General features: G+C 42.9%; 1 protein-coding gene and 1 long non-coding RNA gene across 2 annotated transcripts; one reads left to right on the forward strand and one right to left on the reverse strand.

Moving 5' to 3' along the window:
• Positions 1–206: 206 nt before the first annotated feature.
• Positions 207–24,469, reverse strand: LOC131824162 (uncharacterized). Its single transcript, XR_009350768.1, has 3 exons — positions 24,450–24,469; positions 1,477–1,573; positions 207–430 (listed from the first exon to the last, which is right to left on the reverse strand). It is a non-coding gene; the product is annotated as an uncharacterized LOC131824162 (long non-coding RNA).
• A 21,004-nt stretch (positions 24,470–45,473) lies between these two features.
• Positions 45,474–50,944, forward strand: BHLHE40 (basic helix-loop-helix family member e40). Its single transcript, XM_059161563.1, has 5 exons — positions 45,474–45,606; positions 45,775–45,844; positions 46,100–46,207; positions 47,154–47,277; positions 48,602–50,944. Exons 1-5 carry the CDS (start codon positions 45,527–45,529, stop codon positions 49,456–49,458), a joined length of 1,239 nt encoding a protein of 412 aa, XP_059017546.1. The 5' UTR covers positions 45,474–45,526; the 3' UTR covers positions 49,459–50,944.
• The last annotated feature ends 19,328 nt before the right edge of the window (positions 50,945–70,272 follow it).

Below are 70,272 nucleotides of genomic sequence, written 5' to 3' on the forward strand. Positions count from 1 at the left end.
GGGAAATGTTTGAAGACCAAAGAAATGGTCAACAGTGTCAAAGGCTGACCAATACTCAAATGAAATGAAGATTGAAAAACATCCAATGGATTTAGTAACAAGGAGTGCATTGATCTTGGTCAGACAAGTTTCAGTGACACGTGACTAAGACAAGTTAGAAAAATCTCAATAAACCTACTAAAAGTTAAGAGAAAAGAAGGTAAAAATTTAAGCCATGAAATCATCAAGTTTATAAAATACAGATATCAGATTTTATAATTTCTTTCAATTGTTGCTGCATAATAATCCATCTCAAAACTTAATGATTTAAGACAGCAAACTATTTGATTATTGCTCAGGATTCTGTGGGTTGATTTGCTTCAGCTGCACATTCTGCTTCCTGGATGTTGGCTGGGACTGTAGCCATCTTGTACAGGGTCAGCAAACTTTCCTGTCAAGGGCCAAACAGTAAATATTTCAGGCTTTGCAGGCTGTAAAGTTTCTGTCATGACTATCTAACACTGCCACGCTAGTGAGCAAACAGCCACAGATGATAATATATAAATGAACATACATGGCTGTGTTCCAATAAAACTTTATTTATAAACTCAGATGGTAGGCCACATTTGACTGAAAGCCATAATTTTCTCACTCTAGATTTTGGACGCAACTAGGTAGTACATTTAAGATGGCTCACTCCTAGAGTAACTTGGTATTCTTCTATGTTCATAAATCCCTTCCACCATATTCTACGGGCTAAAGTGAGTCCCAAGGCCTGCTCAGATTCAAGGAAGAGGGCTATTCAAGGGTGTAAATACCAGGAGGCATGGTTCACTGGAGGCTATCAAATGTAAGACTACCACATAATTTTAAGAGTTTTGCTTATTAAAACTATGTTCCAGGGGTGCCTGGTTGGCTAAGTCAGTAGAGCATGCATCTCAGGGTCATGAGGTTAAGCCCCATGTTGGACATGGTGCCTACTTTAAAATAAAATAAAATAAAATTTAAAAATAAAATAAAATTCTTCCATAAAAAATAAAATAAAATAATAAAATAAAACTATGTTCTATTCCACATTCTGTTTAGAGACCCTTACCTAGGGAAAAGATTGAGTGACTTACAAAGTCATCCTTTCTCTCCAACAGTGATCCTTTCAGGAGTTGTTTTTGTATCATCAATTGAAAGAGTGTATGATTTGTTATTTTAAGACAGCCTGAGAAATTAGTTCCTTCCCATTAGCCTGAGAAAACTCTAGTCTTCTTGTACCCACCCTTGGAAATACTCTTTCAATGCACTGTACTTAAGCTGTAAGGCATCCAACCCATTAAACTTAGATTATAAGCATGATAGAAAAGGAGTTATTAGCAGTAAGATTAAAGCATTCATACTTAACAACCTGAAGATCTATCAGAGTGATGTTATTTTGCACAAGTAAGGGAATTATAATCTATATGTAGTATATTTATTCATTTGCTCATCAATGTTTAAAGTACTTACTGAACACACTAATGGTGAGGCCATGTGCCAGGCTGTGGTGTATATAGCCATCTGTTTGTCTTTAATGTAGACTGTAACCCCTTATGTGATCATGACCCTATAGAAAAAACACTGCATGAGATCAAATATTTTCATTGAGCTGAGAAAAAAGTGGAGGGATTATCATTAAAGTATTGAATAGAAAGAAAATGAGTATATATACATATTTTAGGTTGACATTCCAATGAACCCCTATAGTTTAATTTATCCAGAGTATTTTAACCAAATACTATCTTTTACTGAAAAGAACGTAATACCAGAACATATGAAAAGAACTGATTCTATCCTTAAAAAGCATGACAGAAAGTACTAAATGTGCTATCAGGGATATGTGGTAATATGCCAGGGCTACATGATGTCACCAGATAAATATAGCACACCTCATTCATATTAATTTTAATTTATTATTTTCAGAGTAAAAAGTTTAAACTTAGAAGTACTTTAAAACATAATTGTGATCTCAATACAATAAAACTACAACATATTTTGGGGTGCCTGCGTGGCTCAGTTGATTAAGTGTCTGCCTTCGGCTCAGGTCATGATCCCAGGGTCCTGCCTCAAGTCCCACATCAGGCTCCCTCCTCAATGGAAAGTCTGCTTTTCCCTCTGCCCCTCCCCCTGTTCATGTTCTCACACACACACTCTCTTTCTCAAGTAAATAAGTAAAATTGTCAAAAAACAAAACAAAACAAAAACAGGATGCCTGGGTGGCTCAGTGGGTTAAGCCACTACCTTCAGTTCAGGTTGTTCTCTCAGGGTCCTGGGATCAAGCCCTGCACTGGGCTCTCTGCTCAGTGGGGAGCCTGTTTCCCCGCTCTCTCTGCCTGCCTCTCTACCTACTTGTGATCTCTATCTCTCTCTGTGAAATAAACAAATAAAAATCTTAAACAACAACAACAACAATATATTTTAAAGGCCTTCAGAGGTGAAAATGAAAACACTCTGCTACACAACACTTAGGTGAAAGTGGAAGCAAAAACCACAAAAGCAGGATTGCCAAAAAATTGTAATAATGACAGCATTATATATAAGAAGTTATGAGATGCATCAGAGCAGTGGTCAGAGGAAAATTCATAGTCTTAAATACTTATATAAACAATAAAAGATGGAAAACAAGTGAACAAAACTCCAACTCATAACAGCTAGAAAACCAACAACCAAGTCAACCAAAAGAAAGTGTAAGGAAAGAAGTCATGCATATTATTTAGGATTAAAAACTCCAGAAAAACAATATAACTACTTGGTAAATGAAAATAACGGTTCCTTGAAATGAAGGAAAATGCTAGCTAACCTAATCAAAAAGACAAAAAAGCACAAATACATTAAAAAAAATGAAAAGTTTTAAAGTGAAGGAAAATTTTTAAATCACGAAGAGACTATGCTCACAATCCTTCACAAATAAAATTGAAAATTTAGATGAAATGGATAACTTCCTCGAAATAAAATTTTACAAAACTGACCTCAGTAGGGAGAGAATTCTCAAGCAAATTTCCAAAGAAGTATTAAAGACTATTTCAGAGAACTACCCCATAAAAAAACCATCACACTCAGATGGTTTCACAGGGGATTTCTACCAAAATTTCGCATTTGAATAATCCCAATGCTATATGAATTATTCCAGAGCACAGAAAATAGAAACTTCTAAAAAAAAATAAACTTCTAAATTTTTTATAAAGTTTAACATTTATACTTAAACCTAATAAATATAGCTAACACCAAAAACCTAAAAATCAGTCTCACTTATGAATATTGATGCAAAAAACCCCCACAAAACACCTCATTTAAAAATACTTCACGATCAAGTGGATTTATTTCAGGAATGCAAAAATGGTTTGATGTTTGGAAATCCTTTAACATAATTCACCATATTAGTATAAGAAGAAAAGTTATATGATTGTTTCTATAAATGCCACAAAAGCTTTTGAGAAAATTCAAAATTCATTCCAATATACAATAAAATAGGAAGACAGATATTTCTTTAAAAGATAAAATATACTAAAGACCAAAAGCCAGCTTTTTATTTAGTTGGAAACACTAGAGATGTTATCACTACAGTAAGGTATAATATTGCAAGGATGCCAACTATCTCTACCACTATTTAATTCATTATTGGAGGTATCAGCCAATGTAATTAGACTGGTAGAAGCAACTTGACGTATAAGAATTGGAAAAGCAGAAATAAAATGACCTATATTTGCAGATGGTCTAATATCAATTAGACCTGCAAAACCCAAGAGGCTTAAAGATAAAACTTAAACAATAAAATAATTCAATGATATAGCAGGATATAAAACTAACTCACAGAACTCAATAGCTTCATACACACAAATAATAACCAGTTAGAATTTTTTTTAAAAACCCAACAATTAGAAGGGGTAATGAATACAAAAGCCTCACTGACAATAGTAATGACAACAAAGATAAAATACTTAGCTATTAATAAGAAATGTATAAAAGTTATAGGAGGAAATCCTTAAAATACACCTGAAAGATGTAAAAGTATATTTTATGGAAAGACATCCCTCTTTTGGAAAGTATGACCCATCATAAAAATGTCATTTATCCCTAAATTATAAATGTAATTCATCCAATAAAATTACCAGTGAGTTTTTGTTTCTGGAGCTAGACAAGTTACTTTTATATTTCACATGTATTTTAAAATATTAAGCACGTGAGGAAGCAAGATGGCAGAGGAGTAGGAAACTGAAATATAATTAGGTCCCAGGACTTCAGCTAGATCTTTATCAAACCATTCTGAACACCTACAAACTCAACAGGAGATAGAAGAGAAGAAAAGCAGCAATTCTAGGAACAAAAAATTGACCACTTTCTGGAAGGCAGGATGTGCAGAGAAGTGGATCTTAAGCAAGATAGACTGCTTGGGGAGGGGCCAACTCCCAGCAAGTGGTGGAACTGCTGAGCACAAAATTCGAACTTTAAAAAGTCTGCTCCACTGAGGGACATTGCTCCAAAGGCTAAACAGGGGTGGAGCCCATGACAGGACAGTGTAGTCTCAGGATCCGTGGTGTCACAGAAAGACTAGGGGTGTGTAAGTGTGGCAGAGCCACCAGGTATCAGAGTGGGGAAGCTGACTGCAGAGATGGAGCTGAAGAGGGATCTCTCAGCTCAGGGCTACCTTAAACTGTAATCCAAGGCACAGGGCCACTGCTCTTTGGGCAGGGAACCCAAGGTGGCAGATTCAGAGAGATCCCTCTCTTTCCTCCTCCAGGGGGTGTGACCCGGGAGTGTAGGGCAGAAATCTGCTGGGTTCGGAGACTCCAAACAGGGCCATGCGACAGAGATAGAAACACTCAGTCACAGGCCAGGTGAGCATGGAGTGCGGCAGGAGACCAGGGATTGACTGCCTGTCTCCGAGGGTACACTGGGGAGTGGGGCCCTGAGCTCTCAACTCCTCCAGGCTGGAGACTGGGAGGCTGCCATTTTAATTCTTGTCCCCCAAAGCTGTATGGAAAGCATTCAGGGAACAAGAGCTCTCAAGAGTGAACCTGAGCAGATTACTTAGACTGTCCCCTGGCAAGGACGGTGCAATTCTGCCTCAGATAAAGACATTTGAGAATCACAGCACCAGGCCCCTCCCCCAGATCAGCAAGAACATCCAGCAAAGACCAAGTTCTTTGATCAATGAGAACTGTGGAACTCCAGAGCTAGAGGAAAGCAACACATAGAATTCATGGCTTTTTTCCCATGCTCCTTTATTCTTGCAAAGTTAATTTTTTATTTTATTTTATTTTTTTTTCTTACTCCATTTTTTAACTTGTTCTCATTCTTCTTTTAAGATTTTTAAACTATTTTATCTTATTAATACCTTTTAAAAATATTTTTAAATTCTCATTGTTATACTCATATTTTATCCCTTCATTGTATTTAAGCTTACTTTTAGTACACATATAGGTTTTTTTTTCTTTAAAATTTTGGGATACAATTTCTCCTAATAGATCAAAATATTTTCTAAATCTAGCACATGGCTTTGTTCTAGTCTCCAGCCTGATCACATTCTCTCATCTTTTTTTTTTTTTTTCAATGAACTAATCTTATCAATTCCTTTTTTAGAATCTTTTTAAATTTTCATCTTAACAGTCATATTCCATCTCTTCATTGTGTTTACCCATATATATATATATATATATATATATATATATATATATAAGTTTTTCCTTCATTAAAATTTTGGGAGGTAGAGTCTTCTAAGAGATCAGAATACACCCATAATCAAGCTGGTGCCTCTGTTCTATTCACCAGATATATATATATATATATATATATATATATATATATATATATATAATTTTTTTTCACCCTTTCTTCTCCCTCTTGTTTCAGGTCTCTCCTGCTTTGGTTAGCATATATTTTTCTGGGGTCTTTGCCACCCATTTAATATATTGTTCTCTCATTCATCTATTCTTATCTAGATAAAATGACAAGATGCAAAAACTCACCATAAAAAAAAAAAAAAACAAACAAACAAGAGGCAGTACTGACAGCTAGGGACCTAATCAATACAGACATTGGAAATATGTCAGAATTAGAGTTCAGAATGATGATTGTCAAGGTGCTGGCTGGGCTAGAAAAGGGCATGAAAGCTATTAGAGAATCCCTTCCTGGAGAAATAAAAGAACTAAAATCTAACCAAGTTGAAATTTAAAAATCTCTTAATGAGATGCAATAAAAATGGAGGTTCTTGGGGTGCCTGGGTGGCTCAGTGGGTTAAAGTCTCTGCCTTCAGCTCGGGTCATGATCCCTGGGTCCTGGGATCGAGCCCCACATCCAGCTTTCTTCACAGTGGGGAGCCTGCTTTATCCTCCCTCTCTCTCTGTCTCTCTCTCTCTGCCTGCCTCTCTGCCTACTTGTGATCTCGGTCTGTCAAATAAATAATTTTTTAAAAAATGTTTTTAAAAAATGGAGCTCTTACTGCTAGGATAAATGAGGCAGAAAAGAGAATTAGTGATACAGAAGACTAAATTATGGAGAATAAAGAAGCTGAGCAAAAGAAAGACAAACAACTACTGGACCACAAGGGGAGAATTTGAGAGATAAGTGATACCATAAGGTGAAACAATATTAGAATAATTGAGATCCCAGAAAAATAAGAAAGAGAGAGGGGGCAGAAGGTATATTGGAGCAAATTATAGTAGGGAATTTCCCTAATATAGCAAAGGGAACAAGCATCAAAATCCAAGAGGCACAGAGAATCCCCCTCAAAATCAATAAAAATAGGACCACACTCCATCATCTAAAAGTAAAACTTACAAGTTCTTAGTAACAAAGAGAAAATCCTGAAAGCAGCTCAGGACAAGAAGTCAGTAATATACAATGGGAGAAATATTAGAATGGCAGCAGACCTATCCACAGAGACCTGGCAGGCCAGAAAGAACTGGCATGATATATTCAGAGCACTAAACAAGAAAAATGTGCAGCCAAGAATACTATATCCAGCTAGGCTATCATTGAAAATAGAAGCAGAGATAAAAAGTTTCCAGGACAAACAAAAATTAAAAGAATTTGTAAACACCAAACAAGCCCTATAGGAAATATTGAAAGGGGTCCTCTAAGTAAAGAGAGAGCCTGAAAGTAGTAGACCAGAAAGGAACAGAGATAATACACAGTAATAGTGACCTTACAGGCAATACAATGGCACTAAATTCATATCTCTCAAGAGTTACCCTGAATGTAAGTGGGATAAATGTCCCCAATCAAAAGACACAGGGTATCAGAATGGATAAAAACCCAAGACCCATCCATATGCTGTCCACAACAAACTCATTTAAGACCCAAAGACATCTCCGGATTTAAAGTGAGGGGTGGAAAACAATTTACCATACTAATGGACATCAAAAGAAAGTGGATCAAAAGAAAGCAATCCTTATAACAGATAGGTTAGATTTTAAGCCAAAGACTATAATAAGAGATGAGGAAAGACACTATATCATACTTAAATGATCTGTACAACAAGAATATCTAACAGTTTTAAATATCTATGCCCCAAACATGGAAGCAGCCAACTACATAAACCAATTAATGACAAAATCAAAGAAACACATCAACAATAATACAATAATAATACTTTAACACCCTGCTCACTGAAATGGACAGATCATCTAAGCAAAACATCAACAAGGAAATAAAGGCCTTAAATGACACACTGGGGCACATGTACATCACACATATATTCAGAACATTCTATCTCAAAGCAACAGAATACACATTCTTCTCTAGTGCAGATGGAACATTCTCCAGAATATATCACATCCTGGGTCACAAATCAGATGTCAACCGGTACCAAAAGACTGGGATCACTCCCTGCATATTTTCAGACCACAATACTCTGAAGCTAGAACTCAATCACAAGAGGAAAATTGGAAAGAACTCAAATACATGGAGGCTAGAGAGCATCCTACTAAAAAATGAATGGGTCAACCAGGAACTTAAGAATTTAAGAATCCATGGAAACAAATGAAAATGAACACAACTGTTCAAAATCTTGGGATGGAGAAGAGGCAGTCTTAAGAGGAAAGTATATAGCAATACAAGCCTTTCTCAGGTCTCAAGTTCACAACCTAACCCTATATCTAAAGGAGCTAGAGAAAGAACAGCAAAAAAAGCCTAAACCCAGAAGGAGAAGAGAAGTAATAAAGATCAGAGCAGAAATCAATGAAATAGAAACCAAAAGAACAGTAGAACAGATCAATGAAACTAGGAGCTGGTTCTTTGAAAGAATTAATAAGATTGATAAACCCCTGGCCAGACTTATCAAAAAGAAGAGAGAAAGGCCCCAATTAATAAAATCATGAATGAAAGAGGAGAGATCACAACCAACACCAAAGAAGTATAAACAATTATAAGCAACTATACGGCAGCAAATTTGACAATATGGAAGAAATAGATGCATTCCTAAAGACGTATAAACTACCAAAACTGAACCAGGAAGAAATAGAAAACCTGAACAAACCCATAACCAGTAAGGAGATTGAAGCAGTCATCAAAAATCTCCCAACAAACAAGAGCCATGGCCAGAGAGCTTCCCAGGGGAATTCTACCAAACATTTAAAGAAGAAATAATACCCCTTCTCTGAAAGTATTCCAAAAATAGAAATGGAGGCAATCTTCCAAACTCATTTTATGAGGCCAGCACTATCTTGATCCAAAAACCAGACAAAGTCCCCATCAAAAAGGAGAATTACAGACCAATATCCTTGATGAACATGGATGCAAAAATTCTCACCAAAATACTAGCCAATAGGATCCAACAGTATATTAAAAGGATTATTCACCATGACCAAGTGGGATTTATTCCAAGGCTGCAAGGTTGGTTTAACAACCACAAATCAATCAATGTGATATAATACATTAATAAAAGAACAATAACCATATGATACTTTCAATAGATGCTGAAAAAGCACTTGACAAAGTACAGCATCCTTTCTTTATTTTTTTAATATGTTATTTATTTATTTGACAGGGAGAAAGATCACAAGTAGGCAGAGAGGAAGGCAGAGAGAGAGGAGGAAGCAGGCTCCCTGCGGAGCAGAGAGCCCAATGCGGGGCTCGATCCCAGAACCATGGGATCATGACCTGAGCTGAAGGCAGAGGCTTTAACCCACTGAGCCAACCAGGTGCCCCTACAGCATCCTTTCTTTTCTTTTTTTTTTTTTTTTTTAAAGATTTTATTTATTTATTTGTCAGAGAGAGAGATTACAAGTAGGCAGAGAGGCAGGCAGAGAGAGAGAGGAGGAAGCAGACTCCCTGCTGAGCAGAGAGCCCGATGCGGGACTCAATCCCAGGACCCTGAGATCATGACCTGAGCCGAAGGCAGCGGCTTAACCCACTGAGCCACCCAGGCACCCCTACAGCATCCTTTCTTGATCAAAACTCTTCAGACTGGAGATAGAGGGTACATACCTCAGTATCACTAAAACCATCTATGAACAACCCACAGTGAATATCATTCTCAATGGGGGAAAACGGAGACCTCTTCCCTAATAAGGTCAGGAACATTGCACGGATGTCCACTATCACCACTGCTATTCAACATAGTTTTAGAAGTCCTAGCCTCAGCAATTAGACAACAAAAAGAAATAAAAGGCATCCAAATAGGCAAGGAAGAAGTCAAACTCTCACTCTTTGCAGATGATATGAGACTTTATGTGGAAAACCCAAAAGACTCCACTACAAATCTACTAGAATTTGTACAGGAATTCAGTAAAGTGTCAGAATATACAATCAATGCACAGAAATCAGTTGCAATTCTATACACCAAAAGCAAGACAGAAGAAAAAGAAAGAGGAGTTGATCCCATCTACAACTGCACCCAAAACCATGAGATATCTAGGAATAAACCTAACCAAAGAGGCAAAGAATCTATACTCAGAAAACTATAAAGTACTCATGAAAGAACTTGAGGAAGACACAAAGAAATGAAAAAAAAAACGTTCCATGCTCATGGATTGGAAGAATATTGTGAAACTCTATGCTACCTAGAGCAATCTACACATTTAATGCAATCCCTATCAAAATACCATCAACTTTTTTCAAAGAAATGGAACAAGTAATCCTAAAATTTACATGGAACCAGAAAAGACCCCAAATGGTCAGAGGAATGTTGAAAAAGAAAGCCAAAGTTGGTGGCATCACAATTGTAGACTTCAAGCTTTATAACAAAGCTGTCATCCTCAAGATGTATGGTACTGGCACAAAACAGACATATTGATTAATGGAACAGAACAGAGATCCCAGAAAAAGACCCTCAACTCTATGGTCAACTAATCTTCAACAAAGCATGAAAGAATGTCCAATGGAAAAAGATAGTCTCTTCACAAATGGTGTTGGGAAAATTGGACAGCCACATGCAGAAGAATGAAACTGGACCATTTCCTTACACCACACACAAAAATAGACTCAAAATGGATGAAGGACCTCAATGGGAGACAGGAATCCATCAAAATCCTTGAGGAGAACACAGGTAGCAACCTCTTCCACCTCAGCCACAGCAACTTCTTCCTAGAAACATCACCAAAGGCAAGGGAAATAAGGGCAAAAATGAACAATCAGGACTTTGTCAAGATCAAAAGCTTTTGCACAGCAAAGGAAACAGTCAACAAAACCAAAAGACAACCAACAGAATGAAAGAAGATATACTCAAACAACATATCAGATTAAGGGCTAGTATCCAAAATCTATAAAGAAATTATCAAGCTCAACATCCAAAGAACAAATAATCCAATCAAGAAATGGGCAGAGGACATGAACAGACATTCTTGCAAAGAAGACACACAGATGGCCAACAGACACATGAAAAGTGCTCCACATCACTCGGCACCAGGAAAATACAAATCAAAACCACAATGAGGGGGCGCCTGGGAGGCTCAGTGGGTTAAGTTTTTGCCTTCAGCTCAGGTCATGATCTCAGGGTCCTGGGATCGAGCCCCGTATCAGGCTCTATGCTTAGCAAGGAGCCTGCTTCTCCCTCTCTCTGCCTGCCTTTCTGCCTACACATGAGCTCTCTCTCTGTCAAATAAATAAATAAAGCCTTAAAAAAAAAAAAAAACCGCAATGAGATACCACCTCACACCAGTAAGAATGGCTCAAATTAATAAGTCAGGAAATGACAGATGTTGGCAAGGATGCAGAGAAAGAAGAACCATCCTACACTGTTGGTGGGAATGCAAGCTGGTGCAGCCACTCTGGAAACAGCATGGAGGTTCCTCAAAAAGTTGAAAATAGAGTTACCCTATGACCCAGCAATCGCAATACTGGGAATTTATCCTAAAGATACAAATGAAGTGATCCGAAGGGGCACATGCACCTGAATGTTTATAGCAGCAATGTCCACAATAGTCAAACTATGGAAAGAATCTAGATGTCCATCAACAGATGAATGAATAAAGAAGATGTGGTATATATGTACAATGGACTACTATGCAGCCATCAAAAGAAATGAAATCTTGCCAGTTTCAATGACATGGATGGAACTAGAAGGTATTGTGCTGAGCGAAATAAGTCAATCAGAGAAAGACAATTATCATACGATCTCTCTGATATGAGGAATCTGAGAGGCAGGGCAGGAGGTTGTTGGGGGTAGGGAAAGAAAAAATGAAACAAGATAGGATTGGGAGGGAGACAAACCATAAGAGACTCTTAATCTCAGGAAACAAACTGAGGGTTGCTGGAGGGTGGGGGGTAGAGACAGGGTGGCTGGGTAATGGACATGGGGAGGGTATGTGCTATGGTGAGTGCTGTGAAATGTGTAAGCCTGATGATTAACAGACATGTACCCCTTTGGCAAATAATACATTATATGTTAATAAAAATAATTTAAAAAAATATATAAAGCACATAAGAATACCTAGAAAAACTGAAAAAGAAAGGCAAGGAGGGTGGACTAGCTCTAGTGAAAATTAAAACATGTTATAAAACCCCTATAATTAAGACCGTATGGTATTAGATCATAAATAGACTGGCAGAAAAGAATAAGAAATCCAGAAATAGACCTCACTCCATAAGGAAATTTAGCATTAGATTATATATTCAGGATAAATTCACAGAAGTGAGATTTATGGAGCAAAGGGTAAATATAGCTATTTAAAAATATTTTAGGGGGACGCCTGGGTGGCTCACTTGGTTAAGCAGCTGCCTTCGGCTCAGGTCATGGTCCCAGCGTCCTGGGATCGAGTCCCGCATCGGGCTCCTTGCTCGGCAGGGAGCCTGCTTCTCCCTGTGCCTCTGCCTGCCATTCTGTCTGCCTGTGCTCGCTTTCTACCCCCTCTCTCTCTGATAAATAAAATCTTAAAAAAATATTCTAGGTACTTTTAGATATTTAGATACTTTTAGATATTATTGCCTAATTTACCCTGGTCTCACCAACAGTGTGTGTTATCAAGTTTTCTACTTTTTTAAGATTTTATTTATTTATTAGAGAGAGAGAGAGTGAGAGAGAGAGCACAAACTAGGAGGGAGGCAGATGGAGAGTGACAGGCAGACTCCCCACCGATCAGAGGGGGGGCTCTGTCCCAGGACCCTGGGATTATGACTTGAGCTGAAGGCAGATGCTTAACCAACTGAGCCACCCAAGTGCCCACGTTTTCTATTTTTGGCATTTCAGTAAGTGAATGTAGCCTCTCAGTGCAGTTTTAATTTGCATTCTCTTATTATGAGTGAAATTTCATCTTTTCATTTAAGAGCTATTTTTCAAATTTTTTAAAATGTTATTTTAAATTCAATTAATTAACATTTGATGTATTATTAGTTTCAGAGGTTAGAGTTCAGTAATTCATCAGTTAGTTGCATATCACACCCAGCGCTCATTACATCACATGCCCTCCTTAATGCACATCACCCAGCTATCTCATCCCTCCGCCTCCCCTATTTCCCATATTTTTATATTTTTCTTTTTAAAGATAATTTAGATACATTAAAATGTACAGATCTTAAGTGTTCAGTTCAATGAATTTTGACAGTTGAATACACCTGTGTAACCACCACTCAGAACAAGATCTAGAACATTTCCATCACCCTAGAAAGTTCCCTTGTGTTTCTTTCAAGTCAGTTCTCTCACTACCTCCAGAAGCAACCCCTTTTTCTGATTTATATCACCATAAATTAGCTTTGCTTGTTCTTGGACTTTATATAAACAAAATATACAATATACACGATATGAGTATCTAATTTTTGTTTGTGTCCGATTCTTTTGCTCAATGTATTTTTTGATTCAGCTGTTAATTCATGTTGAGCATTAGTTCATTCCTCTTTATTACAGAGCAGAATTCCATTCTATGAATATAAAACAGAGTTTGCAAGATTAAACTTTATCTTCTATATGGTATCTCACTGTTAAATAGAATTGCAAATATGGAAAGGTAGAAGAATAGAATGAATCCTGTGGTGTTTAACTGCTACTGTGGTCCACAGAATGACCTCCTAGTTTCTAAAATGTATAGATAGATAGACATAGAAATAGCTCTAGGTATGCGTGGGCATACGTGTGAATGTGCATATATATACATACATGTATTCCTGGGTTCTCTCTACTGATAGAGGGAAGCAGTGTCATTCTAAATACCGACAAAAAAAGAATCAGGGCATCTCGGAGAAATGCCCGTTTCTAGGGCTAAGCAGAGAAAATACAAGGCCATTCTGGACTATCTTCTGACAGACAGTAAGGACACTGTCAAAAACTGATATGCTATCTCAAAAGGACAGTGAATCCACCATGAAGGGACTTTCACTGGCCAAATTTCAGACAATATGAGCATCAGAATGAATAAAAACATGAATGGATTATAACACATGGAATTTTTAAAATCCACCACTCCATACAGCTACTAAAACTAAAAATTAATATTGGGTATAGAGAAAACTTTTTTTAAAAAAATATCTTATTTATTTATTTATTTGAGAGAGAGGAGGAGGAGGGGCAGAGGGAGAGGAGAAGCAAACTGTGCCAGCACAGGGCTCTATCCCATGACCCTGAGATCATGACCTTGAACTGAAATCAAGAGTAGGATGCTGGGGCGCCTGGGTGTCTCAGTGGGTTAAAGCCTCTGCCTCCAGCTCTGGTCATACCCCAGGGTCCTGGGATCGAGCCCTCATCGGGCTCTCTGCTCAGCAGGGAGCCTGCTTCCCCCCCATCTCTACCTGCCTCTGCCTACTTGTAATCTGTCAAATAAATAAATAAAATCTAAAAAAAAAAAAAAAATGAGTAGGATGCTTAACGGAGCCACCCAGCTGCCCCAAGAAAGCTTCTTTTTTTATCAGAATAATACCAACTAATAAGTGTGGGAGAAATAACAGAAATCACCATTTTGCCATCACATAGTAATAGCTGATTTAGACAAAAATCACCATAAGGTGGAAGGTTGCTGGAAAACAGGGTATTCACATGACTGCATGTGAATTACTCATTAATTATACATGGAAATGTACTGTTATAATGATAGACTTGGCAGGTACTGTATTAACCAAGTGATCAAAGAGAACATTGCCAATAATTGCACACACTGATATTGTGTGCCCCTTGAGGGGATGCACTGAGAAGTACATGGTATTCCATCCAAAAATGTTGCATCTCATCATAAGGAAAGACTCAAAGTTCCAAATTAAGGTACATTTTGCCACTGGAGCTTGCGCTCCAAAAATATCAATGGCATGAAAGATAAAAGAGAAGGAGTCTTCATGCTTGACGAGATCCCAGAGGCAGGGGAAACATGCTATAGGACATTACTGAGACACTTGGGGAAATCTGAAAATGAACTATATGTTAGATAATAATATCACACCCATGTTAAACTTCTTGAGTATAATAATCAGCTGTGGTTGTGTAGGAGAATGTGTCCGTTCTGTGAGGGATTAAGTGACATCATATCTGCAACCAACTCTTAACTGGTGAAGAGGGGAAAAGCAAGCATTTTTATTTGTGTGTGTGTCTCTACCTTTCCATATGTACGTGTGCAGGGAGAGAGAATCAAGTGGATGTGGCAAAATATTAACAGGTGTTCATCTGAAGGAAAATGGATGTCGGTTATACTGTTTTCTCAACTTTTCTGCAGGTTTGAAATTTTTGAAAATAAGAATTGGGAGAAGAAACATTACTTTTGCATCACATGGGTATAATACAGTTCACAAACCTCTTTGCATTTGAACCAGGGGACTTACAAAAGTTTCTTAAACTGAGTATACCCGCTTTGAGCATACTAGATGCCAGGAAATAAAAACTCATTATCTCGAGGTTATTTTAAGGTGAAAGGTCCTGCAACAGCGAGGTTTCAGAGCTTTGCCTGCGGGGTAGGCTGCATCCCTCTGGGGCTAGCTGGCTCCCTGGATCTTAGAACAAATCAGGGTCATGGCTGGGAACAGACATGGATTTCAACCCCACAGCCATCCCTTCCAGGCCTTCTGGAACTGCTGGAGGCCTTCTGGAGTCACCGTGCCTTCGAGGAACCCTGCTTCCCACTGCATGTGCTTCCGGTAGCTTGGTGGATCACAGGACTCTGTCCCCTACCCAAAGGTGGATTAGCAATAATACACCCCAGCCCTGGGGCCACAGTGATAGCCCAAGGAAGGGTAGGTGACTGAGCTGGACTAATCAGGCTCCTACCTGATATTTTCTTTGTGAATGTTGGGGAAGAAAATCCCTTACTCTCTTCTGGGATCCTCTGGACAAGACAATATAAGCCTGGTGCTGTCTGTAATCGGCAAGAAAAAGAGTGCAGCCTATTAGGGTCTGGAGCTACTGGTTCTACAGGGAACATGGGAAGGGGTCCACTCAGCTTCGGGCTTCTTCAAGTTACTGCACCCTGTGGTACCAGTCCCCTCAAAGTGATCGTCTGGCTTCTGGGTTACCCGGTCTCGGATACAGGCCACTTCTTATACCACAGACCAATCTCTATATTGTAGACCATGTGGCACCTATGTACATACACGCGCGTAAGCGCGCGCGCACACACACACACACACACACACACACACCGCTTTGCATAATGTCTTCTTATTGCCAAGGCCATGCCCCTTGGAGGTCATTTATTTTTCCTTTTTCTCAGTAAACATGGAAGCCAAGCATGAGAAAGACGTGGAGCACAGCACCGTGGGGCTGGGCATCCCCGCCAGCGCACTGGTTGTCTAAAATCTCCCCGAAAGCCTATAAACACTGTTCACAGAGTCCATTTCTGGAGATTTTGAAGAGAATCTGTATTTTTAATGACAGAGAGCTGGCTGAGGAACACAGAGCTAACTGGAACTAATGGGACGCAGTGTCGTGCTGACAGGAACTCCTGGGGTTTCTCTTCTAGTATTCGTGCCTGCTTTGTGGCTCAAAACAGAGCCCTCAGAGGAAGGACCAAGTTGACTCTCATACGGCACGTTCACATGGGAGACTGGGGCAATCAGGCTGTTTAGGGAACTGCTGCTGTGTGCCTTTTGAGGGAAGGATGGTAAGTGTGTGGGGGGATGCACACATGGGGGTGTGTGCGCTTGCGTGTGTGTGTGGTATGTATTTGGGGGTAGGGCTGGGTGTGTGTTTTGGTGTGTGTATTGTAGAGTCTGTATGTTGTGTGTGTATGGTCTATGTGTTCTGTGAGTATGTGTGGTGCATGTGTGTGTATGTGTGTGTAGTGTGTATTTGGGGGTAGAGCTTTGTATGTGGTTTGGCGTACACATTGTGGAGTCTGTGGCATGTGTGTGGTTATGTATTGTGTTGTATGATTGATGATTGTGTGTGTGGTATGTGTGGTGGATGTTTTGCAGGGTATGTGGTGTGTGTGCATTGTCTGTGTGATGTGGTATGTATGCTATCATTTGGGGGTAGTGCTCTGTGTATGGTTTGGTGTGCATACTATGGTGTGGGGTAGGTGTGTGTCATGTATTGTGTGGTACAAGTCTGTGTGTGGTGTGTTGTATCGGTGTTGTGTGTGTAGTATGTGTGTGGTGGGTGTGGTACTGTGTGTGTGTGTGTGTGTGTGTGTAGTCTTAACCCAGCGCTCTAGGCCTACATATGTTCACCCCAATGTTTCAAAACCATGGTCTCAACGAGGAGAGAACATGGATGAAACCGACTGAAGCTCTAGGTGACCTCGGTCGAATCAGTGTGCCATTTTTGGCAACTTTGCAGATAAAAAGCACACTGAATTGTAGTCATAATAATTGCAGTTTATTGACGTGCCAAGGAACCCAGCTGGTCTTTGTACCTTCTCCCTTCATCCTCTCAAGAACCCCATGAAAAGAGGGCCTTTATCCTTATTTTACAGATGGGGAAATGGAAACTTACAGGCATTAGTATAACTTTTTGTTCTTTCTTTTAAAGAATGTTTAAGTGATCTCTAATAGATACTATCATCAAGGGTACATCAATTAAGTTGTAAGGCTTTCCCTCAACTATCATTTATTTGACAAACATTTATTGAGCCTCTCTTCTGTGCATAGTCCCTGCTAGGTGTTACAGAAAAGACTGAAAAATACCATCAATAGCTCTTCGCCAAGAAGCAACTAATTTACTCTGGAGGTGTAATCATAAAAGGACATTTTTGTGAGCTACTTTCCTCATTTGTCTTACTCCTTTATAGCACTTGTCGAATTATATTTGGACTTATGCCCCCTTCTTAGTCCCTTAGGGGTAAAGAACTCTATTTTATTCACCTTTGTTTCTTGTTTTTCATTTTTTTAAAAGTAGGCTCCATGCCTAGTGTGGTGCCCAACATGGGGCTTGAACTCACAACCCTGAGATCAAGATCTGAGCTGAGATCAAGAGTCAGACGCTTAACTGACTGAGCCATTCAGGCACCCCTATTTCACTTACCTTTTTTTGTATCCCTAGACCACAGTAGGTGCCTAAACAATCTTGGTTGAATAAATAAACTGATAATCTGGGAACTGGAAGGTCTGAATAAACATTGTCACCTCCCCTTATTTGGATGCTGGAAGATTTAGTGCAGCTTACAAATGAACCCAAACCCAGCATAAAAAATAGGTATTATTCAGCAAAGTTTTCAAAATCAAGTATGTTCCATATGCAACCATTCTGAGGCAGTTCTTAACCAACTTCCAAAAAGTCCCCTGAGATGTCAATAAGTATTTCTTTAAACAGCAAAAAGAGTGTCACAAATACATTCGGGAAATGCAGGTTAAACAGGCTTACAGGATTTCTTTCCTGCAGGAGAATAAACCATGCACTGAGTACAAACCAGACAATACAGATGGGGAACTGAAGAATACACTGTATATGGTGAGTCATATTTTCTAAACTGATTTGCCAGTGGATTCTTTGGGGAAGGAATGGGGGAAATTAAAAAAGAAAAGACTGACTCACTAGAGTAAGGCAGGTGAGGCACCTGGGTCCAGCAGGTAAGAAGGCACCCACTTGCACAAAAGCCCTTGGGCAGCCAGGGCTCAGGAGCAAGTGCCTCCTTCAGTTTCATACCCGAGGCACATCGCTTGCCTCAGCCCAGCCCCAGACTGGAAATAACACCTGCTACCACCACTGAAACACGTCTGCCATGAACACAAACTGGGCAAGTCTCTGTGGCCACTCATCAATGGCAGGGTTTAATCAGGGGTCAGCATTCTGAATGAGGATGACAAACGTTTCTGGATCTTCCCCTACACATCTTGTAGAGATTCTGGCTCCCACGTTGGAGTCACGGAGTCTTTTCCTGGCCCAACCTGAGAGCCAGAACCTTCTCTGGACATCTGGCCAAGGGCACTGGCAGCTGGTTGGTGTTCTGAAAGAGCCAGGCTGCCCCTTTGAGCTAATTCAGGGAAAGGAAGTTCTAACGGGACTCATCTGTTCCACATACCAGAAGTCCCACGTTTTTGTTTCTTTCATTCTTGAAAGCAACAGAAAACAGAAAGTCAGTGAAGGATTCCTTAACGACAGTTCCCAAAGGACAATTTGTGGCACTCAATACATTGAATGAATGAGTGAGCGGATGTATGCGTGGAAGAGATGCCAGGGAAAGGATTCCAGAATTAACGGGTAAGAATCAGATAGGAGCCCCTGACCTCTTCTTAGAGTTCCTCTTCTTAACCAGAACTTCTTCTTCTTCTTCTTCTTCTTCTTCTTTTTAAAGATTTATTTATTTATTTGATAGAGAGAAATCACAAGGAGTCAGAGAGGCAGGCAGAGAGAGGAGGAAGCAGGCTCCCTGCTAAGCAGAGAGCCTGATACGGGGCTTGATCCCTGGACCCTGGGATCATGACCTGAGCCGAAGGCAGAGGCTTTAACCCACTGAGCCACCCAGGCATCCCTGAACCAGAACTTCTGCTTAGATCTTTGCTCCTTTCCATTTGTACAGTCTCCATACTGATGTCCCTCCCAGTGGAAAGTCCTATTTAATCTTAGAGCTAATGACTGAAACTGGGTGGGGCAAAAAGCCTAAGCACAAATCATTTGTTCAAGAAAGTGTGTATATTCTACAAAACCACTTTCCTCCCCTCCCCCTTTTTCCTTCCTCCTTTTTCTTTAAATCCATGAAAACAATTGTCTAGAAGGAGCATATGCACAAGTGCACTTAATATACTCCTGAGTTCAGTGTCATCTTAAATCCTGGGCTTTTTTTTTTTTTAAGTAAAAACACTTTCAAATAATTATTGAAAAATAGACACCTTTTTTATACTCAGTCAACATAATACATCATTAGTTTTTGATGCAGTGTTCAATGACGCATTAGTTGTATGTAACACCCACGTCTCATCACATCACGTGCCCTCCTTAATACCCATCCCCCCACTCCCCCATTCCCCACCCCCTCCCTTCTGTTTGTTTCCAGGAGTCCAGAGTCTCAGGGTTTGTCACCCTTTCTGATTTCTTCCCATTCAGTTTTCCCTCCCTTCCCCTATGGTCCTCTGTACTATTCCTTATGTTCCACAAATGAGAGAAACCATACAATATACAACTTTTAAATACCACATTAGAGTGGGGGGGCACCTGGATGGCTCAGTCTATTAAGTGTCTGCCTTCCATTCCCGTGTTGGTCTCTGGGCCCAGGATCCCTGCCTCCAACTACCCGCTCAGTGGGGTTTCTCTCTCTCCCCCTGCCCTTCCCTCCACTCCTGCTCTCTCTCTCTTTCAAATAAATGAATAAGAGGGAGGCCTGGGTGGCTCAGTTGGTTGAGCGGCTGCCTTCGGCTCAGGTCATGATCCCAGCATTCTGGGATCAAGTCCCACATCGGGCTCCTTGCTTGGTGGGGAGCCTGCTTCTCCCTCTGCCTCTGCCTGCCTCTCTGTCTGCCTGTGCTTTCTCTCGCTTCTCTATGACAAATAAATAAATAAAATCTATTAAAAAAACAACAAAAAAACAAATAAATGAATAAGATCTTTATAAATACATACACACATACATACATACCACATTGGTATGGTAACCATACTCATTCAGACGGCATACTGATATATTAGGTAATAAAGTTTCATTTGGTTTTTTATTAATCTACTTAGGCTCTAATACAAATGACTGATAGTAAATAGCTTTACATTATAGTCTAGTTCATGAAAGAATTAAAAAGCAGAAAGGGCTTATTTGCAGAATTAAAATCTTTATTATATTTACTAAATATCTCCATCCTCCCCATGCAATAACTCGGGTTTCCTGAGAGTTGGCACCAGGAGGTTCACATTCTAGGTCCCGACAGCTGAAAGAATCGTGTTTCTCAGGATTTAATCTGAGTGTAAATCGGGTATACATTTGTGTAAATGGGGGCTACCCCTGCATTGTTACAGGAAATGATTGATTTGTCTTGCCTCTCTTAAATTCTCAACTATTCTCATAAATTCTCTTTTCAGTATTTGCATATTATTAGATCAGACCTCTTAAGTAACAATACACATTCTCCCTTGATGACAACACATTTCAACTAGCACTGCAATGTTAGTAAGACACTCAGTACTTTCGATAATCAAGTGGTTGAATCGACAAGGATCCATGCAATGTACCCATCCTTTAAAAGTCACTACACCCACAGGGTGCCTGGGTGGCTCAGTGGGTTAAAGCCTCTGCTTTTGGCTTGGGTCATGATCCCGGGGTCCTGGGATGGAGCCCTGCATCGGGCTCTCTGCTCAGCAGGGAGCCTGCTTCCTCCTCTCTCTCTGCCTACTTGTGATCTCTGTCTGTCAAATAAATAAATAAAATCTTTAAAAAAAAAAAAAAAGTCACTACACCTTACCCTCCAGGCTGCAGACAATGGAGGTTAAAAGGTGTCCGTTTTACATGCTGTTCTTTTATCTTATCATTGCATATTTCTCAGGAACCTTTTCTCTATAACACATAAAGGAAATGCCTTCCTGGGTGAGGAGGAAATGGAATTCTACTCTTGAACACCTGGTGATGTCAGGCAGGGAAAATTATTGAACTTTACCAAAAGGCCAATGAAACAAATATTTTCTACCTCTCAAGGATGTCATCGGCCTAACATCAGAGTTGGAGGCCTCCTTGGGCTCTTGTGCCAAGGCAAAAGATCTTTTGCAACAAATGAGGAGGGAAACATGCCTGTTGGGTAGGTTATAGAGGGAGGCAACAGCTTGGGTTTTAATCATACATGGGCTACTTTGCTGCCTCAGATCTAGTGTGTCACACTGCAACTAAACTCCGAGTGAGAGGGTCAGCTTTTAAGTGGTCACACCTTTGTGCATGGCTGCTGATCCCTAGCTATCTCAGCATGGTGTCTAATTTTTTTTTTAATTTATTTATTTGAGAGAGATAGAGTGAGAGAGAGAATGCAAGAGTTGGGGGGTAGGGGGAGAGGGAGAGGCAGACTCCCCGCTTAGTAAGGAGCCCAATGTGGGGCCTGATCCCCAGGACCGAGAGATTCATGACCTGAGCCCAAGGCAGACGCTTAATGAACTGAGCCACCCAGGTGCCCCGCATGCTGTCTAATAGTTTAAAGATTTGGGTATTACTGCAATAATGAAAACCTGCCTCAGATAACTGATTGGGCTTAACTCATCCCATGCTGGTGATGGCACAGACTATCATCAGTCTTTCTAAATCACCATAAGAGGTTAGGTGTCTTGGTTTCAGAAGGTATCCCTGTAGGCAAAGTGAATTGAAGAAGCTGAATTATCCACACACATTTACAATATTGTAGGTGACTGGGCTTAGCTCACAACAAGTGACAAGGTACCAATAAACACCTCAGCACTGGTATGAACAAAACTGGAGAAAATCAGATAATCCAGCCCTCAGCTACCACTATAATCTCTTCTTGTGTCTCTCACTGTTCAGTCATGACCCTTAAATCACAATAGTCTTGCATGTGATCCTAGAACATGGCAGCCCTTCCCCAGATCAGGGCCTTTGCCTCTGTAGTCCCTTCTAGGGAACACCTTTCTGCTGGCTGGTCTCTGCTGGCTGGCTCCCTCTCATTGCTTGGTCTCAGCTTCAGTGTTCCACTGCCAGAAGGCCCAGTTACCTCCTCATCTCTCACTTTGTCATTTTCCTTCTTGAGTCCTGTTCATTTCCTTTATGGCAGTCATCACAGCAGTCATCATGTTCAGAAACCAACTGACTGTTTATTCATTTGTTTCCCCTTCCTCCAGGAGAACAAGGATCATATTTGCATTTCTGGTCCCAAACACAAGAAGGCACTTGCTATGGACTAAATAATGTCCCCTCCAGATTCATAGGATGAAGCCCTCACCCCCAGCATAACAGTGACTGGAGATGGGGAATTCCAAAGTAACAAGTAATGTTACTTTGGAAGTAACATTAGATAAGATTGTGAGGGGGGTGCCCTCCTGATGGTATTAGTGCCTTTACAAGAAGAAACACCAGAGAGCTTGCTGTCTCCCTCTCTCTGCCCTGTGAGAAGGCAGCTGTCTGCAAGCCAGGAAGAGAGTCCTCACCAGAACCCAATCCATGCTGGCACCCTGATCTCAGACTTCCAGCCTCCAGAACAGTGAGAAAATAAATTCCTGTTGTTTGAGCTGCCCAATCTATGGTATTTTGTTATGGCAGCCCGAGCAGACAAATTCAAGAAAGCTGTGTTGAATGAACAACTATATAATGTCCTATATGTGACCAAGAGTTAACTACATTTTGTAATCTGAATGGTCTTGAATGATTTTTTAAAGTGTCAGTTGGCCAAGGTTTCATACTCTATTTATTAAGAGCTTTATTAAACACAACTTGTCTATTTTTCTTTGCTACTCTTATTACAAATCCCTCTTATTGCTAAACTATTTAAAAAGATACATCCAGGCGGAAGTCCATCCAGGCACAGCTGGCCACCGGAACAGATGTCTCAACTAACCAGGCTTATCTGTCAAACAGCTTTTATTTTATTTAAAAAAATACTGGCCAATTGTTTGGATTGTTCAAAAGTTTCACCCCCCTGTAGACAAAACCGCAGAGCTCTGAACACCTTCATGGAACTGCCTGACTCTTTGTGGAATGAATTTATATAGGCTAATTCTAAAAATTTCCATGACTTTTCTTAGATTCTAAGGGAAGATACTTTAAAAATGGGTCTAATCATTTTTTTCAGACCACTCACAGTTCTTATAAACATTAATTCATATTCCTCAGAATCATTTATTTTTTATACACCAAAATCTAAAACTTAAGATTTCCTTTATTTGGTAACAACAATAACAGAAGCCTATTAGGTTATTCTGGAGACTATCATGCTGGGGAAGGGCAACAGAAGGTGAATGTTACTTTTTATCAGGCAAAAAGTTCATGACTCCCAAACTGTTACCTTGCTGTTGGTCCCCAAAACAATGGACAGTTGGAATACAAAACTATTCCACTCTTAGAACCCAAGGTCAATGTCAGTACCTTTTGCAGAGAAAATTCTAGTTGAACTGCTAATGTCCAAGTTATAACTATGTGACTAAATGCTCAGATATGCTAAGCAACTATTGGCATTCTACTAATAAAAATGAGTAGTACTAACAAATACTGAGTCATTAGTATGTGCCAAGCACTGTGATAGTCTTTTAAACACATTATTTAATTTGATCTTCACAAGGACCCTGTGAGGTAGATACTATTGTTACTCCATCTTACAGATGAGTAAACTGAGGCTATAAATAACTCCCACAAGTCTCTTACCCTCCTTGGTCTTACTGCACCAAAGCACTGATTCTACCTACTAATAATTTCATTCTGCTTTCTTGAATCTATTAATCTTATTTATGATTTCCCATTTCATTAAGTCCTTCCTCTTTGAGAACACTGTCCTAACTGGCTAGTGGTCAGCCTCAACTTTATCTGTGCCATTGAATGGAATGGGGCATTGCTCAGGAAAAGGAATAGGGTACATTACATCTGAAGACATTTGATTTAAGTACTTAAGAGAATAAATTATTTACCTGTTAAAATGCCCTTGTTTGTATACAGAAATCATGGTGATTTTGAATAATCTTGTCTACTCATTAAACAGTTGCCCTAAGGGAACTGAATGCAATAATTAGTTACCTAGTCCAAGTTACTTACATGCTTCAAAGTAATAAAATTGCCATCCATGAGATTTGTAAGCACCATGAGAGCCATCATGAAAATTTCATTCACGTAGTATGTGTCTGGTACATAGAAAACTCTCAGTAAATATTTTTGATGAAATAAATACTGCAATCCCTTAAAATTTCTTTGACTAGGATGTCATCAAAACTTTAGACTACCTCCCTCCACATTTCTTTGAATGAAGTTTTATTAAACTGAATCTTTATAGTCAGCTGGTTTATTACGATTTTTCAGAGCTCTCCATGCTTTCTTCCTAACAAGGCAATCTGGACCATAATCATCTTTTCGAGATTAGTACTGCATTACTAAGTACAGAAAATGAAGGAAATTTTATTTTCTCTTCTATTGGTGCATTGTTAGTCCTGTAAATAATATAGGACCAACAGCTGATATCAGAGCCATGAAATTCCAGTTGGTAAGTCTCTTCTTTGTGAAAACAAATCCATGTGGTTTTGTAACTCATTTGTAACCACTTGATGAATATTCTCTGCAATCCCCACCACTCCATATACAGAGCCAAACTCTTGGCTGGGCTCCTAGAGAGCTACCCTAACCCTCTCCATACATCCTTTCTCCTTCCTTGCAATGCTCCTTACTCTAGCTCCCAGGATGGCAGCTTCCCACCAGCCAACAAACTTACATCCCCACCAAAGGAGTCAGTTTGATGACTTGTAGGCTTGCCTCTTGCTGGAGCTCCTCAACAGGAAATGCTTCCTCAACATATATTTTCTCTACATTTGGTGTGTCTGTAAACCACATTCTATCAACTTCATGGGCATCCTGGACTGTTAATTTTACTTGGTTACTCAATTAAAATCCTTCCTCTGTCCTTTATACTGTAAACTCACCTCAGCACAGACAATTAAGTTCTATTGCTATTAACCACCTAAAAATGCAGGTGTCTGTACTTGAGGACCTCACTATGCCTGTATCATCAGCATGATCTGGGAGCTTGTTAGAAAGGCAGCATCTCAAGCCCAGCCCTGGACCTGCTGAGAGAGAATCAGAACTTTAACAAGAAGCCCCGGTGATTTGCATGCAGAGTAAAATGTGAGAATCACTGCTCCAAGAGAGACAGATGAGGGAGTGGACATTGTCCAAAGAAGACACCAACATAATTATGTGCACTGTCCATTCTCTGAAAGTACCACTTGCTGGCTGCCATAGCATCTCCTTTTTGCCATAGTCTCCTCTCAGTCTTGTGTGTGTGTGTGTGTGTGTGTATAGGTGTTGTGTGTTATGTGTGATTTTATCAGTGCTTGATAGGTCACAATGCACCTTTGCCCTCCCCTATTTTGTCAGATCCCCACACTGGTGTCATCTTTCAGGTTTTCAATTACTGCCAATCCACTGGGTTCCTTAATATCCCTGACCAGGTTTTCATCTCTGGTAAGAGTTATCCAGGGGAACTTCTGTTTATAGGTCACATAGGTTACAGGAGAATGTCACTGTCACCCTAACAACTAAAAAAGTCAGGAAAGCACAAAACAATCATTGATCTTTTTCTTTCTTTCTTTCTTTCTTTCTTTCTTTCTTTCTTTCTTTCTTTCTTTCAAGAGAGAGAAGAGCACAAGCAGTGGGGGAAGAGCAGAGGCAGAGGGAGAAAGAGAATCTTAATCAGGCTCCATGCCCAGCCCAGACCCTGAAACAGGTTGTGATCTCATGACCCTGAGATTACGACCTGAGCCAAATCAAAAGTCGGATGCTTAGCTGACTGAGCCATCCAGGTGCACCAAAACTATCTGATTTTTAAAGATTTTTTATTTATTTATTTGACAGAGAGAAATCACAAGTAGACTGAGAGGCAGGCAGAGAGAGAGAGGGAAGCAGGCTCCCCGCCGAGCAGAGAGCCCAATGTGGGACTCGATCCCAGGACCCTGAGATCACGACCTGAGCCGAAGACAGCAGCTTAACCCACTGAGCCGCCCAGGTGCCCCAAATATCTGATTTTTAAAACCCATCAGAGAACTGATGGAATAAAGAAATCTAACCATACTGAACTCAAAGTGACTGGCTTTACATGGAAGAGAGGAGACCCATGGCCATTGTCAGCTCTAGTGGAATGGCGGAGCAAAGCATGTTTTGTGATCAGCAAGGGTGAAGAGAAATGTTAATAGACTTGTAAAGGCTGAGGGGCCATCGTCACAGAGCAAGTCTACAGACCTCTCTAACTCTAACTCTTCCTCGCCCACATCCTTACAGAGGGATAGAAACAGTTTGCCAAAGTTGGAGGCAGGGAACAAGGGCCAAGGAGTACTCCTTGAGTCATTTTTGTCTTTCACAAAGTCCAGGGATTTGCAAAGGACTGAGAAGGATGAATGGGCTGGGGGAGATCTCTAGAGGGGCAGAAGTAGGGGTTAAATGGCAAAGAGAAATCAGAAAGCTATCAGCCAGGCAATAGAACAGGAAGAGACATCCCCCAGTTCTCATACCTGCTAGCTTGGTTTTGAAGTACAGGTCGGTCTCAAGAACCTCATCAGTGCTCAGATCTCAAGCTCTACTGAAGGGGAAGTCAAATCTCACCCTGAACACAGCAGGGAAATGATTCCAACTAAATCTATAACAAATCCTGGGCCCAGCTCAACTACAGATCAGACTGACTCAGCCTCTCATGGAAGAAGAGGATTTCTCTTTTTGAAGGTAAATATTTACGTTGTATTCTACTTTCCTTTCCTTCAAAATATGAAGCACACAATAAAAAAAAAAATCTAAAATGTCAGAAAAGTGACAAAATGTATCTTGCAGTTAGTACAGGAGGTAAAAAAAGGCAACAGAAGCAGATCCAGAAAGAGCCTAAAAGTTGAAATTATTGAGGAGGCATACTAAAATCCAAAATACCTATGATACTAAAATCTTAAGAGATTGCATGGAAAGGAAGGCAACATGTATGAAGAAGTGGGGAATTTCAACACAGCAGCGGAAACTAGAAAAAAAAAAACCATATGGAAATTCTACAAATGAAAAACACAATATCAAAAATAAGTTCATTAGGGAGAGGAGTCAAGATGGTGGAGTAGCAGACTGAAATAACATCAGGTTGCAGGAGTTCAGCTAGACAGTTATCAAACCATTCCGAACACCTACAAACCCAACAGGGGATCGAAGAGAAGAAGGGCAGCAGTTCTAAGAACAGAAAATCAACCACTTTCTGAAAGGTAGGACGTGTGGAGAAGTGAATCCGAAGCAATGAGAAGACAGCAGGGGGAGGGGCCGGCTCCCAACAAGCGGTGGAGCAGCGGAGCACAAAATTCAAACTCTTAAAAGTCTGCTCCACTGAGGGACATCACTCCAGAGGCTAAGTGGGGGGGTGGAGCCCTCATGGGGATAGTGTGGTCTCAGGTCACACAGAGTCACAGAAGGATCAGGGGTGTCTGAGTGTAGCAAAGCTCACAGGTTTCAGAGTGGGGAAGCCAAATACTGAGACGGAGCTAAGGAGTGAGCTCTTACCTTAAACTGTTATCCACAACACAGTCGGACCACTGCTCTTTGAGCAGGGACCCCACAAGTGGCAGATCTGGGGAGACTCACCTGTCTTCTCAGGAGGCAGGAATCTGCTGGGTTTAGAGACTCCAAATGGGGCCATGCGCCAGAGAGAGAAAGGCTTTGGTCACAGACTGGGTGGGCATGGAGTGTGGCCAGAGGTCAGGGAGACGGGAGTGGTTGAGCATGTTTCTCTGAGGGTGCATTGAGGAGTGAGGCCCCGAACTCTCAGCTCCTCCGGGCTGGAGATTGGGAGGCCGTCATTTTCATTCCCGTCATCCAGGGCTCTACAGAAAGTGTTCAGGGAACAAAAACTCCTGGGAGCGAGCCTGAGCAGATTACTTAGCCTGCCCGTGGCAAGGACAGTGTAATTTCGCCTAGGACAAAGACATTTGAGAATCACTGCAACAGGCTCTTCCCCAAGAAGATCAGCAAAAACATCCAGCCAAGACCAAGCTAATTGATCAAGGAGAACGGCATAATTCCAGAGGAGGGGAAAGCAATGCATGGAATTCATGGCCTTTTCCCCATGGTTCTTTAGTCTTGTGAAATTAATTTGATTTTTAAATTTTATTTTTGTTATTCTAATTTTTTTAACTTTTCTTCTTTCCTCTTTTAACATTTTTTAACGAGTTTACCCTAACAATACCTTCCTTAAAAAAAAAAATCTTTTTAAACCTTAATTGTTACAGTCATATTTTATCCTTCATTGTACCTAACTTTATTTTTTGTATACATATAGTGTTTTTTCTTAAAAAAGTTTTCAGATACAATTTCTTCCAATAGACCAAAATATACCCTAAATCTAGCACAGGACTTTGTTCTAGTCTCCAGCCTGAGCAAATTCTCTCCACTTTCTTTTTCCAACCAACTTATCTTATCAATTCCATTTTTAGAATTTTTTCTTTATTTTCTTTACAGTCATATTCCATCCCTTCATTGTGTTTGCTCTTATTTATATGTATATATATGTATATACATATATATACATATATATGTATGTGTATATAATATATAATTATATATTATTATATATAATAATATAAATATATAATGTATTATATGATAAAATATAATTATACATATTTAATATAATATACTACAATATATTGATATTATATATTATATATGCATAATATAATATTAATATATTATAAATATTATAATAATATATAGTATAATAATATATTTATAATTATAAATATATACATATATAAATATATAATGTGTAATATTACTTATATATTATAATATTAAAATATATTATTTTATATATAAATATAATATATATTATAATGTTATAACATTATACATATTATAATAATATATATAATTATATATTATTTATATATACATATATCATATACATACACACACCAAAATAAGAGCATATTATAATATATATTATATATAGAATTATGTATATAATAATATAGAAATATATATATGTATACTCTTTCTTTAAAATTTGGAAGGTAGTTTCTTCTAAGAGACCAAAATACACCCAAAACCAAGTGGGTTCTTCTGTTCTATTCACCAGTCATGTATATATAAATTTAAATTATATGTATTTTTTTTAATTTTTAAATTTCTTTCTACCCCCTTTTTTCACCCCACAATTGCGGGTCTCTCTGATTGGGTTAGCGGACATTTTTCTGGGGTCTTTGCCACCCTTTTAGTATTTTTTTTTTCTCCTATTCTTATCTGGATAAAATAACAATGTGGAAAAACTCATCACAAAAAAAAGAACAAGAGGCAATACAGAAGGGTAGAGACCTAACCAATAAGGGCATTGGTAATATGTCAGCTCTAGATTTCAGAATTACGATTCTCAAGGTGCTAGCTGGGCTTGAAAAAGGCATGGAAGATATTAGGGAAACCTGTCTGGAGAAATAAAAGCCCATTATGGAGAAATAAAAGAACTAAAATCTAACCAAGCTGAAATAAAAAAAGCTATTAATGAAGTGCAGTAAAAAATGCAGGCTCTTACTAGGATAAATGAGGCAGAAGAGAGAATTAGTGATATAGAAGACTAAATGATGGAGAATAAAGAAGCTGAGCAAAAGAAAGACAAACAACTACTGGACCACCAGGGGAGAATTCAAGAGATAAGTGATACCACTGGATGAAACAATACTAGAATAATTGGGATCCCAAAAGAAGAAGAAAAAGAGGGGGGCAGAAGGTATATTGGGGTGAATTATAGTAGGGAATTTCCCAAATATGACAAAGGGAACAAGCATCAAAATCTAGGAGTCACAAAGAATCCCCCTCAAAATCAATAAAATAGGTCCACACCCCATCATTTAATAGTAAAACTTCAAGTAAGTGACAAAGAGAAAATCCTGAAAGCAGCCAGGGACAAGAAGTCTGTAACGTACAATTATAAGTATATTAGATTGGCAGCAGACTTATCCACAGAGACCTTTCTGGCAGGCCAGAAAGAACTGGCATGATATATTCAGAGCACTAAACGAGAAAAACGTGCAGTCAAGAATACTATATCCAGCTAGGCTATCATTGAAAAGAGGAGAGATAAAAAGCTTCCAGAACAAACAAAAACTAAAAGAATTTGTAAAAACCAAACCAGTCCTACAAGAATTATTGAAAGGGGTCCTCTAAGCAAAGAGAGGGCCTAAAAGTAGTAGACCAGAAAGGAACAGAGACAATATACAGTAATAGTCACCATACAGGCAATACAATGGCACTAAATTCATATCTTTCAATAGTTACCCTGAATATAAATGGGATAAATGCCCCAATCAAAAGACACAGGGTATCTGAATAGATAAAAAACAAAACCCATCAATATGCTGTCTACTAGAAACTCATTTTAGACCCAAAGACACTTCCAGATTTAAAGTGAGGGGGTGGAAAACAATGTACCATGCTAATGGACATCAAAAGAAGGCTGGGGTGGCAATCCTTTATCAGATAAATTGTATTTTAAGCCAAAGACTATAATAAGAAATGAAGAAGGACACTATATCATACTCAAAGAGTCTGTCCAACAAGAAGATCTAACAATTTTACATATTTCTGCCCCTAACATGGGAGCAGCCAATTATATAAACCAATTAATAACAAAATCAAAGAAACACATCAACAATAGCAGAATAATAGTAAGGGACTTTAACATCCCACTCACTGAAAAGGAGAGATCATCTAAGCAAAACATCAACAAGAAAATAAAGGCCTTAAATGACACACTGGGGCACATGGACATCACACATTTATTCAGAACACTCCATCCCCCCAAAAAAGAATACACATTTTTCTCTACTGCACATGGAACTTATTCTCCAGAATAGGTCACATCTTGGGTCACAAATCAGGTCTCAACTGGTCCCAAAAGAGTGGGATCATTCCCTGCATATTGTCAGACCGCAATACTCTAAAGCTAAAACTCAATCACAAGCGGAAATTTGGAAAGAACTCAAATACATGGAGGCTAAAGAGCATCCTACCAAAGAATGAATGGGTCGACGAGGAAATTAAAGATTGAAAAAAATTCAAGGAAACAAATGATAATGAAAACACAACTGTTCAAAATCTGTGGGACACAGCAAAGGCAGTCCTGAGAGGAAAATATATAGTGATTCACGCCTTTCCCAAGAAACAAGAAAGGTCTCAAGTACACAATCTAACCCTACACCTAAAGGACATGGAGGAAGAACTCAAAGAAAGCCTAAACCCAGAAGGAGAAGAGAAATAATAAAGACCAGAGCAGAAATCAATGAAATAGAAACCAAAAAACAGTAGAACAAATCAATGAAACTAGGAGCTGGTTCTTTGAAAGAATTAATAAGATTGATAAACCCCTGGCCAAACTTTTCAAAAAGAAACAAGAAAGGACCCAAATTAATAAAATCATGAATTAAAGAGGAGAGATCACAACCAACACCATATTAGTATAAATAATTATAAGAACATATTATGAGCAACTATACACCAACAAATTTGACAATCTGGAAGAAATGGATGCATTCCTAGAGATATATAAACTATCACAACTGAACCAAGAAGAAAGAGAAAACCTGAACAGACCCATAACCAGTAAGGAGATTGAAGCAGTCATCAAAAATCTCTCAACAAACAAGAGCCATGGCCAGACAGCTTCCCAGGGGAATTATACTAAATATTTAAAGAACAATTAATTCCTATTCTCCTGAAACTGTTCCAAAAAAATAGAAATGGAAGACAAACTTCCAAACTCATTTTATGAGGCCGGCATTACCTTGATCCAAAAACCAGACAAAGACCCCATCAAAGGGGAGAATGACAGACCAATATCCTTGACAAACACAGATGAAAAATTCTCACCAAAATACTAGCCAATTGGATCCAACAGTACATTAAAAAGATTATTCACCACGATCAAGCAGGATTTATTCCAGGGCTGCAAGGTTGGTTCAACATTTGCAAATCAATCAATGTGATATAATAGATTAATAAAAGAAAGAACACGAACAATATGATACTTTTAATAGATGCTGAAAAAGCATTTGACAAAGTACAGCATCCTTTCTTGATCAAAACTCTTCACATAGTGGGGATAGAAGGTACATACCTCAATATCACTAAAACCATCTACGAAAAACCCACAGCGAATATCATTCTCAATGGGGGAAAACTGACATCTTTCCCCCTAAGATCAGGAACACAGCACGGATGTCCACTATCATCACTGCTATTCAACATAGTACTAGAAGTCCTAGCCTAAGCAATCAGACAACAAAAAGAAATAAAAGGCATCCAAATAGGCAAAGAATAAGTCAAACTCTCACTCTTTGCAGACAATATGATACTTTATGTGGAAAACACAAAAGACTCCACTACAAATCTGCTAGAACTTGTACAGGAATTCGGTAAAGTGTCAGAATATACAATCAATGCACAGAAAGCAGTTGCATTTCTATACACCAACAGCAAGACAGAAGAAAGAGAAATTAAGGAGTCAATCCCATTTACAACTGCACCCAAAACCATAAGATAACCTAGGAATAAACCTAACCAAAGAGGCAATGAATCTGTACTCAGGAAACTATAAAGCACTCATGAAAGAAACTGAGGAAGACACAAGGAAATGGAAAAACATTCCATGTTCATGGAATAGAAGAACAAATACTGTGAAAATGTCTATGCTACCTAGATCAATCTACACATTTAATGCAATCCCTATCAAAATCCCACCCATTTTTTTCAAAGAAATGGAACAAATAATTCTAAAATTTATATGGAACCAGAAAAGACCCTGAATAGCTAGGGGAATGTTGAATAAGAAAGCCAAAGTTGGTGGCATCACAATTCCGGACTTCAGGCTCTATAACAAAGCTGTTATTATTGAGACAGTATGGTACTGGCAAAAAAAAAAAAAAAAAAAAAAAAAGAAAAAGAAAAGAAAAGAAAAGACACATAGGTCAATGGAACTGAACAGAGAGCCCAAAATAGACCCTCAACTCTATGGTCAACTAATCTTCGACAAAGCAGGAAAGAATGTCCAATGGATAAAAGACAGTCTCTTCACAAATGGGGTTGGGAAAATTGGAAAACCACATGCAGAAAAATGAAACTGGACCATTTCCTTACACCACACACAAAAATAGACTCAAAATGGATGAAGTACCTCAACGGGAGACAGGTATCCATAAAATCCTTGAGGAGAACACAGGCAGCAACCTCTTCGACCTCAGCCACAGCAACTTCTTCCTAGAAATATCACAAGAGGCAAGGGGAACAAGCGCAAAAATGAACAACTGGGACTTTGTCAAGATCAAAAGCTTTTGCACAGCAAAGGAAACAGACAACAAAACTAAAGACAACTGACAGAACGGGAGAAGATATTTGCAAACGACATATCAGATTAAGGGCTAGTATCCAAAATCTATCAAGAATTTATCAAACTCAACACCCAAAGAACAAATAATCCAATCAAGAAATGGGCAGAGGACATGAACAGACATTCCTGCAAAGAAGACACCCAGATGGCCAATATACACATGAAATAGTGTTCCAAATCACTCAGGAAAATACAAATACAAAATGCAGGAAAATACAAATCAAAATCACAATGAGATACCACCTCATGCCAGTCAGAATGGCTCAAATTAACAAGTCAGGAAATAACAGATGCTGGCGAGGATGCAGAGAAAGAGGAACCCTCCTACACTGTTGGTGGGAATGCAAACTGGTGCAGCCACTCTGGAAAACAGCATGGAGGTTCCTCAAAAAGCTGAAAATAGAACTACCCTACGACCCAGCAATCACACTACTGGGTATTTACCCTAAAGATACAAATGTAGTGATCCAAAGGGGTACGTGCACCCGAATATTTATAGCAGCAATGTCCAAAATAGCCAAACTATGGAAAGAACCTAGATGTCCATCAACAGATGAATGAATAAAGAAGATGTGGTATATATATATACAATGGAATACTAAGGAGCCATCAAAAGAAATGAAATCTTATCATTTGCCACAATGGGATGGAACTAGAGTGTATTATGCTGAGCAAAATAAGTCAATCAGAGAAAGACAATTATCTCATGATCTCCCTGATATGGGAAATTTGAAAGGCAAAGTGGGGGATTTAGAAGTAGGGAAGGAATAAATGAAACAAGATGGGATTGGGAGGGAGAAAAACCATAAGAGACTCTTAATCTCACAAAACAGAGGTTTGGGGTGGGAGGGGGTTACGGAGAGGATGGTTGGGTTATGGACAGTGGAGACGGTATGTGCTATGGTGAGTGCTGTGAAGTGTGTAAGCCTGACAACTCACAGACCTGTACCACTGGGGTATATGCTAATAAAAAATTTTTTTAAAAATAAGTTCATTATATGAGCTTAGTAGCAGTCTCAAGAGCAGAGGAAACTGAGAATTTGACCGAGTTGGGGCTAATTTCAAAAACCTAATGTGTAAATTGTATCCCAGAAATACGAGAAGAGATAACATGACAGAAGAAATCACTGAGGCTTTGTCAGCTAAGGCTTAGCAAAACTGATGAAAAATATCAACTTACAGAACCAAGAAACTCAGCACACCCCAAGTAGAATAAAAACAGAGAAAGCCACACCTAAATAAATCAGAGCAAAATTGCCGAAAAGCAATGGGAAGTGGTAAATCTGAAAGGGGATAAATAGGTAGAAGTTTAAGGGACTGATGATATAAATAACTGCTGACTTTTCACTAGAATCAGTGGAGGCCAGAAGACAATAGAATACCCTTAAAGTGCTAAGAAAAACATCATCAAACTAGAATTCCATAACCAGTGAAAATATGCTTCAAAAATGAAGGTGAGATAAATTCATAAATTCATTTTCAGACAGACGAAAGTTGCAAGAATTCACCTGCAGCAGACCAATACTACAAGAAAAGCTAACACAAACATTTTAGAACAGAAAGGATATCAGAAGGAAACCCAGATCTGCAAAAGGTGAAGAGCACCAGAAAGGGTAAATAGATGGGTAAATGTTAAAGACCTTTTTCTTTTTTTTTTAAAGATTTTATTTATTAATTTGACAGACAGAGATCACAAGTAGGCAGAGAGGCAGGCAGAGTGGAGGAAGTAGGCTCCCTGCTGAGCAGAAATCCTGATGCGGGGTTCGATTCCAGGACCCTGGGATCATGACCTGAGCCCAAGGCAGAGGCTTTAACCCACTGAGCCACCCAGGCACCCCAAAGGCCTTTTATTTTTTAAAAAATGTTTAAATATTTATTTATTTGGGGGGAGGAGAGAGCACAAGAGAGATCACAGAGGGAGAGGGAGAAGCAGACTTCCCATTGAGCAGGGATCCCGATGTGAGGTTCAATACCATGACCCTGGGATCATGACCTGAACTGAAGGCAGATGCTTAACCAACTCAGCCACCCAGGCACCCCTTTGAAGCCCTTTTTAAAGTAATATATCTACATCTATATCTTTTTATCCATATGCATGATATTTAAAAATACTATTGAGTGTTTAAAGCTATATATAAATCTTTATAATTTATGCAGAAGTAAAATACAAATAACAAGAGCACCAAGGTTAAGAGGAGGAATAAATAGAATTATATTGCTGTAAGGTTCTTACATATCTGTAAAATTATATAATAGTATTTTTCAGCATATTATTTGAACGTAGATAGAGATAACTTAAAGATATAGAGTATAATCTTTAGGGCAAAGATCACCAAAGTATAGTACCCAGATATACATCATTAATTGCATCTGAGAACTTATCAGACATGCAAGTTTTTGACCTCTGTCACAGACCTACTCAGTAAGAAACTTTGAGGATATGGCCCAGAAAACTATGTTTTAATAAGACTTCCAGCTGCTTTGTAATTCATGTAAAGTTTAAGAACCACTGCTCACAAACAGCCACTAGAACATACTACAAAGAAGTATACTTTTAAAAAGGACATAAAGTGGAATGATTTTAAAATGCAATATACCCAAAAGAAGGTAGGAAAGTAGAAACAGAAACAAAGAATAAATGGGGTATGTAGAAAAAATAGATATCAAGATGGGAGATTTCAACCCAACTATATTAATGATTACCTCAAATATAAATATACTAAACTCTGTGATAAAAAGGCAAAGATTGTCACGATATAAAAGCAAGATCCAACAACATATGGTTTTATAAGGTACAATTCAATTAAAAAGGCATAGGTTGAAAAGCCTAAGAGTAGAAACAAATGTTTCATGCATAAGAGTAGAAACAAATGTATCATGCAAACACTAGTATAAAAAAGCCAGTGTGGGCGCCTGGGTGGCTCAGTGGGTAAAGCCGCTGCCTTCGGCTCAGGTCATGATCTCAGGGTCCTGGGATCGAGTCCCACATCGGGCTCTCTGCTTGGCAGGGAGCCTGCTTCCTCCTCTCTCTCTCTCTCTCTGCCTGCCTCTCTGCCTACTTGTGATCTCTCTCTGTCAAATAAATAAATAAATCTTTAAAAAAAAAATAAATAAATAAAAAATAAAAAAGCCAGTGTAGAGGTAGCTGGCTGGCTTAGTTGCTAGAGCATGTGATTTGATCTCAGGATCGTGAGTTCAAGTTCCACATCAGGCAAGGAGCCTACTTAAAACACAGCAATAACAACAAAAGCCAGTGCGGCTGTATTATTAATATCAGACAAAGAGAGAAGAAGAATACTGGACTTTAGCATAAGAATAATGCTATAAGGAAAGAGGGAAAAATTTAATGATAAGAGAATAAAATCATCAAGACATGTCAATCCTAAATGCACTTACAACTAAGAACAGAGTTCCAAAATGCATAAAGAAAAATGACACAAATGGACAACTCTTCTTTCATACTTGGAGAGATTTTAATACTTCTGTCTCTAATTTTAGGATGCAGAGAGGGGAAAAAATTAGTAGAAAGGCATATTTGAACAGCACTGTAACCAACTTGATAAAATACCAACTTAATAAAAATATTGCATCCAACCACAGAATATGCATGATTTCAAACCCACAGAGAACATTCAAGATAGACTATATTCTGGGTAATGAAAGAGATCTTAATAAATTCAAAGAATTAAAATCCAATAGATTATATCTTCTGACCCAATAGTAGTAAATTAGAAACCAGCATGAAAAGATACCTGGCATTATACACTTATCTGGACAAGATCAAGTTAAAAATAGTGACAATAGCTGGGATGCTCCATCAGTTAAGTGTCTGCTTTCATCTCAGGTCATGATCCCAGGGTCCTTGCATGGAGTACTGCAGGGGGCTCCCTGCTCAGCAGGGAGTTTGCTTCTCCCTCTGCCCCTCCCCGTGTTGGTATTCTCTCTCACACACAAATAAATAAGAATCCTTAAAAGAAAACAACAGTAACAATAGCAAATGTGGGTACAGATAAAGAGAAACTAGATCTTTCATAAATTGCAATTGTGAAGGTAAAATGGGATAGCCTCTCCTGTAAACAGTTGGTCAGTTTCTTTGCAAATGTACATTATCATATGGTGCAGGATTTATCTCAGAGAAAAAACATGTCCACCCAAAACATGTAGAAAAGTGTTCACAGTAGTTTTATAATCACAAAAACCTAGAACAACTCCACTGCCCTTCAGTGGGTGAATGGGTAAATAAATCATGGCACAGAGACATCAAGGAACACGACTCATCAAAACTTACTATTGATACATGTGACCAGTTGGATAGATCTCAAGAGATTACGGTGAGTGGAAAAAATGTTTCAATCTCGAAAGATTACGACTATATGATTCCATTTTTACAATATGCTTAAAATGATAATATTACAGAGATGGAGAACAGATTACTGGTTGCCAGATATTAGAGATAGGAGAGGGGAAAGGAACTGGTATGATTATAAAGGGGTTTCATGATGGGACTTTGTAGTGTAGGACAGTTCTGCATCTTGATGGTGACAGTAGTTATAGTAATCTACACATGTGATAAAACTGCATACAACTATACATATACAGACACACACAAGTGAGTGCAAGTAAAATGGGTGAAAATCCAAAACTATCTGGATTGTACCCATATTCATTTCCTTGTTTTAATATTGTATGATAGTCATGGAAAATGGTACCACTGGGGGAAACTGAGTAAAAGGTACATGGAACTTCTATTATTTTTGTAACTTTCTACAATTCTATAGTTATTTCAAAACAAAAAGAAAAGGGTTTTCTAGAAAATTTGCACATATTTGGGAATTAAACAATACCTTCGAAAATAACCCATGAATCAAAGAAAACTGATAATAACTATTAGGACATATTTTGACCTGAATAATAAGTAAAATACAAATACCCCGTATTGTGGGGTTCTGTGAAAGCAAAGCTTTCACAGGAAAAATCTTAGCTTTAAATACTTGTAAGAAGAAAGGTTTAAAATCAGTGTTATTACCTTATACCACAAGAAACCAGAAACATCAGAACAAATTAAATGCAAAATAGCTAGAAGAAAGGGAATAAGAAAAATAAGAAAGAAAATTGATCAACTTTAAAATGAACAATTGAGAAAATCAAAACAAAATCAAAATTTGGATATTTGCAAAATGAATACAATTAATATAACTCTTAGCAAGATGATCAAGAAAAAAACCCACACAAATTAACCAAAAATGTTTAAAAGAATAGAAAGTGTTTATATCTTTAGATTATATAGACATTAGAGGGATAAAACTTTTTACCAATATATTAACAAATTTCAATGAAATAGACAAATTCCTTAAAAAACAAAAATTACCAGAACTGAGAAAAGAATAAAAATTGTATTTGTATTCTTTTAAAGATTTTATTTTTAAAAAAAAATTTTAAAGATTTTGTTTATTTATTCATGAGAGACAGAGAGAGGCAGAGGGAAGCTGGCTCCCTGCAGAGTAATGCAGTACTCGATCCCAGGATCCTGGTATCATGACCTGAACCAAAGGCAGACGCTTAACCAGCTGAGCCATCCAGGCACCCATGATTTTATTTATTTGAGACAGAGAGAGAGAGATTGCATGGGGTGGGGAGAGGGGCAGAGGGAGAAAGAGAAGCAGACTCCCTGCTGATCTGGAGCCAGGGCTCCATGCTAGGACCCTAAAATCATGACCTGAGCCAAAGGCAGATGCTTAACCAACTGAGCCACCCAGGCACTTTTTTATTCCCAAAAATAAAAATTTTAAATGTCTAACTTCTGTTAAAGAAAATGTATACATAGTAAAAACCTTCCCCTGAAGAAAATTCCAGGCCCAGCCAGCTTTTCCTACTGCTTAGGAAAGAAATAGTACCAAATCCTACCTAAGCTCTTTCAGAAAAAAGGAGAAAAATTTCCCAACTTGTTTTATAAGGCCAGCACTGCTGTGACATGGAAACCTAACAAAGACTATAAGAAAAGAAAAACTACAGATGTATACCCTTCACAATCATAGACACGAAAATCCCTAGCAAATACTACCAGATCAAATCTAGCAATAAAAATAATACATTGATCAAGATAGGCTTATTTTCAGGAATTCAAGGTTGGTATAACATTGAAAAGACTAACAACATGAAAGAAAAAACATGAGTGTTTATTTGATGCAGGAAAAGCATTTGACAACTTTAACATCTTTTCATGATAAACTCTCTCAGAGATCTAGTATTAGCAGAAAACATCCTCAGCTAAATGAAGGAACTACATTTCTCCAACATATAACATTATATGTATTGATGAAACTCTGAATATTTTTCTTCTACATTTGAGCATAAGGCAAGGATATCCTGAATAGAGACATTAATAACATTGAATTCAACCAGGCCAACAGTCTTATTTAACTTTTTTTTGAAGACTTTATTTTTTTATTTAACAGACAGAGATCACAAGTAAGCAGAGAGTGGGGCAGTATGGTGGGGGGAAGCAGGCTCCCCGCTGAGCAGAGAGCCTGATGTGGGGCTCAGACCCAGGACCCTGGGATCATGACCTGAGCCAAAGGCAGAGGCTTAACCAACTAAGCCACCCAGGTGCCCCAGTCTTATTTAACATTTTTATAAGTGATTTTAAAGATCTTCAAGTGTACAAATGCTATTGATTTCTTTCTGGTGGGAACAAGCTAAAAGTACAACACTATCTCTAGTGGAGAGAACACGTTTTCAAATTGTAGGTCAGGATTTACTGGTGGGTTGTAAAATCAATTTATCAAGTAAAGACCAAAATATATATTTTTAAGATTTTTATATATTTATTTGAGAGAGAGGGAGAGCGTGTGGGCATGCAAGCAGGGGAAGGGGCAGAAGGAGAGGGAGAATGAGAATCTTTAAGCAGTCTCCCCACTGAGCCCAGACCCTGTCCTGGGGCTTGGTCCCAGGACCCTGGGATTATGACCTGAGCCGAAATCCACAGTTGGCCACCCAACCAATTGAGCCACCCAGGAACCCCAAGATCAGAATATTTTTAAATAAAATTGACTAGACTAGAAAATATCAGAATTCACATATCAAGGAGATATTATTTTATAAAAATTTTTTTGAAGATTTTATTTGAGAGAGTGCATGCATGCACTAAAGCAGGAGGGAGGGAGGGGCAGAGAGAGAGAGGGAGGAGCAGACTTCCTGCTGATCAGGGTGCCCATGCAGGGAGCCCATACTGGGCTCTGTCCTAGGAACCCAAGATCACAACCTGAGCTGAAGGCAGACATTTAACCAACTGAGCCATCCAGCTCTGTTTTGTAAACTTTTTGCCTGAAATGCATTGAGCTGACTTCTTCCTAAACGGTTTGTTTTTCTTTAAGTGATCAATGGTTACCCAGGAGTAAGAGAGAGAGGGTAGTGGTGGCTTATTGCTACAGCCCCATCAGGACTTGGCTGCCCTATCCTTAAATGCACTTAAATTGTATGTGTTTGTGTGTGTTTGCTGGATCATGATATATAAAAATGTGATATGTGAAATGTGATAAAAAAATTTCCTGAGGATCCATAAATAGGCAAAAAATGCTATCTGAGCAAGAAAGGTATGGGTACATGCAGGGGGCGGTGAGCTCTAACTTCCTACATGGGAAGGCACCAGGTAACACTATAGACTCTCCCCAACACACAGCATCAGACCTTCAAAATCCTGAGTCTCAGTAGGAAAAGAAAAGGAAAATCCTGTCCTTCCTGTACAAAATTATGTTCTCTCTATACTTAAACAAAACACAGAACAGGCTACAAAACATCAGAATTACCCAGTGCAGCGGCTCAGTGCTAAAATGCACAACTCTAGAGGGTGCTCTCACAGACTATGATGTGAATGGCTCCCCCTGGAGTTGAACAGTGCACAACTCATATAACCTTACCAGGCAGCCAAAAGTATAATGATTAAGAGTACCAAACAAACCTAGGGTCTAGTTCCAGATCTAATCTCAGGCTACATAACCTGGGGCAGGTTAGTTAACCTCCCTGAGCCTCAATTTCCTTAAGAGAACACATATACTCCTAGGACCCAATTCAGCACCTGGCACATAGTGGTTCTCAATAAATGTGTTAAATGATGTAAAAATGACTAATACCTGCCTTATAAGGTGGTGGTGAGGACTAAATGAATTAACATAGACAAAGTTTTTATGGACAATCTAAAAAATAAAACAGCATTAAACAAGTATCTACAAAGATGACAAGAGTGAAATTTTAAGACTCTTCAGGGTGGAAAGATGCAGGTTGGGAAGGAATTATTTTTGTTTAAATTAATGAAAAAATAAAATAAAAAATTATAAACAAAACAAATTAATGAAAAAATAATCACAAGCTACTGAGAAAAGAAAAATGGACCAGTTGGTATAAAATATATAAAATCTGGATACAAGAGAACTTTGATAGGGTGGAGATTCTTTTCTTTCTTTTTCTATTTGGAGGTATTTCTTGAAGCTTGAGAACACATTTGAAACAAAAAGCAGGAAAGGCATACCTTTTGTTATTTCCAATTGTAGAACAGGTAAAGACAAAAAGTACTGATAACATCAAAGCATTCTAAGAATGACATTGGGCCATGGGAGCCGAAATGTTTGCGTTCTTGTCTGGCATGGGAGGGAGCAGGGTATATGACAGTTCAGGGACATGTGTTCCTTCCTCCCACCGTGCTTCTTTCCTGGTGGAACTGGGGTTTTGGTGCAGTCATGACAATCCTTCACCCTTATTTAAGTCGCACAATGAAGCAGATCGCCCTAGATTGAAAGCACAAACCCGGACCGGCGGGTCCCCTCCTTCCCCTGTGGTTCTGTGCCTACCTCCCAGCAGGAAGTTGCGGTGCAGTCATTCCCTCCCTAGAGATGGCTGATAACAGAAACCAGCAAAAGTACATTCTGGGAGGGAAGAATCCCTGAGCCCCCAAGAGAGGTCACACCAGTTAGCAGTTAGAAAAGGAGGCATTTCTCACACTTGCTAATGAGTTCGACGCTTGTGAAACATAAACAGGAAGTGGGAGCTCTCCAAAGCGACCTGAAGGAAATCCACTCCCAGTTTGGTCAAAGTGTGAATCCCAGTTCTCTAGGTTGTCAAGGACACTGCCAATTAAGACTGACAGCCCCCAAATTGCGCCCGAGGCGAAGCTTCACCCAGTCCCAGGGACGACCCCATTTTGGTTTTTTTTTTTTTTTTTTTTTTTTAATTTTTTTCCAATCCTTCCCCACAGCCAGGCCACTCAGCATCGGGGTGACTGACCCGAGGCGCGGTGGGAACCGCTTACAGTCATCTCTCAACTCCCCGAACTTGCAGGGCAGGGCAGCGCAGAGGTCAGTGAAATCCCCAGCCAGGCCTTATTTTAGTCATGAATTTCCACTGGCTCCCTCCTCTGACTGCATCAGCGCGGCTCACACCGCGGGCTTGGAGTTTCAGCTGTTTTCCCTGCTCCAGGCTGAGTTAGAAGGTCACACAGACCGGACTCTGCCGGGGGAGGTAAGTGCCCCCCCCCCGCGCGCGCGCGCCACCCCCCGCCCGCGCTTTGCGGAGATCTGGGGCTGCTTGGGGGAGGCGTTTCTGCCCCAAGCTCAGGGCAGTGGGTTAGCTTCTTCCTCCTTCTCTTCCCACGCATTTTAGTCCGTATTAAATAAATTTTGAAACAAAACAAAGCAAACAGGGGCGCCTGGGTGGCTCAGTGGTTAAGCCGCTGCCTTCGGCTCAGGTCGTGATCTCAGGGTCCTGGGATCGAGTCCCGCATCGGGCTCTCTGCTCAGCAGGGAACCTGCTTCCTCCTCTCTCTCTCTCTGCCTGCCTCTCTGCCTACTTGTGATTTCTCTCTGTCAAATAAATAAATAAAATCTTTAAAAAAAAAAAAAAAAGCAAACATCTTTTTTTTTTTTTTCCCCCTGTCAGCCAGTGGCATCTATATAATTTTCCCAGGGCTGTCTTCCCCTCGTTGCCCAATTTATGCTCTTGTCAGAGGTTCCTGTAAATTCAAGGGCAGAATCTGTTTGATTCCCCACAGTAGCTTTAGCAAAGGTCACTACGCCTGGCACCCTGGAGGGGGCTCAACTGATGTGTATCCACTGAATGAACGCTAAAATTTCAGTATGATGGACAGATAGTTTTTTCTAGACTCTCTCCTCCCTCCCGCCCCGGGTGCAGACCGCCAACAGCGCCGCCCAAGTTCCTGGTAGGCGAGGAGACAGCCCACCACGGCGGGCAGAGTGCGTCCCCGGGGCCTGGGTCCCACGGGCGGCGGAGAGGGACTCGCAGGCGGAGGCCCTGTGGCCCGAGCTGTGGCCACGTGAAGCGTCACGCCCCGTGCTGCTGCAGGGCAGGCGTCGCCGCCGCAGTTGTGTAACGTTGCAGCCGGAGGGAAGGCGACCCGGGAGCCTCTGCTCTGGAGGGGGCAGGGTAGGGAGGGGAAACGCAGGGCACCGCGCCCGGTGTCTTTCGGTGCCGGACTAACCCAAGTGGGGTTAAAGTGGGCACTGGGATACACGGGGGCGGAGGCGCAAGAGGGCACCCGCCGGCCAGCAGGCTTTACCCAGGAGCGGAGCGAGGAGGGAGCGAGGGGCCCGTGGCGCACACGCTCGGCGGTCAGGTGCGCGCAGCGTGCTCGGCGGCGGCCTCGGCTGCCCCTGCGCTTGGCTGCCAGCCCGCTTCCCATGGGGTGACATCCGCCCCGCCCCTCGGCCCCTCCCCACGGCGGGCAATTCCTGGACGCCCGGCTGAGGGGTGGGGGCGGGGAAGCCGGGACGGAAAGAAACACCAGCCTCTGGGGAGGGCAGGGGGGCCGGGCGACTCCCTCCGCTGCGCGCTGGTTCCTCGGAGCCGGCCGGGCGGGGGAGGAGGAAGAGGGTTGGGCTGGAGCGAGCGAGGGGATATTCCTCTCCCGGCTTGAGTCAGACGCGGGCGGATCCGTCCTCCCCCGTTCCCTCCCAGGAGACGGGAACTTACTTCATTTCCCTGGGGCAGGTTCGCCCACGTTACCAAACCTCCCCCCTACCCGGCCCCAGCGCCTCCCCGGCCCCTTCCAGCTTCCGCGCCCCCCACCAGGTTGGGCAGGACCCAGGCCATGCTGCCACCCCCTCTTCGGGGAAAGGCAGCCGCAGCCGCAGACACCTGGGGGCCGGGGTTGGGGGGGGGGGGCTCCCTCGCAGCCGCGGGAGCGTTGTCCAACACGTGAGACTCATGTGATGAAGCCGGGGGAGGGCGGGCAGGTCGCTCCTTCCCTCCCTGGCAGCGGCCAGACGTGCCTGGAGTCACAGGGTAGAACACGTAGCTCCAACCCACCCACTCGCTCCCATTTAACCCAGCCCGCAGCCTCTCTATTACTCCTCAGTTCGCCCCCCCATCCCCCCTCCGCCCTAGCCGGCCCCCCCCCTCCGAGCTCCCTCCCGCCTCCCCGCCCGCCCCACTTCTCATTCACTTGGCTCGCACCGCGCAGACGGCGCAGGGAGCACACACCGCCAGTCTGTGCGCAGAGCTGGAGCCAGAGGCCGCGGGGACACCATGCACGCCCCCAACTGAAGCAGAACCTCAAAGCCGCAGCGCCCGGCAGCTCAAGCGGATTTCAGAGAGCTCAGACTCAGAGGAACCCTTGAGGAGAGACAGCCCCCATCACCCCCGTGAAGCCCCTTGCAGGACCGTGCTCACCCCGACGTTCCGCTACTGCAGACAGGAGTGCACAGTGGCCCCGGCTCGCCGCGCCATGGAGCGGATCCCCAGCGCGCAACCGCCCCCCGCCTGCCTGCCCAAAGCTCCAGGACTGGAGCCCGGAGACCTACCTGGGTAAGTTGGTACTCCCCGGCCCCTTCAAGCCTCAGCTCCAGCCCTGCGTTCTGCGCCGCTCTCAACTCAGAGCCGTTCTGGGCGCATCCAGGGGGCTTTTACTCGCCAGGGCTCTTGCAGCCTATGCGCACGCAAAGTCAAGACCCTACCTGGCCCCTCTTCCTGCAGGATGGATTTTGCCCACATGTACCAAGTGTACAAATCGAGGCGGGGAATAAAGCGGAGCGAGGATAGCAAGGTAAGAATACCGCGCCCCTCGGGACCCCAGCCCCTGGCGCGCGCTGTTCTAAGAAAAGTTTTCTCACTTTGAGCTTCGCCGGGCAATGCAAGGGGTGGGTTCGGTGCTTCTATGAAATGGCTTGGACTAGAAGGGGCAGAAAGTGGTTCTGCGTGTGACTCCGCGGTCCCAACTCTAAAGGAGTCGCGGGTGGGGGAGAGAGGGGCTTCTCACCCGCTTCCTCTGGCGCCCACCGCCCCGCCGTGCGCCTTGCAGGAGACCTACAAACTGCCGCACCGGCTCATCGAGAAAAAGAGACGTGACCGGATTAACGAGTGTATCGCCCAGCTGAAGGATCTCCTACCCGAACATCTCAAACTTACAGTAAGTGAGAAGCTGGCCGCTCTCCAAGCCAGCTCTTTTGCCCAGGGAGAGGGCGGGGGTCATTCATTCGCCGCCTGCAGGCTCCACTGGGAACTGCAGGCCAGATGGGTGGCTGGGAGCTTGCGGGTGGCTCTGTTTTGGGCTACCCTTCCCCAGCCCTGGGATTTTTCTGGCAGCCTCATGCAATGAACTGAGAACTGCTTGGACTTCTCCAAGTTGGCTCTAACCCCAACTAGCCTTCGTTTTCAAAGAGTTTAAGCCTTTCCTTTCTGGTGATTTTCAGGGTTCTTTAGTTTTGCTGACTTTGGTAAATGGTAAACCAAGCAACACGCAGATTTTATTTACCCCCTTCTCTCTTCCCTGCCCCTTTTGAAAAATAAAGAGGACTTGTTTGGGTGCGTGATTTTTATGTCCTGTTCTTTCTTGGCAGTAGCCAACAGCTTACTGGCTTGGCAGCCTTTGGTTGGGGAAAGGAAAATAGTATTTGAGGAGGAAGTAAAAAGCCTAGATGAGCTGAAAGTTAGGAAAGGGTGTCAGGAAAGAAGCTAGGGGAAGCCTCTTGGCTGCCAGACACAGTAGAAGTCCCTCCTCAGGTTGACAGCACTGCAGAGAAATGTTATCTCTGGATTCCCCTGAGTTCAGGTCAGCAGTGGCTGCTGGAGAAATGTATCTGTCAGAGCTTTCTCCTGATGTAGCTGCCTCTTCCCAAATGCCTCTAAAGATAAGTGACACTTGTTTTTTATTCTTTAATCAGAAGTGTGTGGATGTATGTATACAAACACAAACTTTTAAAAAATGTCATCTCCAAACTTAAAAATGAAATGTTATCAGTCAGGAAAGGCTATTTCTCCGCCGCCCCCCAAGAGATATTGCTCATTGCTAATAAGTGTCCCAGAAGTGGGACTTCTCTGACCTCCCTGCTGACTAAGGCTCTTTTTTATTCCAGACTTTGGGTCATTTGGAAAAAGCAGTGGTTCTGGAACTTACCTTGAAGCATGTGAAAGCACTAACAAACCTAATTGACCAGCAGCAGCAGAAAATCATTGCCCTGCAGAGTGGTTTACAAGCTGGTGAGTGCTGAGTCTGGTTATCATCACCTGAGAGTTGTAGCACAAATACCCTGTGGGCTCAACATCTGGTATAAGAAACATTCTTAAAACAAATGGCTTGTGCACGTTAGTTGGGGGAGATGTCATTTTATCTTTCCTAAAAGGTCAGACTTTTCATTTGGAATGCTGCTGCTTGCCACCTGGCATGAACACGTATTAGTCAAGTGGTAAAATATTTCTGTGGCATTTTGGTTTAAGGGTTTCTGGGTTCTGGGACATGTTCCCCCTCTTGTTTAAAATGCCAGGGCACATATAATTTGTGTCGTGGGTGTTTTATAGTTGGTCGTCTTAGTCCTCTTTCATTGGAGAATAAATCATGGGTATGCCCCAGTGTCTTCCTGTTTCTCTACTTCCTTATCACTCTGTGTGTGGTATGGTCCTGGCAGGATGACAGCAGGAGCTTTTCCTGCATTTCATGTGGTTCCCTGAATAGCCACTAGGTATCTTGGTGAGTTGCACAATCTAATGAAACCGGTGAAGTTTCATCATTAGTTTCTGTCGACTTCCAGAGAATCACAGTCACCTTGTAACCTTCTAGTTTCACCCCTTCCAAATAATACTGTACAAACCAGGGAGAAAATCTCCTACCCACTCCCTCATTCCATTCTTCTTGCCCTTCTTTCCAAGACTAGTATGATGAGAATCAGAAAAATGTAGCAGGTGCTTCTGCCAGTTTCTTCATTGAAAATAGGAAGATGATGATACCTGATTACTTGGGGCTTGTGGATAGAACACGCGGAAAAGGCTTAGAAATAGCTTTGAAATTTGAAGCGTCCAGCGCAACTGCAACTTTTTCAATCGAAAATAAGCTTACTTGGGTGACATCGTTCTTTTATTCTTTATCTCATTCTGTGACTGGTCTTTGTCCAGTCTGGCTCTGGTAAGACAGATGTTCTACAAATCCACTCTAGTTATAAACATACAAGGATGTTCAGTGCTGTGTCATGTATAATGAAAACTCAGGAACAAGCTATCAATTCAAGAGGGGAAGTAGTCCATCTCTCTTAATTTTGTTCTGTTTCTGTGATGGGATATTATGCTACCATTATAACTCCTCTATTTTACCTCCGAGTGGTAGGATAATGGGTTAATTTTGTTCTATTATTTATACTTTTCAATATAATCCAAATTTTTTCTGATCATACTACTTTCGGAGTTAGGAACACAAATCAGCAAGGGCCAGTAGCAAAAAGAAAAGCTCCCACCCAGTCTTTGAGGTGTAGGTATCAGGGTGAACCCCACGGGGCCTTCTGAAATGTCTTCCTTTGGATGTATGTCGATGCAGGTGAGCTGTCGGGGAGAAATGTTGAAGCAGGTCAAGAGATGTTTTGCTCAGGCTTCCAGACGTGCGCCCGGGAGGTGCTTCAGTACCTGGCCAAGCATGAGAACACTCGGGACGTGAAATCTTCACAGCTCGTCACCCACCTTCACCGTGTGGTCTCAGAGCTGCTGCAGGGGGGTACCTCCAGGAAACCGTCCGACCCAGTTCCCAAAGCCATGGACTTCAAGGAGAAACCCAGCTCCCTGGCCAAAGGCTCTGAAGGCCCTGGGAAAAACTGTGTGCCGGTCATCCAGCGGACTTTTGCTCACTCGAGTGGGGAGCAGAGTGGCAGTGACACGGACACAGACAGTGGCTATGGAGGAGAATCCGAGAAGGGTGACTTGCGTGGTGAGCAGCAGTACTTCAAAAGCGATCATGGACGTAGATTCACCATGGGAGAAAGGATCGGTGTTATTAAGCAAGAATCTGAAGAACCCCCAACAAAAAAGAGCAGAATGCAGCTCTCAGATGATGAAGGCCATTTCACGGGCAGTGACCTGATCAGCTCCCCGTTCCTGGGCCCCCACCCACACCAGCCTCCCTTCTGTCTGCCCTTCTATCTGATCCCGCCGTCAGCAACTGCCTACTTGCCCATGCTGGAGAAGTGCTGGTATCCCACCTCCGTCCCCGTGTTATACCCGGGCCTCAATGCCTCAGCGGCAGCCCTCACCAGTTTCATGAACCCAGACAAGATCTCAGCCCCCTTGCTCATGCCCCAGAGACTTCCTTCTCCCTTGCCTTCCCATCCAGCTATTGACTCCTCTGCCCTGCTCCAAGCTTTGAAGCAGATCCCCCCTTTAAACTTAGAAACCAAAGACTAGGGGACCCTGCTGCTCTGCTCTCCTTCCTCCCTACTCCCCCGCCCCTCTCCAAAAAACAAACAAACAAACAAACAAACAGTGTGACTGCAGCAAGATTATTCTAGCATGTATGCTGAGATAATCTGAGGCACGGAGAGAAGATCTGGGGTGCGTGTATGCACGCGTCTGTGCACGTGCCTCGGTTGTCGCTATAGGACATGAAAGCTCCTTTTGGCCTAGGGAAGATATGAAGGATGGCCTGACATCAGAAGATTCTGCGGGGGGGATTGTAGCAGATCTCTGGGCTTTCCCCCATCCCAGAGAAGAGCCCCCTCAGATACAGAAAAAATCAGCTGGATTTTTCAAAAGCTTCAAAGTCTTGGTCTGTGAGTCAGTCCTCATTTTGGGAGCCAGGTCTGTGGCTTTAAGAAAAAGGTACTTTCAAAAGAGGGCTTTCCAGAATGCCGTTCCTAGCCGGCTCTCACGACCCCACCCTTCTCCCTTTTATTGTTGCCCTGACTCACCAAACGTAGGGGGGAGAGGGCAGCCGCATGGAGCTTTCTGCTAAGTGGTGAGGTAGCAGACACTGGCATAGCACGGTAGTGGTTTGGGGAGATTTCTACAGGTCTGCTCCCCACCCCCTGCTTCCGATGAATAAAGAGAATGTAGTTCCCTACTCAGGCTTTCATAGTGATTAGCTTAATAAGGAACTGAAAAGGGCCGGCCGGTAAAGCTGAGCTGCCAGGGAATGAGGGAGGAGTCCCTTGGGCCTCTGGTACCTGTTTCTAAGTCTCACCAAGAAAACAATCATGCTGTCGCGGGAACCAAAGCAGGGTCTGAGAAACGCAGGTGCCTAAGTTCCAGTCACCCCCAAAATGCATAAAGCCAAGTAACAAATTGCTACCTTCAACAAGCAGAGCTAGACTCGGTTTGCAGTTCTATCCTAAAACTCCTTTTCACCAAGCTTAGCTTAAAGGCCTAACCAGCTCTTGGCACAGCAAGATCCTTTCTGCAGGCTAATGCCCCTTGCCCAATGGCATAGGGAGTGTCCTTATTGCTAAAAAGGATTCTGTCTCCTTCAAAGAAGTTTTATTTTTGGTCCAGAGTACTTGTTTCCTGACTTGTCCAGCTAGCCCTGCACCAGCTTTTCAAAATGCACTATGCTTGATCGCCGATCGTGTTCTAACTTTTTCTTTTCCTGTTTTTATTTTGGTATAAAGTCATTGCCCTTATTTGTAAAACTGTTATAAATATATATTATATAAATATATTAAAAAGGAAATGTTTCAGATGTTTATTTGTATAATTACTTGATCTACAAAGTGAGAAAAATGAATGTATTCCTGTTTTTGAAGAGAATAATTTTTTTCTCTAGGGAGAGGTACAGTGTTTATATTTTGGAGCCTTCCTGAAGGTGTGAAATTGTAAATATTTTTATCTATGAGTCAATGTTAAGTAGTTGTTTTAAAATACTTAATAAAATAATCCTTTTCCTGTGGAAGAGAAAGATGGTCTTCTGCATTTTTCTTCTAAATACCCCAGTCGTGTAATAGGGCTGTCTTCCTGCCCTCCCCTCTTGGCTGGAGGCAACAACTAGTTAATCCTGGTGTCACCTCATTCAACTTTTTATGTGCCTTGTATTTGGTCAGACAAAATAAACTTGGTCAATTTTGTAGGTAAATATTTATTTTTTTAACGTTTGCTAAAAGTTCATGGTCACGCTGTGCCTCCTTCCAGAGTTAGGCAAAAAGTACATTGTCCCCCCACCCCCTGCCCCAGCCTGCTTTTCTCATGGTCCTTAGAACCTGACAGAAAATGAAATTATGAAATTGTTAGGCCATACGGTCTGGGGAGCTTGCTGGAGCGGTAGGCACATGGAGAAAAGATTTAATGGATTATTATGCAATAATTGCTGCTGGGGATAGCACCTCTGCCAAGCCAGTCTAACTTTTTTGAGTCTAGCAAAGTCTAATGGATTTGCCATATCCTGTCTTACTGCTGCTGAAGGCAACATTCCATAATTATTTTCTACATCCTTCCTGGACTTCCTCTCGTTGGGTGTGTTTGTGCATGAATGAATATTGGTGTTCCTTAGTCAAGTGCTCTTACCAAAAAAAAAAAAAAAAAAAAAAATTCCGTGGGAAATGACCTGGTCGAGTATTTTTGCCTTTCCCCATCTTCCCGTGAGGGATGTCCTGATGGCCAGATACCTGCCATGCTTCAGATCCCCTTCAGACCTGGAGTCTTCCAGAACACTCTGGTCCATCTGGAGCCTAAGCAGGGCACCTGCCCCCAGGGAGTTCTCAGCCACCAAAGACACCACCCTGCCCATCATGACTTTGCTTCAAACGTCACCTTCCCTGTCTCCCAATGAGCCAGTAGGTGAGGTGAGAGTGAGCATTGCCAGGCTGTGGGAGATGCAGAACACATGCTCTGAAAGACACAGAGATCCCGGGGCAGCATGGAGTCCCGTTCAGAGCCCCGCACCAGGATTCAGGAGATGAACTGATGGCCTGTCATCCCCTTCCACGCCTGGTCTTGACTAAGTAAAATAAAGATTCTGAGCCCTTGTCACAAGTCCTAGAGCAAGCAGATGGCAAATTCTGGAAGTCCCTCCTTCTTCTAGCTCTTGAGGGTCTCCAGGTCTCCCGCCTGCGAAATCCTTGAAATGCCTCCGTGAATGGCTAGGCTTTTCTGGTAGACTTTTTCGGTAAAAACTTAAACAAGTCAAGTTTCTCCCAGGGATGGAACATGGGGTTGAAATCAGGGCAAAAGGCCTTTTGCATGCCCCTCTTTCCTGGGCCGTAACTCAAGGAGTAGGAGGACGAGACTGAAGGAAGAGGTGCAACCTGAACTAAAAAAAACAGCTGAGGGTTCAGCCACGGAACAGTCGATCCAGAGTCGCCCTCCTGGAGTCTGCGCGGTCACGCACCGGTGAACGGAGCCGCTGTCCCGCAGCCTCCTCTGCTCTTGCCTTTCCTTCTAGCCCATTTGCTGCAGGTTCCAAGTGGCTCCCAGGGAGACGAGAGGAGGGGCTTGCACCCCAGCCCGTAGCCCATTCGGGACAAAGAGGACCTCTGTTTAAAAGGGGTGTGAGTGTGAGGGAGTGAAGCGCTGGCTTTGAGGCCGGGGAGAGGTGGCAGGAGGCAGGGGAGCTGAGGCTGGGGATCTGGCCGCCTTCAGACAGGGCGTGACCCTCCGGGCCTGCCGGGATGGTCTCACCCAGCGCTGACCTGCCTCGCCTGTTGACACAACGTCACGTTTCCGACTGCAGCCCTTTCATGTGCGGCCCGCGGCTAAATGCGGCTGCCGGTTCCTGGAAGCAGACGTGCCTGGCACCGCGTCAGCAGAAACCTGATCCCCGGGGAAGCTTGGCACGGCCACGGGATCGCTCGGCCCCCAGAATAGGGCCTGGCAGCGGGTGCCCGGTAGCGCTGCACACCCCCCCCACCACCACCACCACCAACCTCGCGCCCAGCAGGAAGGAATCCAAGCGCTCTCCCGAAGGGGTGGGGTAGGGAGCTGGATTTAGGCAGGGCATTGGGACAAGGGCCTAATTAACTACAAGCTAGAAGCTTCCCACGGGTCATCGCTTGTTAATGAAGCCTAACAACCTAGAAGCACCATTATGGGTAGTATTACAACTCGCGTTTTGGAGAGCAATAAAAGCAGGCTCAGAGAGGGGAGGTAATTTGCCCAAAGTCACACAGCTTCCCAGTTGCTAAGCCATCAGTGGAATGGTGAATAGGTTGCACTGTGTCTCTCCTTAATCGGATTCAAGGTGAAGGCTTTCAGAGTTTGGTTGTTAATAATAATGATAATAATAGCAACAGAACTACTGCTGTTAACAGCAAACCCATGCCTAGCACTTAAAATTTGCCAGGCATTCTTCTAAGCACTCACACACAATTTAATTCTCACAGCAACTCCATGAGATAGCTATAATTATTAATCCCCTTATATGGTTTTAAAAGACGTAGGCACAGAGAAGTTAAGTAACTTGCATAAGGTCACACAGCTCTATTGGTGAAGTAAATTCAAACCTAGGCAATTTGGCTCCAATGTCTATGTGCTTAGCTACAAAATCACATTGCTCTTGTACCTCAATGATAGTAATAATAATAAAAATAAAAGTAGTAATAATTACAACTGTTACTACCATATTTTGAGTACTTTCCCCGTGCCATGCACTATATTAAGCACTTTGTGTGAATTATCTCTATTTCCTCTAGCAACTGTGACAGATAAGAGATATTAATATGCCCATTTTACAGATGACACAACTGGAGCTCAGAGAGAGGAAATGCCTCATCTAGGGTGATACATCATTTAAAGACAGTGTCATGCCCTTTCGCTGGTATGGAACTGCTTCTAAACCAAGCTTCTGTTGGGCTTAGACATGCCATGAACTCATTTAATCCTCAAAATAGCCCTATGGAGTACGTATTATGCTCTCAAGTGGGTAGATAACTGACACCCGGGGTAAAGTTATTTGCTTACCTCTTTGCTTTCTTACGAATGCCCCCACACACCATCCTACAGCAAATATGGGCCCGTTCTCTAGTTAAAGAACTAACCCCATACGCATCTGGGGTCACCTGGGGGCGGGGGGTTGGTGCTAGAGACTGACTACGCTGAGAACCAGAACCTGGGTTTGAGGAAATTCTGTCATATTTTCTGGAGTGGGACTGGAGCTATCACATCTCTCCTCAGGTTAGGAGAGAGACAGGTAGAGAGGCCTGGAGGAGGAGCTGCATGTAGACCACTCAGGTCAAAGCAGCTCTGTGGAAGGGAGGGAGGCAGATAACTCAGTTCCATGCTCTCTCGCTGGAAGGGAACCTAGGCAGGCTCAGAGACCAGGCCACTGCAGCTGCTGTCTCTCTCCCTTCCTTCAGCCCTCCCAATCCCTGGCCCTTCTCTCTAGCCCTTGGCTGGTGAGGCGTAAGCAAGAGGCCACTTTGCTTTGGGGAATGGGCATGGTCTCTCAGGTGGGTGCTTGCCTTGTTGAGGGGTTTCTCCTCAGGCCTCTAGAGCCCACTGCAAGACTCAAAGAGATAGAATGTGTTGAGTTTCCAAGTGCTCTCATATAATGACTATGTGTTAACAGGATCGGCGTGTTCTCCTGAGACCCAGAATTCCCAGAGGTGCCACGTGGCGTGGAGGGTGGGGAGGCTCTGGGTTTCTCACTGCCTCTTCAGCTGGAGCAGCTTCCTTTTTCCTCTGTCCTATGTCTTGTAATGATTTGTTTGAACAAGAGTTCTACTGCTAAAAACATCCCACACGTGTTTGGAAGGCACCAAACTATAGCCCCTTCCTCAGGCATGGCTTCACATCTCCTGCCTCTTTCTCTAGGATCCCGAGAGAGGCTGAGGCCACTCAAAGCCACCTCCACCCCCCCAAAACCAGCACCACCCCCCTGTTTATCCCAAGCCATCTGTTTGGCCGACTACCACAGCAGAACATGAGCCGGGCGAAGCCTCTCCCATTGGCTACGGGAGGCACTGACATGCTTGTCTCGCGGCTGGGCCATCCAGTCTTGTGATGTGGCTGGATTTGGGCCCAGAAGGTTTCTTCTGCTGTCGATGGGACCCTCCCTTCCCCTTCCCAGAGGAATCTTAAGAAAGTCACTGAGGTGGGACATGAGGGAATGAATCACCAGGCTGCTAGGTAGTGGGGTCAGCCTAGGGCTGAGGCCAAAGTGATGAAGACAGCCAGCCTCTCGTCCTTTAAGTCCCAGCCCTGCTCTCTGCGTCTCCCACTCACCTTTGAGAAGGAGAAAGGGAAGAAACGTGCTTATTTATTTGTATGAAGGCATCCGCTTTTTCTGAAATTGCATTATGAATGGCATATGGAGATAGGGATTATGCAAGGGTCCCTGGGGAATTCAAGTGGGGAGGTGGGAGGAGCAGGAAAAAGTACTCTCCTTCCAGAAAGTAAAAAAAAGAAAGTGTTTCTAAAAGTTTTAAATACAATATCTAATATTTTTGTATCTTTTTCTTACTATGGAGAATTTAAAACATATATAAAAGTAGACAGAAACAACAAAAAGAAAAATGACCCAATTTAAAAATAGGCAGAGGACTCGAATAGACATTCCTCTAAAGAAGATACACAAATGGCCAAGAAGCACATGAAAAGATGCTCAACATCATTAGTCATCAGGGAAATGCAAATCAAAACCACAGTGAGATACCACTTCACACCCACCAGGACGGCTGTAATGAAGAAAAAACAAAACGGAAAATAACAAGTGTTGTCGAGGACGTGGAGAAATTGGAACCTTCATACATTGCCAGTGGGAATGTAGAATGGTACAGCTGCTTGGGAACAGCTCCTCAAAAAGTTAAATATAGAATTACCATAGAACCCTGCAGTCTCCACACCTAGGTATATACCCCAGAAAATTGAAAGCAGTTACTCTAGCAAATAACACAGGTGTACATGTTCACAACAACCAAGAGATGGCAACATCTCATGTGTTCATCAGTGGATGAACGGGTACACAAAATGTGCTGGGTATATACATACACACACGTATATATATTAGACTAAAAAGCAATGAAGGGCTGATATATTTTACGGTATGGATGAGCATCAAAAACATTACACTCCGTGAAAGAAGCTGGACACAAAAAGCCACATATTGGATGATTCCATTTATGTGAAATCTCGAGGACAGATAAATGCACACGGACGGAACACAGAGTGGTGGTCTCCAGGGGCTGGAGCGTGGGAGAAATGGTGGGAAAGTACTCAGTGGGTACAGTGGTTTCAGTTTGAAGTGATGGAATTATTTTGGAACCAGATAGAGGTGGTAGTTGCCTAAGTTTATGAACCTGCTCGGTGGCGCCGAATTGTTCACTTTAAAATGGTTAATTTTAGGGCGCTTGGGTGGCTCAGTCAGTCAAGCATCTGCCTTCTGCTCAGGTCATGATCCCAGGGTCCTGGGATTGAGCCCTGCATTGGGCTTCCTGCTCAGCAGGGAGCCTGCTTCTCCTTCTACCTCTGCTGTTCACCCCCTTGTGCTCTCTGGCTCTCTCTCTGTCAAATAAATAAATAAAATCTTCACAAAAATTAAAATAAAATGGTTAGATTTGTGATTTCTGGTTGGCTTGGTTGGTTAAGCATCCCACTCTCCATCTTGGCTCAAGTTTTCTTTACTTTACTTTTCTTTTCTTTTCTTAAATTTATTTGAAAGAGAGAGAGCACAGAGGTAGAGTGGGAGGGAGAAGCAGATGCCCTGCTCAGCTAAGAGCCCGATGTAGAGCTCAATTCCCAGGACCCTGAGATCATGACCTGAGTCAAAGGCAGACATTTAACACCCGACCGAGCCACCCAGGCACCCTCACTTCAGTTCTTGATCTCAGGGTTGTGAGTTCAAGGCCCGTGTTGCTTTAAAAAAAGGTTAATTTTCCATGAATCTCACTGATATAAATTATTTTTTAGAAAATATCCAGCATAGCATAACAAATCCTCTTTGTACCACTTGCTTGGGTTTAATAATCCTCAACTCACGCTCAGTATCATCTGTAATATATGTACTGATCTGCTTCCCCTGCTCATATATTATTTAGAAGCAAATCTGGACATCATATAATTTCATTTATAAATATTTTAATGTATATCTCTAAAAGGTAAGCATTCTTTAAAAATTACAATAGCATTATCACACCTAAAACAACTTACTTATACTGAAAGATAATTTTATTTGTATTTTTTTATAAAATTCGATTAAAAAAATAGTATTCTAACTGTACCGTCACCAGAAGCACACAGTTACCAAAAATGCACACATTTCACTTACTGTCTCCTGGAAGGCAATTTTTAAAGACTAATTTTCTGAGTACAAGTACAGAATGGTTTCAAAACTAAAAGCATGAAAAACGATCAGTGAAAAAAATTATTCTCCTGTCCCAGTTCATCCTCTCTCACCCAGTCCCTCTCTTCACCAAAGTCACCTACAAGTAGGCCACTAGGCATTGTTTTATTTTAGAGCTTATTTATATTTATGTGTGCAAATAGGAACATGCACCACCATTTGTAGTCTTTTCTCATACAAAAATAACATGCTATCTATGCCATTCTGCCCTTATTTTTCATTTACTATATCTTGGCAGCTATCCCCATGAATATATAGAAAGGCTTTTAATTCTTTCCCCAACTATGTAGTATATTATTGTATATATTATCATTTATCTGACCAGTTCCTTACAATGGACATTTGCGTTATTTCCGAGCTTTGGCAATTAGCAACAGGGCTGCAATGACTAATTTTATACACGCATCATTTTGCATGTGTACAACTATACTTTGGGGTAAACTCCCAGAAGTGGGATTGCTGCATCTGTAGCACGAGGATCTATCATTATGATGGGTATGACCGAAGCTGTCTTCCATGGGGCTGTGACAGTTCATATCCCTTTAGTGACGTAGCAGAGTTGCTGTCTGGGAAGTAGTTTGCAAGAGAATTTGGAAGCCTGGGAACGTGTATATCTTCAGACCAAGAGATTCTACTTCTAGGAGTTATCCTAAGGGAGCTGTGAATCCGGTATTCAAAGATTTAGCTACAAGGATGAACATCTCTGTGTCATAGTAAAAAAATAAAATAATAATCATCAGAAAAATGACCTATAGGAGCCTGGTTGAGTAGCTGAGTAATTGATGGTATACGTAAATGCTGGAATACTACACAGTCATGAAAAAGTATCTGCAGAAAGTATCATTATTATTTATTTCTTATTAAGGGGAAAAGTAGGTCACAAAACCGTATCTTCAGAATGATCCCATTCTTTTTAAATGTTCTCTTTCTCTTCCTCAATTTCCACTCCTGTAAAATGAGGGCAATAATAATCTGCTCACTGAGTTGCTGTAAGGATTTAAGTTAGTTAAAATGTCTAAGATGCTTAGAGCGGTATCTGGCACAGAGGAAGTTCTGTGTCGGGGTTAGTGAAAGTCAGTGAAAATCACCATCTTTCTTATCATTATTAATTGTATTATCATTGCATAAGAGAAAGCTCTGGCAGACAATATAACAAAATTTTAACCATTTAGCAGGACTTTGATTATTACTTTGAGAATTTTTGCTTTTCTTTATTTTAAAAAAAAAATAACGAACATGTATCATTTCTGTAATATATATCATAAAGGCAAAAAAAAAAAAAAGGACAAGAATGGAATAATGGAATTCTTCTGAGGTAGTATTGGAAATCTGCACTCGGCAGAACCCCAGTATGATGTGGAAAGAAAAGGCTGGACGTTTTTCTTTTGGTTTGTCAGCTCAGCCTTGGGCAGGGCCAGCTCCGCACAGGAGGAAGAAGGCAACTCCCTCTGACAGTCAGCTGGAAGGAAGGGGAAGGCTCTCCCCGCCCACATGCACAAGCTTTGAAGGGGACTTTAACAATGAGAGCAGTGACAAAAGGTACAAATACACACAGCGGCCTGTCAAAGTCTTAAGACGGGGGTCCAACTCCTTCACTGCTGTGTCCCTAGCACCTCTCCTGAAAGAGAGCAAAAATTCAGCCGATGTTTCCAGCATGAACAAGTGAACCGAGGCTCTGCTGTGTGACGTTGGGAACCTTCTTTCACCTTCCGAGTCTCAGTCTCCTCCCCCACCCAATGAGGGTATTAGCGATCTTGTAGAAACCATTGGGAAGATGAAAAGAAAAGTCTGTACGTAGACTAAGTAGCACCCGGCTCAAACTGGGCACGCGGCAGGTGCCCAAGCATTTGAGGAATAAATGAATGAAAAGAACGAAGGGCACTGACAGGAGCTTATTCACATTAAAGCACAAATGACTGATGACATTCTTCCCTGAGAGAAGCTTTGGAGGGGATATAGGGAGAAGCTGGGGGACATCTAGCCTGTACCCCAGACTTTCTGCTCAGTACTGTACTAGGCACAACGCACGCACTACCTTGTATAATTTCCATTTTGCATGTACAGAAATTGAGACTCCGTGAGATCAAATGACTTACCCAAGGTCACATGGCAGGCAGATGGCATAGCCAGGATTTAAGCCAACATATGACTCAAAAGTCCTTGCCAAAGAGCCTTGGATGACAACGCAAACGGTGTCCTGAGGAGGGAAGAGGTTCTGGGGCACCCATCAGAGACAAGCGGCACTCTGTGCCTGGTGCCGAATTACCCAAAAGGCAGGTGCACAAAGGGCCCTGGGAAAGCAGCCTGGCTTCCTCCACGGCCCCGGATACTGGAAAACCATTTCTTTTTGATATTTCCGAAGAAACCATTGAGATAATCTCATGAAGCAAATCAAGACCTTATTGGGTTTTTCTACATTTATTTTGTTTAGTGTTGTTTTCTGTTTGAATCTCCTCTGGGGAGGGAGCACCATGACATTTATGCCTCAGGATATTAGGGCTTAATTCCCCCCTGGAGTCTTAGGACCTCTCTAGACCTTCCCCAGTGGGTGCTAGGCCACACTATAGGAGTTTGGGCCACACTATAGGAGAAGCACCCTGCTTCCCTCGGGGCTCCTGAGGCCGAATTCGGGTGTTTCCCAGGGCAGTGGCCTGGGCTCCCCTGACCCATGGCTTCTCACGGACCAGCCCTTCAGACAAGGCACTGACTGTCCAGGCATGTTCCAAGCCACCGGCTCGAGTCTGAGCCAGCGCAGGCCTGTTGCAATGAGTCAGCCTTTCACTGGGGAAAAACGTGGTGACTGGCCGACAAGTCACTTTTTCCAGCTTGGCCCTGGTCCTGGGCTGGGTTTTGGGAGGGTTTCTTTTTTCCCTTTGGGATTCTGCTGCCTAGGGCATGCTCCTGGGGGGTCCTGGGAAGCATGGGGGCTGGAATTCTTATGCTGGGGGTAGGTCAAGTTGCTTTAATCCGGCAGGATGAAGGTGTCCCTCCCCTACACAGAGAACATGGAGGCCACAAATATTGTATCTGCATCTCCTACACAGGTGAGCTCAGAATGGCCGCTAGGGAAGGGGTGTACGCAAAGACGTCCACCCTGCACCCTTTGCATGCCATGGTGGCCCAGCACCCCCAGGGACCCAGGGCTTGGGGTATACTTGGCCCCTTACCAACTAGAATGCTTTCCTGAAGATGCTGCTGCCTAGGGCCCCTGGAATCTTAAAGCCTGCACCGTTACCTTCGGTGAACCTGCCCCTGCCCCAGCTCAATGCCAGGGGTTGGGTTTCAGAGCTGTTCACTTTGCCATCCCTTCTGACTCCCCTCCAGCTTCCCTGAGGTTTGCACAGCTCAGCTGACACAGATTCTCCCAGTGTAACTGGGGGAGGGAGAGGCGATGACCATTAGTCAAAGGTGGGAAGGGTGTGTGCGGGTGGGGTTTGGCCCTTAGTGACTCGGGGAGCAAATTCTTTCTCTCTAAAGGAAAGACTATGCTCTCTGCCTCTCTGCCTCGGAGGCTCTGGCTTACACCACCTCATCGTTTTTGTGATTCACAAAGACTAACCTCTCTCACCAGACCATTCATTCGAGCACAGATATTTACCGGTATCCTTTACTGTTAGCCCAGATTTTGGGCTTTGGGGTGTAGCAGTGTAGAGAACAGTTGAGCTCCCGTCTTTGTAAAGTGGAGAGTCTGAGGGGGGACACAGGTACTCGCCAGATAATTATCTACACAAGCAGATACCAACAATCCGTGACAGAAAAAGAGTATGCAAGAGAAGCCATCAGGGCCTGGTGCCAGAGAAGGCTTGCCAGAGATAGAACAGATAAGGAGGAGTAGTCTGGTTGGAGTGGGGAAGAGGGTGACACTGGTGCTTCTTATGGGTTGAACTGTGTCCCCCACCCCACCCCCTGAAAAAAAAAAAAAAAAAAAAGATGTTGGAGTTCTAACACCCTGATATCTCCCAGTGAGAACTTATTTGGAAATAGGGTCTTTACAGAGGTAAGCAAGTTAACCTTGCTTGAGGTTATTAAGGTGGGCCTTCATCCAATAAGGTGTCCTTACACAAAGGACAGTGTGGACCCTGAGACAGACATGATACAGGGAGGAGGCCATGTGAGGACGAAGGCAAAGATCAGAGTGATGCTGATCTCTCAGCATCTCTTAGGAGCCGATTCTCCCTCGACGCCCTCAGAAGGAACCCCTGCCGACGACAACTTGATTCTATACTTTCTGGTCCCTCACAACCTGAGAACATAAATTTCTGCTCTGGAAGCCACCCAATCTGTGGTCCTCTGCTACCTCTGTTGCGAAAGCCTTGAAGGTGAGGGGTGTGAGGCCAATTTCAGAAAGCAAGCCACCCTGGTTGGAATGCAGAGTCACCAATCCCTTTATCTCTAATGAGAGGAAAGTGGGCCAGTGAGGGCGCCTCGGGCAACTATAAAAAAATAATAAAAATAATAACCACCTTGAAGATGGGTAGAATGCATGAGATAAGCTCAGGGAGGCAGGAAGTGACTGGGCTGGGTGGAAGTTTCCTTGTGAGGATGAGGACCAGAGCCGTAACCCTAGGAGAGAGAGAAATCTATCAGACTCACAGGGCAGGAGACCTGGAGTCTTGGAGCTGTGTGACGTTGGGCAACTTGCTTTCTCTGTGTTTTAGCTCTTCAAGCTCTTTCCTTATCTGGGACATTCCATGACCATGTGACTAGCAGCGTGCTTGATGCTGACACCCTGTGTGTGACCGGCAGGGTGAGAGTGAAGAGAGAAGAATGAAAAATAGTATCCAACCTCATTTTTGTTCTTAGGGAGCTTAGAGTCTACTTGAGGAAATGGCATTCGTTCAGGCCAGTATACAATAAAAGTGTGAAGTGTGGTAAGACAACAGCATCAGCTATTCTCAGGGGCTGAAGTAGGGGTTTCCCGTATTGATGTGGAGGGGTGGTCCTGATACCTGGATCAAGGCCCCCTGGTGGTTACACCTGTGCTGTGCAACTCCATCTCTCCCACCCCTCCATTGGCTATTGATCCAGGGAATAAACACATGACCTAAACTGGACCAATCAGTCTTTCCCTGGGATTTTGGATCTAGGGAAGAAAATTCAGTTTCTTTCTAAGGAAATAAGATTTTTTGGTGGCCACGTTTCCTGCCACATAGAAGGGGCCAGTCTGAGGGAATGAAGCTGACAGGCAAACTCAGAGAGAGCAGCAAGTCTGGGGACAGAGAGGGACAAGCAAACTCTGCAGTTTGCTTGTCCAATGCAGGGCTCATCTCAGGACCCCGATATGGTGACCTGAGCAGAAAGCAAGAGTCAAGTGCTCAACCAACTGAGTTACCCAGATGCCCCCAGAATCCCCTTCTTCTTAAATCAACAGAACAACTGCTTTCATGAATTGAGCGCATTCTCTGTGGCCTGCACCCTTCTTATCTTATCTCCAGAATCGTCTCATCTTCTGGTGTCAGAGGCTTGTCTAATCACCCTTTGGGACTCCTTCCCCACCCCCCACCGCCCCGCCTGGCAGTTGGCAGTCTAGAGCAAGGTCAGCCTCCGTGGCTGTTCTTTTAAAAGCCATGCAATCTTCCTTGATAATGACCAGCATTTTTAAGGCAAAAATTGACAAATATTTAGGACACACACGGGCTTCACGAGCTAAGGAAGCCCAGAACTCCGACCTGTGAGTTGGACTAGCTCCATCCAGGATGGTGGATGAGCCACAGTGGGAATGGCAGAGCCCAGGGCCATCGCTTCATCTGCTGGCTGCCTTCGCCGGGGGACTAGATTTCACTCGCTATCTCCGCTGGTGATCTCTCGAGCACCCACTTCACCCTGGTGTGGGAACCCGCTGCTTATTAGTTTGAGGCCAGGCCAACCAGACAAGAAAAGGCACATCCCAGTTTCAAAGGGCTGCTGCAGAGCTGGGCAGAGGCTGGTGCTACCTCCCCCCACCCCCACCCCCGACCTGCAGTGAATCCGGCTGCACCAGAATCCAGCCAGCACTAGGCAGGACGGGGTGCTGCTCTGCGGGCTGGAGGGCTTTCTAAGTTGCCAACGGATCTGATGGAAATTCATTTTCCAGGCAGCCTCATCTTTCAGGAGAACAACCTCTGAGGTCTTTTTGGGAAGTCCCAGGGATAAAAGTCCTTTTGGAGAAAAATGGCCCTTAAAAAAATGCAGCCTCACTCTTAGACACATGAACTCTTAAATAACTTTAGAGCATTTCTTTGTTCCTGGTACTATGCTAAGCACTCTATATACACGGGACCTCTCTTACTCCTTAGGACCCCTCATGCAGAGAAGATGACTCCCCTTATCACATCACCTGGGGAAAACTAATGGTCAGATTTTTTTGGAGGTCATATGGCTAATAAGTGACAGAGCCGGGGTCAAACTCAGCTCTGACTTCAAATTCCTTGCTCTTAACCATAGTACTGTGTTGGGACCTATTATGCATACATTCATTGAAACCTAGATGTTTCCTTCTTGTCCCTTCACACAAAGTGTAGTTCCTAAGGACCTACTGTGTGAGGAGTACACAGTACTTAAATAAAACAGACACAAACCCCTGCCATCATGGAGCATAAAATACATCAACAAAATTGGAAAGCAGCATTAAAAGTCAGGGATCAGGGGCGCCTGGGTGGCTCAGTGGGTTAAACCTCTGCCTTCAGCTCAGGTCATGATCTCAGGGTCCTGGGATCAAGCCCTCGTTGGGCTCTCTGCTTGGCAGGGAGCCTGCTTCCTCCTCTCTCTCTGCCTGCCTCTCTGCCTACTTGTGATCTCTCTCTCTCTCTGTCAAATAAATAAATTAAAATCTGTATTAAAAAAAGAAGTCAGGGATCATTGTCTCCACTTGGTAGACGAAATAACTAAGACAGGTGTTCAACATGGTCTACGTAACCTCCCCCAGCTTGTGCTCTCTCTCTAATAAATGAAATCTCTTTTTTAAGGATTTTATTTAAAAGATTTTATTTATTTACATGATAGAGAGAAAGGGAGAGCACAAAGGGAGAGTGAGAGGGAGAAAGAGATTCCCAGCTGAGCAGGAAGCTCAAGGTGGGGCTCGATCCCAGGACCCCAGGATCATGACCTGAGCTGAAGGCAGACGCTTAACTGACTAAGCCACCCAGGTGCCCCTCAAATAAATCAAACCTTAAAAAACAAACCAAAAAACCCCCAAAAACAAACAAAAACCCCACACACTCATGGAACCATTATTTCATTTGAATTCATCACCATCTTGCAAATCTACTGATAGGTCAAAGGCTTTTTTCCACTTTATAAATGAGGGATGAGCCTTGGAGAGCTTAGATGCCTGGCTCAAAGCCAGGAAGCTGGTTAAGACCCAGGGCTATGACTTCTGCCCTAGAGTTGATTCCAACGAACCTTGGGTCAGGGGTCACCACCAAGAGAGAGAGAACAAAGGGGCATCTACAGTCCCAGCACTTACACTTACTTGGTTATTGACACAGGGCTGGCCTTGCCCCTTCTGCTTTAGGTTTTTCTGAGAAACAGCCTCGGGGCAGAAACCAGTACAGCTTGGGTCCCAGAGCAGCAGCTACAGGTTAGGAAGACAGTGAGCAATCTGACAAGAATGTAGATGCTGTAACAGCAGGACCACATCCGTTTCGGTGCCCCCCGGGGGCCCCAGTGCCTAGCACAGCGCCTGACCCCGAGTAGCCTGTCAAAGAATATTTGTTGGACAGCAAAGCAGGAAGGAATGGATGTGGAGGTTATGTAGACCATGTTGAACACCTGTCTTAGTTACTTCGTCTACCAAGTGGAGACAATGATCCCTGACTTCTTTTTTTAATACAGATTTTAATTTATTTATTTGACAGAGAGAGAGAGAGATCACAAGTAGAAGAGAGGCAGGCAGAGAGAGAGGAGGAAGCAGGCTCCCTGCCAAGCAGAGAGCCCAACGAGGGCTTGATCCCAGGACCCTGAGATCATGACCTGAGCTGAAGGCAGAGGCTTAACCCACTGAGCCACCCAGGCGCCCCTGATCCCTGACTTTTAATGCTGCTTTCCAATTTTGTTGATGTATTTTATGCTCCATGATGGCAGGGGTTTGTGTCTGTTTTATTTAAGTACTGTGTACTCCTCACACAGTAGGTCCTTAGGAACTACACTTTGTGTGAAGGGACAAGAAGGAAACATCTAGGTTTCAATGAATGTATGCATAATAGGTCCCAACACAGTACTATGGTTAAGAGCAAGGAATTTGAAGTCAGAGCTGAGTTTGACCCCGGCTCTGTCACTTATTAGCCATATGACCTCCAAAAAAATCTGACCATTAGTTTTCCCCAGGTGATGTGATAAGGGGAGTCATCTTCTCTGCATGAGGGGTCCTAAGGAGTAAGAGAGGTCCCGTGTATATAGAGTGCTTAGCATAGTACCAGGAACAAAGAAATGCTCTAAAGTTATTTAAGAGTTCATGTGTCTAAGAGTGAGGCTGCATTTTTTTAAGGGCCATTTTTCTCCAAAAGGACTTTTATCCCTGGGACTTCCCAAAAAGACCTCAGAGGTTGTTCTCCTGAAAGATGAGGCTGCCTGGAAAATGAATTTCCATCATTCCAAGCCTGACTTGGGGCTTGATTTTAGGACCCTAGGATCATAACCTGAGCTGAAGGCAGCCACTTCACCAGCCGAGCCACCCAGGCACCCCTCCATGAGCACTTTGGATTTTTCTTTTGGGTCCTACATTCTGCACTAGTGCCTTCCAGTTTTCACTTCCTGTTACCACAATGCTTCAGAAAGGATTTTAGGAAGTCATGCACCTGAAGGTATAAGTAACTAATGAGCATTCAAGTCTTCCTTTCGAGGCCTTGAAAGGAAGGCCTTGAGCCTTTCCCCTTAAAGAAAAACCGATTCTGGACAAAATAGAGTAACAGAGGCCAGATCTACTCTCCCATCTGAAACAGTTAAAAAGTGCCTTCACTGTGTCCTGACAAAACTCGATAGTTATTCATAAGAGTGAAAAAATATCTAGCACCCAGCAAGACAAAATTCCCATCTACCATCCATTTGGAAGAATTTCCGGTGGAAATATCTTGGACAAGAATATAAGACCCCTGAGGGCAGGGATTTTTGTCTGTTTTATTCCCCGGGTCCCAGAAAAATGTCTGCATTTTTCATCGCAGGCCTGCAATAAGTCCTTGCGGAATAATGAATGAATGACAGGGGATGACAAGCATCCGTCTGGGCAGGGGTCTCCCAGAGTCCGAGAAACCACCTGCTGCTTACGGCCTGCCCGACTGACCCAGTCCTCAAATCAGCCCACGTGTGGGAGATGAGACCCTCTGAACAGTGACAGCATTTGGGGGAGAGAACTTCTGCCCTGGGGAGCCCTGTCCTCGTGTCTGGAGGAAAAGGAAAGCTTTTACTCAGTGATAACCATCGCTGTGAACTCCTCCCCACAGCTCCCCCTCCCTGCAAGCCCCCGCCTGTTTACTGGAAGACACGACCCTGTGCTCTACATCCTGATCTCTGAGAGGTTTCATCACTGGCTCAAGGCAAGACAGAGAAGCTGGGTGTCAAGGTGACAAATCGTGTCAGATCTGGGATGGTTGGGGTGCTGTGGGGGGTGGTGCTCATTCATGTGTTAATCCCTTCATTCCGCACAAAGGGATTTGGGTCACGCCTCATGTGTGCATGGGGGCTCCGGAGACAAAAATGAAAATGGTGGTGATGAAAATCATTATAAAAGTCCTATTTTCTGGAAAGAACCAAGATGCCCTTCAACGGACGAATGGATAAGGAAGATGTAGTACATATACACTCTGGAGTATTATGCCTCCATCAGAAAGGATGAATACCCAACTTTTGTAGCAACATGGACAGGACTGGAAGAGATTATGCTGAGTGAAATAAGTCCAGCAGAGAGAGTCAATTATTATATGGTTTCACTTCTTTGTGGAGCATAACAAATAGCATGGAGGACATGGGGAGTTAGAGCGGAGAGGGGAGTCGGGGGAAACTGGAAGGGGAGGTGAACCATGAGAGACCATGGACTCTGAAAAACAATCTGAGGGGTCTGAAGTGGCGGGGGTGGGAGGTTGGGGGAACCAGGTGGTGGGTATCATAGAGGGCACGGATTGCATGGAGCACTGGGTGTGGTGAAAAAATAATGAATACTGTTATGCTGAAAATAAATTAATTTTTTAAAAAAGCCAAAAAAAAAAAAAAGAGTCATATTTTCTAAATGATTACTTTAAAAGGCAATGTGCTGGTGTGGCCAAGAGCGTGGCTGTAAGCCAGTCTACTTGGGTTCCTAATTTCAGCCCTGCATCTTACCAGCCCTGGGACTCTGGGCAAGCTACCTAACCTCTCCAAGACTCCATCTCCTTGTCTCTAAAATGGGGTTGTTGTAACGAAATGAGTTTATATATTCTTCGAACAGTATCTGGCATTCTGTTAGACACTACCCCAGGCTTATGCTGGCTTCCTGTTAGACACTACCCCAGGCTTATGCTGGGGTAGCCAGTGTCGTCGTGGGGGGTGGCAGCAGGGGAGTGCGGAGGGCTGGTACTGCCATCATGAGCTCTGAGTTGGAAGCTGGGTACCCCCTTTCTCACTGTGTGACCTTGGGCAGGTTTTTACCTTCTCTGAACCTCCCTTCTCTCACCTGGCAGGTGATGCAAAGTAAACTCAAGGAGGTCGGAGAATTCTGTTTGTTCACTGCTATCTCCTCAGGGCCTTAAACCATGCCTGGCTTAATAAATACCTCTTGAATATTTGGATGAATAGCTCATAGTCAGGTCCAGCTCCATCACTTGGAGAGCCCAGGGTAAAATGAAAAGGTGGGGCTCCTTCAAGATTTGATTCAAGATTGATTCAAGATGGCGATGACTGAGTATAAAACCAAGCATGGGGCCCTTGGAAGTGCGGGGTGGCCCTGTGTGACTGTGTGGGCCACACGCCCATGAAGCTGGCTCTGACGCTAGCTTTCCCAGGCTGTTGACACAAGGATAAACTGAATTAATGCCCGTGAAGCAATGAGCATGTGCCTGACCCAGAGCAGGGTCTCAGGACATGCTGATATTCCTCCTATCCTGATTTGTGTTTACCCACATCCCTACGAGAGCACAAGGTGTTTGCCCACTTCACAGGGAAGGGAAGCGGGGCTTGGAAAGGTGATGAAGGCCCTTGCCCACTGTCCCACTGGTGAGGAGGGTAGGTCTTATACCCAGGTCAGGCCAATGCTGACTCTACCACGAGGGCACGGTGAGTGGAGGCAGGAGAAGACGCAGAAGTTACAGGAGGCCAGGTTGGAATGGCTTCCTTAGGCCTGACTGTCTGATCACAAAAGTTTGTTCCTATTGTTCACTGGGGAACCCACAGGCCTACGGATCTACGAGTGGAAGGGTCATGGCCAGCAAGGACCCAAGGGAGTCAGGACTGAGGCCTGGGCCAAAGGGGCAGAGTCTGGGCTGGCCATGGAGGCCTGAATTTATGGATGAAAATCCAGCCTCTGCTACTGACAGCCCCTCACAAAACCACCCCTTTCCTGCGGTCTGGAAGGCTGCTGTGACCAAGCCCCGCTGCCCCACCCTCTCGCCTCCCATGCTTCCCCTCGCTCACCTCCATCCCCCCTTGGACCTCCTAGAAACCCACCAGGTTCTTTCCCACCCCAGGGCCTTGGCTCTCACGGTTAGTCCTGCTGAGAGCAGCCTTTCCCAAGTTCCTTCCCACCCATCCCACCAGAGCTCTTATGGTACCTCTGAAAACAAAAGCCTTCCCTTACTGTTTTTGCTAAAACACCACCATGCTCATAATCTCTATTTTCTTGCTTTGCTTGCTTCCTATCGCCATCTATAATTGCTCTCCTTGGTGATTTGCTTCCTTGTTCACCCTTCACTAGAACTAGAACATACACAAATAAACTTGGTAACAGGAACTGTACTCAGAGTTCTATTCCTCTCATCTACAATAGTGGCCATCACATGGGATCGATACCTATTTGTTGAGTCCACGGACAAATGAATAGCTGTATGACAGTGGGTGGGAAAATGACTTATGCTCTTTGAGCCTTAGTTATCTCAACTATAAAATGGGATTAATACCGATTTCTTGGGCGGACATGTGGATTAAAACAAGGCTCCCTGTGTGTCAGTCACTATACTAGATACATGAAGCCTGGCATCTAGAAAGTGTTTGACTAATGACAACTATTACTTGCATTACTACCAGTGTTAACTACTACCAGACCCCACAGGTCGGGCTCCCTGAACTGACAAACTGAACCCAGGATCCTGAGACATCCTCCAGGAAGGAGGTTTCATGGAGTCTCAAGGTAGGGAGACAGTCCCGCAGCCAGAGGCGAAGGTGACACTCTGGGAAGGAAAACTAGTCTGAAATTCTCTGGGGTTCCTTCTTTTTGGATTTCTCTTTTCTCTCCTGACTATCCTATTCCACTCCACCCCTGTTCAGCCCCGCCCTTCCCAACCACACACCAAGAATAAACCTCACACCCTGGGTGCCTTCGTGTCACAGTTTCCTGCCTTTATGGTCACGGGCTGCTTGGGCTCTGAGGGATTTTCCAGCTCAGGGCAACGCTAGTGGGACCCAGGGCAATGTGACATAAGAGGAGCTCTGATACAGACCCAGAACCAGGAAAACCCCCAGCAGGCACCGACAGAGAACCGGAGTGGGGCCCCTCAGAGGGCGCCTGAGGCGGCAGCCTCCCCCCACCGCCCCACCCCCTCACTGCTCCCCACCCCCAGCCGCGGGAAGGGGAACCAAGCCTTCTCTCTGCCTTTACCCTCTGCCTCACAGCAGGCTGTCAGAGGCTTGCTGGCAGTGAAGGCTTTCCTGGCTTATGCCCAAGGGTCTCCAGACTGACCAGGCCCAGAACCAGAAATTGCACTTTGTGGCTGAAAAATTCATGGCCAGGCTGGATCCAGATGGATTCCCATTTAGAGACCCACCCATTCCTTGAGGAAGTCCTGTTTTCTCTACCT

The sequence above is a fragment of the Mustela lutreola genome, chromosome 2 (assembly GCF_030435805.1).
Source record: "Mustela lutreola isolate mMusLut2 chromosome 2, mMusLut2.pri, whole genome shotgun sequence".
Classification (NCBI taxonomy): domain Eukaryota; kingdom Metazoa; phylum Chordata; class Mammalia; order Carnivora; family Mustelidae; genus Mustela; species Mustela lutreola.

Coding starts and splice junctions, on each gene's coding strand:
- BHLHE40 (XM_059161563.1), top strand. CDS start 45,527: ATGGAGCGGATCCCCAGCGCGCAACCGCCCCCCGCCTGCCTGCCCAAA. Junction 45,845..46,099: donor AGCGGAGCGAGGATAGCAAG/GTAAGAATACCG, acceptor TGCGCCTTGCAG/GAGACCTACAAACTGCCGCA. Junction 46,208..47,153: donor CCGAACATCTCAAACTTACA/GTAAGTGAGAAG, acceptor TTTTTATTCCAG/ACTTTGGGTCATTTGGAAAA.